The sequence below is a fragment of the Petromyzon marinus genome, chromosome 11, assembly GCF_048934315.1.
Source record: "Petromyzon marinus isolate PM22_M1 ecotype Great Lakes invasive population chromosome 11, UKy_Petmar_22M1.pri1.0, whole genome shotgun sequence".
NCBI classification, from domain to species: Eukaryota; Metazoa; Chordata; class Hyperoartia; order Petromyzontiformes; family Petromyzontidae; genus Petromyzon; species Petromyzon marinus.
In genome coordinates, this window is record NC_133677.1 from 662,931 (window position 1) to 732,380 (window position 69,450).

General features: G+C 54.7%; 4 protein-coding genes across 6 annotated transcripts in view; 3 read left to right on the forward strand and 1 right to left on the reverse strand.

The window, feature by feature from the left end:
• The first annotated feature begins 1,868 nt into the window (after positions 1-1,868).
• Positions 1,869-20,083, forward strand: LOC116941416 (protein FAM178B-like). 2 transcript variants are annotated; one of them, XM_032952506.2, is made up of 17 exons: positions 1,869-2,649; positions 9,173-9,255; positions 9,617-10,247; positions 10,493-10,627; positions 11,838-12,011; positions 12,868-12,949; positions 13,433-13,517; positions 13,629-13,746; positions 14,368-14,491; positions 14,665-14,838; positions 15,328-15,425; positions 16,301-16,403; positions 16,694-16,834; positions 17,012-17,089; positions 17,820-17,903; positions 18,056-18,124; positions 18,366-20,083. In XM_032952506.2, the coding sequence occupies exons 1-17, from the start codon at positions 2,597-2,599 to the stop codon at positions 18,462-18,464; spliced, it is 2,331 nt and encodes a 776-aa protein (XP_032808397.2). In that variant the 5' UTR covers positions 1,869-2,596; the 3' UTR covers positions 18,465-20,083. The 2 variants fall into 2 exon arrangements, with proteins under 2 accessions (XP_032808397.2, XP_032808398.2); XM_032952507.2 differs by having other exon boundaries at positions 9,206-9,255.
• Positions 20,084-20,212: 129 nt separating this feature from the next.
• Positions 20,213-54,521, forward strand: LOC116941415 (semaphorin-4E-like). Of its 2 annotated transcripts, XM_032952505.2 has the most exons (15): positions 20,213-24,039; positions 27,869-28,053; positions 28,345-28,511; positions 31,139-31,201; positions 32,279-32,374; positions 35,539-35,638; positions 42,630-42,746; positions 43,180-43,319; positions 44,647-44,825; positions 45,164-45,308; positions 45,502-45,730; positions 47,386-47,507; positions 51,707-51,864; positions 52,051-52,109; positions 52,825-54,521. In XM_032952505.2, the coding sequence occupies exons 2-15, from the start codon at positions 27,939-27,941 to the stop codon at positions 53,709-53,711; spliced, it is 2,577 nt and encodes an 858-aa protein (XP_032808396.2). In that variant the 5' UTR covers positions 20,213-24,039; positions 27,869-27,938; the 3' UTR covers positions 53,712-54,521. The 2 variants fall into 2 exon arrangements, with proteins under 2 accessions (XP_032808396.2, XP_075922373.1); XM_076066258.1 differs by lacking the exon at positions 20,213-24,039 and having other exon boundaries at positions 27,334-28,053.
• A 3,243-nt stretch (positions 54,522-57,764) lies between these two features.
• On the reverse strand, positions 57,765-59,655 carry C11H10orf95 (chromosome 11 C10orf95 homolog). Its single transcript, XM_032952504.2, has 2 exons — positions 59,574-59,655; positions 57,765-59,024 (listed from the first exon to the last, which is right to left on the reverse strand). The coding sequence occupies exon 2, from the start codon at positions 58,921-58,923 to the stop codon at positions 58,165-58,167; it is 759 nt and encodes a 252-aa protein (XP_032808395.1). The 5' UTR covers positions 58,924-59,024; positions 59,574-59,655; the 3' UTR covers positions 57,765-58,164.
• A 5,527-nt stretch (positions 59,656-65,182) lies between these two features.
• The window catches only part of DDRGK1 (DDRGK domain containing 1), a 17,999-nt gene continuing 13,731 nt past the window's right edge, over positions 65,183-69,450 (forward strand). The window contains exons 1-4 of the mRNA XM_032952503.2: positions 65,183-65,339; positions 66,508-66,678; positions 67,249-67,364; positions 68,071-68,172. Coding sequence (XP_032808394.1) covers positions 65,240-65,339; positions 66,508-66,678; positions 67,249-67,364; positions 68,071-68,172 — 489 coding nt within the window. The 5' untranslated portion in view covers positions 65,183-65,239. The remainder of the gene's footprint in view (positions 65,340-66,507; positions 66,679-67,248; positions 67,365-68,070; positions 68,173-69,450) is intronic.

The window sequence follows — 69,450 nt, forward strand, 5'->3', positions numbered from 1 at the left end:
GGATGATATAACTAGCGGGGCAATGCAATGCAGATCTCTCATCATCTTCATCAGCCACGGTTCATCTTGGCTGATGATATATTATAGATCCCATCAATAAAATACGATTTTCTGTCAATCAAATCATTCGTCAGACTATCATGAATTATTATTATTACGTCTGTTAACCTCGGTAAGACTCAGACTCAAGATTCCGTTTCAGGTGGGTCCTGGGACACGGACTAGAGAGAGAGATGAGACATGGGGAGACACGGGGGTAGGGAGAGGGGAGACACTGAGACACGAGGATAAGGAGAAGGGAGACACTGAGACACGGGAGTAGAGAGAGGGGAGACACGGGAGTAGAGAGAGGGGAGACACTGAGACACGGGAGTAGAGAGAGGGGAGACACGGGGGTAGAGAGAGGGGAGACACTGAGACACGGGGATAGGGAGAGGGGAGACACTGAGACACGGGAGTAGAGAGAGAGGAGACACGGGAGTAGAGAGAGGGGAGACACGGGAGTAGAGAGAGGGGAGACACTGAGACACGGGAGTAGAGAGGAGACACTGAGACACGGGAGTAGAGAGAGGGGAGACACTGAGACACGGGAGTAGAGAGAGGGGAGACACTGAGACACGGGGATAGGCAGAGGGGAGACACTGAGACACGGGAGTAGAGAGAGAGGAGACACGGGAGTAGAGAGTGGGGAAACACTGAGACACGGGGGTAGGGAGAGGGAAGACACGGGGGTAGAGAGAGGGGAGACACTGAGACACGGGAGTAGAGAGTGGGGAGACACAGGGGTAGAGAGAGGGGAGACACTGAGACACGGGAGTAGAGAGAGGGGAGACACTGAGACACGGGAGTAGAGAGAGGGGAGACACTGAGATACGGGAGTAGAGAGAGGGGAGACACGGGGGTAGAGAGAGGGGAGACACTGAGACACGGGAGTAGAGAGAGGGGAGACACTGAGACACGGGAGTAGAGAGAGGGGAGACACGGGAGTAGAAAGAGGGGAGACACGGGGGTAGAGAGAGGGGAGACACGGGGGTAGAGAGAGGGGAGACACGGGAGTAGAGAGAGGGGAGACACGGGGGTAGAGAGAGGGGAGACACGGGAGTAGAGGGGAGACACGGGAGTAGAGAGAGGGGAGACACGGGAGTAGAGAGAGGGGAGACACGGGGGTAGAGAGAGGGGAGACACGGGAGTAGAGAGAGGGGAGACACGGGGGTAGAGAGAGGGGAGACACGGGGGTAGAGAGAGGGGAGACACGGGAGTAGAGAGAGGGGAGACACGGGGGTAGAGAGAGGGGAGATACGGGAGTAGAGAGAGGGGAGACACGGGAGTAGAGAGAGGGGAGACACGGGAGTAGAGAGAGGGGAGACACGGGGGTAGAGAGAGGGGAGACACGGGGGTAGAGAGAGGGGAGACACGGGAGTAGAGAGAGGGGAGACACGGGGGTAGAGAGAGGGGAGATACGGGAGTAGAGAGAGGGGAGACACGGGAGTAGAGAGAGGGGAGACACGGGGCCACGGGGCGCGGCCGCCACCTCGTGGCGGAGACATGAAGCCAAAGTCTCTCTCACACACGTGATGGTGCCGGGTGGGTGAGTGGGTGAGGGAGCAGATCGAGTGAATCGGTCGGTGAGTTTGTGAGTGGGTGGGTTGGTGAGTGAATTGGTCGGTGAGTGAGTGGGTCGGTGAGTGAGTGGGTCGGTGAGCGAGTGGGTGACTGGGTTCTCCTCATTGGCTCTAGGCACTTCGCGTTACCCACTGCGCCACCTGCTGATGCTGCTGAGCGCAGTGGAATTTGAGGAGGCGGGGTTAGAGGGCGGGGCGTGTAGGTAGGGGGCGGAGCGTGTGGGTAGGGGGCGGAGCGTATGGGTATGGGGCGGGGTCACTGTGGGCCGGGGCTTTTCGTAATAACGGAAGCGCGGGACTGGGAAGATGTGAAGCTAAGACGCTGGGACCTTCACCCTGGGACCTGCACGCTGGGACCTTCACGCTGAGACCTTCACGCTGGGACCTTCACGCTGGGCCCTGCACGCTGGGCCCTGCACGCTGGGACCTTCACGCTGGGCCCAGCACGCTGGGACCTTCACGCTGGGCCCTGCACGCTGGGACCTTCACGCTGGGCCCTGCACGCTGGGACCTGCACGCTGGGACCTTCACCCTGGGACCTGCACGCTGGGACCTGTACGCTGGGACCTGCACGCTGGGACCTTCACCCTGGGACCTGCACGCTGGGACCTTCACGCTGGGCCCTGCACGCTGGGACCTGCACGCTGGGACCTTCACCCTGGGACCTGCACGCTGGGACCTGCACGCTGGGACCTTCACGCTGGGCCCTGCACGCTGGGGCTTGCAGGATAGTACTGTAAATACAGACTGATCCCTCCACGCTGGGATCTTCACGGTGGGGCTCGCAGCAGAGTAACACCCGGACTGATGCCTCAGCGCTGGGATCTCCACGCTGGAACAGGTATCGTACAGGAGTATCGTACAGGAGTATCATCCAGACTGATCGCTCCGCGCTGGGACCGTGGGTCCCGGGGAGTCGCACGCGGCCGGGCTGGTCGCCTCTGCGCCCCCTGCCGAGCCCCCCTGCCGTGAGGATGGAGCCGCGGGCGCGGGGCACGAAGAGGAAGCGACGCGAGGCGGGGAGTCGGTGAGGCGCGGGGAGACGTCTGTCTGTGTGCCAGTGGAGGCGTCTGTCTGTGTGTCAGTGGAGGCGTCTGTCTGTGTGCCAATGGAGACGTCTGTCTGTGTGCTAGTGGAGGCGTCTGTCTGTGTGACAATGGAGGCGTCTGTCTGTGTGCTAGTGGAGGTGTCTGTCTGTGTGTCAGTGGAGGCGTCTGTCTGTGTGCTAGTGGAGGCGTCTGTCTGTGTGACAGTGGAGACGTCTGTCTGTGTGCCAGTGGAGGCGTCTGTCTGTGTGACAGTGGAGGCGTCTGTCTGTGTGCTAGTGGAGGCGTCTGTCTGTGTGCTAGTGGAGACGTCTGTCTGTGTGCTAGTGGAGGCGTCTGTCTGTGTGTCAGTGGAGGCGTCTGTCTGTGTGCTAGTGGAGGCGTCTGTCTGTGTGCCAATGGAGACGTCTGTCTGTGTGTCAGTGGAGGCGTCTGTCCGTGTGCTAGTGGAGACGTCTGTCTGTGTGCCAATGGAGACGTCTGTCTGTGTGTCAGTGGAGGCGTCTGTCTGTGTGTCAGTGGAGGCGTCTGTCTGTGTGCTAGTGGAGGCGTCTGTCTGTGTGTCAGTGGAGGCGTCTGTCTGTGTGCTAGTGGAGACGTCTGTCTGTGTGCCAATGGAGACGTCTGTCTGTGTGCTAGTGGAGGCGTCTGTCTGTGTGTCAGTGGAGACGTCTGTCTGTGTGCTAGTGGAGGCGTCTGTCTGTGTGTCAGTGGAGGCGTCTGTCTGTGTGTCAGTGGAGGCGTCTGTCTGTGTGCTAGTGGAGACGTCTGTCTGTGTGTCAGTGGAGGCGTCTGTCTGTGTGCTAGTGGAGACGTCTGTCTGTGTGCCAGTGGAGGCGTCTGTCTGTGTGCTAGTGGAGACGTCTGTCTGTGTGTCAGTGGAGGCGTCTGTCTGTGTGTCAGTGGAGGCGTCTGTCTGTGTGACAATGGAGGCGTCTGTCTGTGTGCTAGTGGAGGCGTCTGTCTGTGTGCCAATGGAGGCGTCTGTCTGTGTACTAGTGGAGTCGTCTGTCTGTGTGCCAGTGGAGGCGTCTGTCTGTGTGACAATGGAGGCGTCTGTGTGTCAGTGGAGGCGTCTGTCTGTGTGCTAGTGGAGACGTCTGTCTGTGTGTCAGTGGAGGCGTCTGTCTGTGTGCCAGTGGAGGCGTCTGTCTGTGTGTCAGTGGAGACGTCTGTCTGTGTGACAGTGGAGGCGTCTGTCTGTGTGCCAGTGGAGGCGTCTGTCTGTGTGTCAGTGGAGACGTCTGTCTGTGTGACAGTGGAGACGTCTGTCTGTGTGTCAGTGGAGACGTCTGTCTGTGTGATAGTGGAGGCGTCTGTCTGTGTGTCAGTGGAGGCGTCTGTGTGTCAGTGGAGGCGTCTGTCTGTGTGCCAGTGGAGGCGTCTGTCTGTGTGCCAGTGGAGGCGTCTGTCTGTGTGTCAGTGGAGACGTCTGTCTGTGTGACAGTGGAGACGTCTGTCTGTGTGTCAGTGGAGACGTCTGTCTGTGTGATAGTGGAGGCGTCTGTCTGTGTGCCAGTGGAGACGTCTGTCTGTGTGCCAGTGGAGACGTCTGTCTGTGTGCCAGTGGAGGCGTCTGTCTGTGTGCTAGTGGAGGCGTCTGTCTGTGTGCTAGTGGAGACGTCTGTCTGTGTGTCAGTGGAGGCGTCTGTCTGTGTGTCAGTGGAGACGTCTGTCTGTGTGCCAGTGGAGACGTCTGTCTGTGTGCCAATGGAGGCGTCTGTCTGTGTGACAATGGAGGCGTCTGTCTGTGTGTCAGTGGAGACGTCTGTCTGTGTGACAATGGAGGCGTCTGTCTGTGTGCTAGTGGAGGCGTCTGTCTGTGTGACAATGGAGGCATCTGTCTGTGTGCTAGTGGAGGCGTCTGTCTGTGTGCCAGTGGAGGCGTCTGTCTGTGTGCTAGTGGAGGCATCTGTCTGTGTGCTAGTGGAGGCGTCTGTCTGTGTGCTAGTGGAGGCGTCTGTCTGTGTGTCAGTGGAGGCGTCTGTCTGTGTGCTAGTGGAGGCGTCTGTCTGTGTGCCAGTGGAGGCGTCTGTCTGTGTGCTAGTGGAGGCGTCTGTCTGTGTGTCAGTGGAGGCGTCTGTCTGTGTGCTAGTGGAGACGTCTGTCTGTGTGCTAGTGGAGGCGTCTGTCTGTGTGTCAGTGGAGGCGTCTGTCTGTGTGCTAGTGGAGGCGTCTGTCTGTGTGTCAGTGGAGGCGTCTGTCTATGTGCTAGTGGAGGCGTCTGTCTGTGTGACAATGGAGGCGTCTGTCTGTGTGCCAGTGGAGGCGTCTGTCTGTGTGCTAGTGGAGGCGTCTGTCTGTGTGTCAGTGGAGGCGTCTGTCTGTGTGCTAGTGGAGGCGTCTGTCTGTGTGTCAGTGGAGGCGTCTGTCTGTGTGCTAGTGGAGACGTCTGTCTGTGTGCTAGTGGAGGCGTCTGTCTGTGTGTCAGTGGAGGCGTCTGTCTGTGTGCTAGTGGAGGCGTCTGTCTGTGTGTCAGTGGAGGCGTCTGTCTGTGTGCTAGTGGAGGCGTCTGTCTGTGTGTCAGTGGAGGCGTCTGTCTGTGTGCTAGTGGAGACGTCTGTCTGTGTGCTAGTGGAGACGTCTGTCTGTGTGTCAGTGGAGGCGTCTGTCTGTGTGTCAGTGGAGGCGTCTGTCTGTGTGCCAGTGGAGGCGTCTGTCTGTGTGTCAGTGGAGGCGTCTGTCTGTGTGCTAGTGGAGGCGTCTGTCTGTGTGACAGTGGAGACGTCTGTCTGTGTGTCAGTGGAGGCGTCTGTCTGTGTGTCAGTGGAGGCGTCTGTCTGTGTGTCAGTGGAGGCGTCTGTCTGTGTGCTAGTGGAGGCGTCTGTCTGTGTGTCAGTGGAGGCGTCTGTCTGTGTGTCAGTGGAGGCGTCTGTCTGTGTGCTAGTGGAGGCGTCTGTCTGTGTGTCAGTGGAGGCGTCTGTCTGTGTGACAGTGGAGACGTCTGTCTGTGTGTCAGTGGAGGCGTCTGTCTGTGTGTCAGTGGAGGCGTCTGTCTGTGTGTCAGTGGAGGCGTCTGTCTGTGTGCTAGTGGAGACGTCTGTCTGTGTGCTAGTGGAGGCGTCTGTCTGTGTGTCAGTGGAGGCGTCTGTCTGTGTGCTAGTGGAGGCGTCTGTCTGTGTGTCAGTGGAGGCGTCTGTCTGTGTGCTAGTGGAGGCGTCTGTCTGTGTGTCAGTGGAGGCGTCTGTCTGTGTGCTAGTGGAGACGTCTGTCTGTGTGCTAGTGGAGACGTCTGTCTGTGTGTCAGTGGAGGCGTCTGTCTGTGTGCTAGTGGAGACGTCTGTCTGTGTGCTAGTGGAGGCGTCTGTCTGTGTGTCAGTGGAGGCGTCTGTCTGTGTGCTAGTGGAGGCGTCTGTCTGTGTGTCAGTGGAGGCGTCTGTCTGTGTGCTAGTGGAGGCGTCTGTCTGTGTGTCAGTGGAGGCGTCTGTCTGTGTGCTAGTGGAGACGTCTGTCTGTGTGCTAGTGGAGACGTCTGTCTGTGTGTCAGTGGAGGCGTCTGTCTGTGTGTCAGTGGAGGCGTCTGTCTGTGTGCCAGTGGAGGCGTCTGTCTGTGTGTCAGTGGAGGCGTCTGTCTGTGTGCTAGTGGAGGCGTCTGTCTGTGTGACAGTGGAGACGTCTGTCTGTGTGTCAGTGGAGGCGTCTGTCTGTGTGTCAGTGGAGGCGTCTGTCTGTGTGTCAGTGGAGGCGTCTGTCTGTGTGCTAGTGGAGGCGTCTGTCTGTGTGTCAGTGGAGGCGTCTGTCTGTGTGTCAGTGGAGGCGTCTGTCTGTGTGCTAGTGGAGGCGTCTGTCTGTGTGTCAGTGGAGGCGTCTGTCTGTGTGACAGTGGAGACGTCTGTCTGTGTGTCAGTGGAGGCGTCTGTCTGTGTGTCAGTGGAGGCGTCTGTCTGTGTGTCAGTGGAGGCGTCTGTCTGTGTGCTAGTGGAGACGTCTGTCTGTGTGCTAGTGGAGGCGTCTGTCTGTGTGTCAGTGGAGGCGTCTGTCTGTGTGCTAGTGGAGGCGTCTGTCTGTGTGTCAGTGGAGGCGTCTGTCTGTGTGCTAGTGGAGGCGTCTGTCTGTGTGTCAGTGGAGGCGTCTGTCTGTGTGCTAGTGGAGACGTCTGTCTGTGTGCTAGTGGAGACGTCTGTCTGTGTGTCAGTGGAGGCGTCTGTCTGTGTGTCAGTGGAGGCGTCTGTCTGTGTGCCAGTGGAGGCGTCTGTCTGTGTGTCAGTGGAGGCGTCTGTCTGTGTGCTAGTGGAGGCGTCTGTCTGTGTGACAGTGGAGACGTCTGTCTGTGTGTCAGTGGAGGCGTCTGTCTGTGTGTCAGTGGAGGCGTCTGTCTGTGTGTCAGTGGAGGCGTCTGTCTGTGTGCTAGTGGAGGCGTCTGTCTGTGTGTCAGTGGAGGCGTCTGTCTGTGTGCTAGTGGAGGCGTCTGTCTGTGTGACAGTGGAGGCGTCTGTCTGTGTGCCAGTGGAGGCGTCTGTCTGTGTGTCAGTGGAGGCGTCTGTCTGTGTGCTAGTGGAGGCGTCTGTCTGTGTGACAGTGGAGACGTCTGTCTGTGTGACAGTGGAGGCGTCTGTCTGTGTGTCAGTGGAGGCGTCTGTCTGTGTGTCAGTGGAGGCGTCTGTCTGTGTGTCAGTGGAGGCGTCTGTCTGTGTGCTAGTGGAGGCGTCTGTCTGTGTGCACCGTGCGTGTGCTGCTGGCTGTGTGCTCGGGGAGCGGTAGTGTAGCGCTGTTAGCTGTTAGCGCTGTTAGCGCTACGCTGCGCTACGAACCCGAACCAGTTCGATTCCCGCTCACGGCCAACACCGGTGACGATTATCTGAACCGGTCCTAGGCATCCCCTTGGTCGACTCAGCCTCAAATGAGTACCTGGTGCGATGTGTAAACATCGCCACTGGGGAGACAAAGGCGGCCACCCACTAGGGCTGAACGATTAATCGATTTTAAATCGAAATCGCAATTTGAAACAATGCGTTTAGTAAATCGCAAAGGCTGCATTTTTTTGCGATTTGAAAAGTCATTACTTTCTTCTTGGAATTGTTTTATTTTCAATTATTATAACTTTATTTATTTAACTTAACAATTTTTCTTACGTTTCATTGTTCTATTTCAATTAAAACATTTTTAATAAATACATGTTGGAAGCAATTCATAGATTTTAAGTTTTCATCCTTGCATTAGAATATATAGAGCAGTTCATATTTTGATGGTATCACGTGGTAATGACCCATCACATGTTTAAATCTATTACACAGTGAATATTGAACTGAAGCTTGACTTACATTTTTTAAAATCACAAATCAAAGCGCATTATCTGTCAGAAAAATCGCAGTTAGATATTTTCCCCAAATCGTTCAGCCCTACGACCCACCCCTTGTGTACCGTGCCGGCCTTCCGAGGTGCTCGCTAACAGCACTTGCCCCTACATTATATTAATGCTATATGGGGACCTTTGTCTCGTTTTGTACTTGTGTATGTCTTCTACACGCGTTTGTATGTACTGCAGGAGTTTATTATTCTTTATTATTATATTTTTATTATAATTTTATGTTTTTGCTGCCTTCAAAGTCCTGAGGTGAGACTTACTCCTGAGGATGTACACACGTTTTAACAACCGCAATTATTATTTATACTGCATTTAATTAATTTTAAGGGTATAAATATGCTCATTGATTTATTTACTTTAATACAAAATAATGTATTAAGTTATGTTTTAAGTGGCTGAGGAGGTGGTTATTTTTAAGGGTTAAGTCAATGTGATGAGATATGTAATGTACGCCTGTACGGTGTATGTGTACGTCTTTGTAGAAGTGGGTGTATATCTTGCCTGGCACGGGTAATGTGGTGTTTCAGTTGGGTTAAGTGTTTATAAAACTGACAGTGAGGAGGCTTACCCTAGGCCTACCCTCGCAGGCTGCTGAGGAGATGGAAACTGCCTCAGGAGCACGTGGTCACAAATCACTCTTTAAGTCCTTCCAGATAGTAACTTTCAACGCCACACCTATTACCATCCTTAAGGAAAACAACAGTGATCCAATCTCCAAACCCCAGAAACAGGGCTACAGGGTCGTGATTCGTCGTGGTGGTGGTGGTGAAAGTGGTGATGGCGGTTTTCTTCATAGGTTGATGTAGACTGTAGAGAAACGACTCTAATTTACATTGTGGTTGATGAGTCAGATGTTCGTGTTAGGAGTAGCGGAGTGCTGCATCACTCTTATGATGCCTTCTTCGTCTTGGTGAATCGGGTTTTGAGTCTACAGTTTATTGTTCCTTGTTTCTGTACTGGGTGGTTTGTCCACAGTCGCACACCGGGGAGTTTTACTTTTTAAATGTTTGCGTCAAGTATCCGCATCTGCTGCCATGGTTTGTGCAGATGTGGTTTAGGGTTGCCCCATCAGGTTCGCGGACGATTGGTGGTGGAGTTGGTCTTGTTGGTAGTGGTGGTGGGATGTGATGGTGATTGTGATGGAGGTGGTGGTAACGATAGTCATATGATCTCTCCCACTCTCTCCCAATCTACCACAGTCTCCGCTCTCCTTGCCTCTCTCCCCCACACAGGTCCCAGCCGATCACCAACTTCTTCAAGCCCAAACCGTTGAGCGACCTCGGTAGGTTACAACACGACCCCTGGATAGGAGTCAGAGGTCGCATCCACCCTAGCTCCTAGTCGCCACAATTTGACGTTTTCATTTCTGCCCTTTCCCCGGTCTTCTGACAGCTCCGTTACACCGCGCCACGAGACGTATTGGGTTGCTGTGAGGGACGTCACCTACGTGGTTTCCACCCTGAGATGCCTTAGTTCACCTCCTGAAGATGCCCACAGCAGTAGTGTGTGGCAAAAACTCAAGTGTAATAATTTCTCGACACACGGCCCAACCAGAAGACCCACACCTAGATAATTAATGAGTGTGTCGCGAAAACTCGTGTGTGTGCGCGTGTGTGTGTCCACGTGTGTCTACGTGCGTGTAGGGGGTGCATCTCTCCCCACCGAGGTCCCCGCACCAGAAAAAGTCATGTTGCCATCAATCCAGCTCGGGCCCTGCGTCAACGCCATGGACCCTATTGTCTTCCTTGGGCCCCGGATTAGGGCTCCAAGCGGTGGTGCTGGTGACGGTGCTGGTGGTGGCGGCCGCAGTTGTAGTGGTGATGGTCCCGGTGCTGGTGGTGGCAGTGGTGGGGTGAGTGGGGCGGTGGATAGGGCGGTGAGCGGTGGGGTGAGCAGGGTGGTGAGCCGGCCCATGAGCTACAAGCCGGTGTTGGTGCTGGAGAAACTCCAGGAGGACGAGGTGCTCTTCCATACATGCTCGTCCTCCAAGTTGGCGCTGGACGTCTCCTCGGGCGGCAGGAATAAGCGGCGAGCGAGTGGCGCGACAAAGAGTGACGACGATGGCAGTGGAGAACGGAGGGCTGGTCGTACGAACAGGTTGCAGTCATCCTTTGACCATTGTGACGGTGGTGGTGGTGGTAATGACGCCGACGATGATGACGAGGAGGAGGAGCTGCCGAGCCTGAGGACAAGGACGGTGCAACAGGCGACTAGGCTGTCCCCTGAGACCCCCATCATGGAACGGCTCCGTGCCATAGCGCAGCAGAGAGAGCGGTGAGTCCTGAATCGCCCTCATTCACCCTCACCTGACTTACCCTCACTCACGCGACTCTCCATCACTCACCAGACTCGGGCTCACCTCGCTCACCCTCGCTCAGCCCACTCGCTTCCTTCACTTGTCTCACTCCTCGGATCCTCTTCACCCCCGGCACTTCTATCACCTCCCTCACCTCGCCCCTCGCACCCCCGCCTAACCCCTCCCACCTCACCGCACTCACCTCCATTGCCGTCTCCCCCAGTACCCAGAGCGAGGGGGCTGTCCTGCCCCGCGCCCTGCACTGGCAGCCGCACACCAGCGACGAGGAGGACGAGGGTGAGATGGACGAGGAGGGGGTGTCTGAACGGCAGCTCCAGGAGGTGCCCAACCTCCCTAGGTAACGTGCGCAGCCCCATGCCCACATCCATCTCTGATGGTGGTGGTGGTGGTGGCTACACACGCGTGTAATCACACACACATGCACTGAGCTGCGAGACAACCGAGTTCCAGACCAATCATTATTTTCACGGCAGTGGTGGCTATGCACGTGGCCTGTGATCCAGCACTGTGGAGGCAGCAAGGGTTGCTGGATCATCGCACAGATGTTGTGAAACTCCCTTCACATGGGTGGACGTCAAGGAGGGGCCATACTCTTGCTCGCCAGGAGAAGGCAGCATGGCAAAGTGAGGACTAATCTCCATATATGAAAAAAAACAAGAATAGGTTTTACCCATTCTCGCAATAAAACAACTGTTAAGATGTTCAAACACCAAATATAAACTTTTTGCAAGGAATCCTGTCTGCATTAACCACACGTACTTGTGGTGAACATGCAAAGAAAACATGCTCTGATAATATAAGCATTGTCTGATCGGTTCTCTGGTTTGACACTGGTGAGACTCTGCCCTAAAGAAGGCTGTTTCAAGTGTACACCAATGAGTTTCAAAGACAATGCATCTATTATAAGAGCATGTTTTGTTTTTATTGCCAGAAAGGTAAAACCTATTCTTATTTTTCCATACTTTGATACTGGCAAAAAAGGTCCCATTGTGTAATCTCCATCTCTTCCAACTGTGCGGGATAGAGTGTTGCCTCGCGTGCGTTTTCTCTGGGTGCTTCAGTTTCCTCCCACATGTATACACACTCATTAATCGGCCAATAACACCTTCATATATAGAGGATCGCAGAGCGTTTGGAGGACTGTGACACCGACTCAGCACCTGGCTGCTGATTCCCGCTTGGCTGGGGCTCCTCCTTGTGCCTCATTCGAATCGAGTCGGCCATTGTGTGCCGGCGTCACCTGCCAAAGTTGCCTAAATGTAAAAATGACAGAGAAAATCACTTAACTGAGCTTACACAAAACACAGCAGCGATCACCGCTGCCTCCACCGGCATACTGAGAATGCCATCTCGCAGCCAGGAGCTGAGGCGCCTCGTGCCGAACAGGGGCAGCTGCCGCTGAGGGCGCCTTTTCGAATGCGTTTGAGAGCCGCTTGTCGTGCGCGAAGCTCCCCGACTCTCCCACCCCCCCCTCCCCGGCGCCCGGTCGGGAACATCCCCCGCCACGTCGTGACCGGGCACCGTCGCTTTGCTTGTGCGTGCGGCAGCTCGCTGCAGCACGTGCTCCAGGCCCACATGGGCCCCGTCTACTCCGTCCCGGACCACCCTCCCGGCGAGGTGCTGCTGGGCCCGCCGTGCGCCAGTTGCGGTGCACCCTTTTCGAGCGCCCCCTTGCGGCTGGACGGCCTCTCCGATGAGCCGCTGGGCACCATGCTGCGCAGGTGAGCGCGGCGGGCGCGGTGAACTAGACGAGCTCACGCTCTCGGCCAGCCCGAATGGGTCAGAGGGGGACATTCCACGTTCCTGTTGCGGGGACGGTTCTTTCCCACATCGTGTTACCGATTGTACTGACCCCGGACAGAGGAATGACAGGCTTGGTTAACTCGCCCACTCCGACCAGGATGTGAACTCGCAATCTTCCCATTGCGAGCCGCTCGCTCTACCGCCGAGTCGCCCGCCCGAGCAATCATTACTGCTGCTGTTGTATCTGGGGTCGAACACTCAGTTCCTACTTCACTGTACTCGCTTACACACTGGCGGTCAGTCTCCTCCGTGTCGCTCTTCTATCCCCGCTACTACCATGGCTACTCTTCCCGTGACGTTCACTCGCTGATTCATCCAGACTGTTTAGCCATCGTGTTGCAGGTCAAAACGACTCGCCCACTCATTCACCCACTCACTCACCCACTCACTCGACACTCACCCACCCACTCACTCGACACCCACCCACCCACTCACTCGACACTCACCCACCCACTCACTCGACACCCACCCACCCACTCACTCGACACCCACCCACCCACTCACTCGACACCCACTCACTCACTCGACACCCACCCACTCACTCGACACCCACTCACTCGACACCCACCCACCCTTTCACCACGCTGCAGGTCTCTGCTTCTTCCCTCGCACTGCTGCATTTGGGAATTCTCTCCTCCCGTCATCACAGGATCGTGAGAGATGGCGATGGCTTGGGGAAGCTTTCATCTAGCAGTCGCTGGATCACGGTTGCTGCTGCTTGATGATGATGATGATGACGACAACGATGCCGTTGTGTGTGTGATGTCAACACAGTGGTGCTGGCCTGTTGGAGCTGGTGGAGCTGGTGCAGTCTCGACTCAGCCCAGTGCAGTGGGAGCAGCAATGGCTCTTCAGGGTAACCCCTCAGCCCTCACCCCTCACCTCATCCTCCCTTTTTTATTGTCTCATTCTGTACAGTGGAGTTCAAACCGCTTAGCTAAGCGTCGCCTTAATATCTCATTGGCATAAATAATTGGTTCTCACGTGCACAGGTGTGTGCTGTGTGCACGCTGTTTGCACGCTGTGTGCTTGCTGTGTGTGTGTGTGTGCTTGTCACGAGTGTGGGAATCGTTTGATCGATGATTCGGTGCGTGCCGAGATAAGCAGCATCATCGGCAGCAGCACCAGCAGCATCACCAGCATCAGCATAATCAGTTATGTTTGTTTGCGATGCAGATCATGGTGTTGATGGTGATGCTGGTGATAATGCTGGTGATGATGCTGGTGATGATAATGATGCTGGTGATGATGCTGGTGATGATGCTGGTGATGATGCTGGTGATGGTGTTGGTGATGATGATGATGATGCTGGTGATGATGTCGTTGTTCCCGGGTGCAGGTGGTGGTGAGAGTGGACAGGGACGTGGAGGCAGATATGGCGCGTGCGGCATTGTGGAAAATCTGCAGCCGGAGTCGTGGACGACGTGAGAGGCTCTCCTTGTCACCTGGGTGTGCTGGTGTGGTGCGTGTGTGTGGCGTACGCAGTGTGACAGTATGATCGACGCGGTGTGATTTGTACGGCATGCGTCTCACAGCTGTGTGGGTGCCATCGCTGCTGGAGTTCTTCTGGGCGCTGGCGATGTTGGGCATCCCATACTCCGCCATCTTCCCTCATCCCCACTTCACCGTCGGCGAGCTCCTCCATTGCTCAACGTACGCGCCACGCCACTCCACGCCCTACCGCGCCACACCACCGCACCCTACCACACCACGCCACGCCACATTATACCACGCACGTCACACGCCGCACCACACTGCACCGCGCCGCACCACGGCACATCGTGCCACGATGAGCTACCATCTAAACTCTCTCACCGCTGATGTTTGCCGTGACCGGGAAGCAAACAGCGCAGTGCGCTAATGGCTGTGCCACCGCTCCACTAGTACCGTATGTGATGCTGTTGTAATTGTATTGGATAATTATCCCAACCCCTCGTGCCCCACTCCCTCCCCACTCGTGTGCCCCCCTTCCTGTGTCCTGGCTCCTACCCCCTATGCCCCCCCCGCCCACCTCTACTCGCACTCTCTGTGCCCGGCCTTCCTCGTGCCCCCGGTCCCTTCCACCCCCCCCTGCGTCAACACCCAATGCTCTGCCCACCCCCCCATTCCCTCAGGCTATGTCCCCTGCCCCCATCCCATCCGCCCTATGCTCCCATTCCCCCCTGAGCCCAGCCCTCCACACTCGTGCCATGCCCCCTGTCCATCCCCTTCCTGTTCCCTCCATCCCCTTCCTGTTCCCCCGCCGCCATGCTGACCCTGTTCTTGACCCTCCAGGTTATCTGCGGATGCGGCTGCCCCCCTGGCTGCCTCCCTGGCTGCCCCCATGGCTGCCCCCTTACCGGCGCAGGCTGGGACTGCCAATCACTCCCAGCTCCTCCGCCTCTCCATGCTGCTCCAGGTGAGAGATGTGGAACCGGTGGTGCGTGTGTGTGTATACTTGCGCGTACGCGTCTGCATGTGCGTACGCCTGCGTACGTGCGCATGCGTACACGTTCACGTGCATGTGTGCCTACCCGTGAGTGAGTGCGTATCCACACCCGTGCATGCGTACGAATGTTGCCGACCCTCCAGGTGCTGGCGGGCTGTCTGTCTTCTTGCCCCTCCGCCTACTCCGACCGCGAGCTCTCACTGCTCATCTTGGCCATCGGGCGCCTGAACCTCGACCCCGCCCTGCGACCCCTGACCTCCGACCTCCAGCAGCTGCTGCACGTGGCTCTGGGCGGCGTGCGGTGCTGGGCAGAGCAGGTGCTCACCATGACGATAACGATGGTGACGTCGGTTTTCTCTTTCCGCCATCATCCGGCACGGTGGTGACGTCCGTGCCTAACAACACCGAGGGCCTGGGTTTGATTCCTCAAGTGGATGCCCCTTTTTGTGTGGAGTGCTTCTGCCGCTGTTTTTTGCAGTGATTGTGAGTGAATATGAGTTTGCGGGGAGCGGTAGTGTAGCGGTTAGCGCACTGCGCTACCCGGTGACTCGAGTTCGATTCCCGCTCACGGCCTACACAAGTGACGATTATCTGAACCGGTTCTGGATCTCCCCGAAGTTTACTCAGCCTCAAATGAGTACCTGGTGCGTTGTGTAAACATCGCCACTTGGGAGACAAAGGCGTTCGGGCTTTGTGCTAACCACTCACCCCTTCATGTGCCGTGCCAGCCTTCATAGGTGCTCGCTAACAGCACTTCCCCCAACAGTCGATTAAGGTTATATGCTGACCCCCCCGTGTATGTGTAGATGCCACCTCTGCTCTGCTTGCTGAGCCAGCTGTCGAGCCACCATCACAACCTGCTCAGCCTCGTGCAGATGCTGCCCTCCTACGAGCCGTGCTGCAGGTGCTCTACACGATCGCTCTCGAACACATACACTCACTCAACACTCTTACACCCTGACTCATTTAACAGACAAGCGCCTATGAAGGCTGGAACGACACACGAGGGGGTGGGTGACAAGCTCCATGCCCGGCCGCCTTTGTCTCCCCAGTGCTGCACACTGCACCAGATATCCATTTAAGACTGAAGCGACCCAGAGGAAGCCCAGGACCGGTTAAAATATTTGCCACTGTTTTGGTCGTGAGCAGGACTCAAACTCGGGTCACCGGGGTCCGCAGCCCAATGCACTAAGCACGACGCGACCACTTCCCTCGCACACGCACACCGTGACGCTCGCTCACTCGGGCGCACAAACATAACACGCATGCCCACATCTACGCACGCACGCGCACGTATCGCTGGCGCCCTCAAAGTGACGGCGGTGGCGCCAAACACAGCAGCCGTGTCTGCGCACCTCCTCCCCCCCGTGTCACGCGTCCCGCGTTTCTCGTCGCGTGTCATGCGTTGCGTGTTACGTATCACACGTCCCGTGGCACGTGCGCTGCCCCGCTGCTTCATTGTATTCCTCATCCCTCGCACTAGCGTCCCCGTCCTCTGCCCATCATTTCTCCAAGGGTCTGTAAATTGAGATGATTTTGTTTTGGTTGCGTTCAAAGCGGCGAGGTAAACAATCTCGAAATTCAGCTTGAGACATTTTTCGTTTTGTTTTCAGAGTTCCGATAACAATCTGTGCTGCACCTCCCCGTACTTCCCCGCACCTCCCTAAGTCTCCCCGAGCCTCGCCGGTATCTAAGCCAGTGCCACATCTGTGCCATGCCATTGGCCGTGACAGGCATCTGATCTGGATCCTGATAAATCTATGCCGCTGTTTGCAACAGGCAACTGCAAAGATGCCTCTGCTTGGCAGTGATTGGTCAGCTTCTGAAAGAGCCGCGGCTTTCGTTCGCACACAGCGAGGAGGGCAGCAAAGACGAAGTGGAGGTGAGGGCACTTTTGTGGATGTGTGCATGGTGGTGAATGAGTGGCGGTGTGCGTGCATGGCGGTGAGTGGGGGTGATGAGTGTAGTATTTTTTCTACGTGGTGGTGAATGTGGTGGTGGTAGTGGTGGATGTTATGTGTGCGTGCATGGTGGTGTGTGTAATGCTGGCCACCCACTCCCTCGTGTGCCGTGCCAACTTTCATAGTTGCTCTCTAACAGCGCTTGCCCCAAAAGTCTGTGAAGGCTACACGGGGGATCTTTGTCTGTGTGTGTGTGCGGTGACTCCCGCAGGTCTCGCTGCTGCTCCCTTTCCTGCCCAGGATGATGTGGAGCTCGCTGGTGCGGCTGCTTCACACGGAGGAGGGGGAGTTGGGGGACATAACTCGGAGCGAGGGAGGCAATAGCGGCAACCAGCTGAAGAGAGACATGGAGGTGAGGATCCATGGGAGCCGTGTGATCCGGAGCACTTCCCACAATGCCCCGTTCTGGAAATCGCTCTACGGGCGACGTCGTTCCGCTTGCCCCCCACCCCGTCTAATCGCCGTGGTCTCTGTGCCCCCCGCCCACCCCCCCGCACCCCCCTCACACCCCTCCACCTCCTTCCCACAGGCGTGCTACTTGAGCTGCTCGCTGCTGACGCTGGCGGACGTGTACGTCGGTGTGCAGCGCCTCTCGCAAGCCCAGCGGGTGCTTGCCGTGGGATGTCGCCAGAGTGCATTGCGTACCCCGGTGCTCGTAGAGTCTGGAATATTCGGAGTCATAATGGAGTGCATGCTGCATCACATGGGCTGCTGTGGGTGGTGCCCGTCAACAACGCTTGGGTGGTGTTCATGCCTGTGTCTGAGTGCGTGTGTGTGCGTCCGTGAGTGTGTGTGCTCAGATACGCACACACACTCACGGAGGGGGGAGCGATAGTGTAGCGGTTAGCGCGCTGCGCTATGAACCTGGCGACTCGGGTTCGATTCCCGCTCACGGCCAACACCAGTGACGATTATCTGAACCGGTCCAGGGCCTCCCCTAGGTCGACTCAGCCTAAAATGAGTACCTGGTGCGGTGTGTAAACATTGCCACTAGGGAGACAAAGGCGGTCGGGTGTGGTGCTGGCCACCCACCCCCTCGTGTACCGTTCCGTCCTTCATAGGTGCTCGCTAACAGCACTTGCACCTACAGTCTGTTAAGGCTATACGGGGGATCTTTGTCTTTGTATCTGAGCCGGACCTGGGCTTCCACTGTGTCGACTCAAATGAGTTCCTGGTGTAAATGTCGCCACTCGGAAGACAAAGGCAGACAGGCGTGATGCTGGGCCACCTACCTGCCCATGTACAGTTCCACCCTTCATAGGTGCTCTTTGGCAGCACTTTCCACAATAGTCTGTTAAGGCTATCGGGGTGACCTCTGTCTTTTTTTGCGTGCTCAGAAACCACTGATGAAGTTGGTGGAGCTGCTGCGTCGCGTGCAGAATGACGTGCGGGACAGTCCCCAACGCCTCTACCGCTCCAAGGTGCACGCGCGCGCCAACGCACGCGCATGCCAACGCACGGGCGTGTGGTCTTGTTTTGCTTGTACTGGGTGTCCGGCCTCCGCAATCCATCTTCATGGCTGTGGTCGTCGTCTTCGTCACCCACGCGCGTCTCTCGCCCCCCCCACCCCCAGCTGAAGAATCTTATCCTGCGCATCGAGTGTCGCTGGCAAGACATACTTGGGTGCATGCAGCCCACACAGGTGAGCGGTGGGAGGAGTGAGTGGCGAGGAGGTGAGCGGGGTGGTGAGCATTGTGATGGGCAAAGTGTGAAGTGTTGCAGTGAGGGAGATTCGGTGTGGTGAGTGGTGTGGTAAGTGCTGTGGTGAGTGGTGTGGAGAGAAGTGTGGCGACCGTTGGGGTGAGCGGTATGATGAGCAGTGTGGAGATGACGCCTGCAAAATCATGATGCCTCGCCCACCCCTCCCCTCCACCACCACACAGGGCAATCTGTTCAACTTCTGGAATCCCTACGAATTATCAGATGAGGAGGTGTGGAGCAATGAGGAGTTTGATGAGGAGAAGAAGGAAATGAAGAAGTGAGACGAGGAGGGGTAAGATGGGGAGTGACGTGAAGAGGTGACGCAAGGAGTGGGAGGTGTGACGACATGAGGAGGTGTGGGATGAGGAAGCTGTCAGAAGAGGTTTTCAACACGAGGAGGTGAGCACAGGTGAATCTTGGTCCCGGCGAGGTGTGGTGTTGGTGGCCGCGTGGTGGACTCACTGCGGGCTACTCAGGAGGCTACTCGGGGCCCCAGAGAGCAAGGCACGACAAGACGAGCACATGGGCCGGCCTCATGGCGTCATCATAACTTACAAACGTGATGCAGCTGGGCGACATTGCGGAAATCAAAGAACGATGTCCTCACAACCTGTTGACATGTGAGTGGACGGATAAAGAGTGATCCGAGAAAACACCAAGACTTGTAGCTGTGTGTGTTGGGTACGCTTTCTGACCGCTCGTCACCAGACTGAGGGGGCCAAACTTGGGCAGCTGGTAGGAGAAGTCAATGGGAAGGATCTCGGATTCATCACCGTTGGAGAAAATTATGCGGTGTCCAATGTTTTACGAGCAAGAGCGAGGATGAAAGCGCGCAGCCCGATCCCAGGTCGACGTAGATTTGCGTGTAGTCCATGCAGCGAAGGTAACGTAGCGCCTGGCGTTGCAGGAGAATTCCAGGCAGGGCCGTGTACGCAACGAATAAAGAGGCCGTTGTGCTGAGAGCGTTACCCGGGGCCGTGCGAGAGCATTTCAGGAGTGCTTCCGCTATTGACAGGGAGAGGGTCGTCGGATTTCCTGCTCGACTTCGACCCATTCCACTCCATCAAACACGGCTCTCACTGCAGCTACGTCAGAGCTACCGAGACGCTGCTGTGTGGACTCGGAGAAGAGCGGTGCAGTGTGCAACCACCCCAGAGTGTTGATGTGCTGTCTCATATCGATAGTTTTATTGTTAAATTGTCTCGCGATGTTCTTCGTAATTGGTGTTTATGTTTGTGTGTTTTTTAAACAAAATCTTGTGATACTCCGGGGTCGTTACGGCGTCACGTCGGGCATTGGCTTGGGCGATGTTCGCCAGCACAGGGCAGTGCCGCCGGTGTTGATTTCACTATCGGCGTGGTTCACGTGAGAGCTGGTGCTCTTTCATACTGGGGTGCTCCACACTGGGGTGCTCCACACTGGGACCCTCCACAATGGGGCGCTCCACACTGGGACCCTCCACACTGGGACCCTCCACACTGGGACCCTCCACACTGGGGCCCTCCACACTGGGGCGCTCCACACTGGGGCGCTCCACACTGGGACCCTCCACACTGGGACCCTCCACACTGGGGAGCTTCATCCTGGGGCGCTCCACACTGGGGAGCTTCATCCTGGGGCGCTCCACACTGAGGAGCTCCACACTAGGACCCTCCACACTGGAGCGCCCCGCACTGGGGCACTCTACGCTGGGGTGCTCTGCAATGGGGAGCCCAACACTGGGGCGCAGGCCTCCGTCCACAGTGAAGAGGAGCTCGTGTGGATATCTCTAGCGCCTCCCCATGTTCTTCCCGTGTTCTTGTGTTGCTGTTGGCTCACTCGAGGTGGCGGGGCTCTGAGCGTCCAGTCCAGGGTACCTGTGATATGCGTAAGGAATTTAAATAAAAGAGTAATCTATTTATTTATTGTTTTAACCGTTGCAAAAGTGGAGCGAAGGAAACATCGGCGTCGACTGGGGGTGATTATTGCACAAGCGCAGCGGTGGCCAGCGCAGCAGTCACTCACCCTGGTGGAGCTCGGCAGGCACCTCCCCGCCATCCACGACCAACAATCACCTGGGGTGGATTGAGCCCGTGGTGACAGTTCACCAGTGACATTCTGTACCAAGTACTGCTGGCGTCCTCTGTAGATGTGAGTGTTTTTGTAAGAACAGCACGGGGCCTAGTGGCCGTCAATAATGATTGCGGCGATGAGTACAGGCAGGGTCAAGTGGGGTAACTGGGGGAGATGGAACCCCCGGGGGTGTGAGAGTCTTGAGGCAGAGGAGAGAGTTCGGGGAAAGGGGCCTGGCAGAGCCGAGGTGAATCAAAGGCGAAGCGGAGCGAGGCTCGGGGCTGCTGGGGGGATTCGGGGTCCGGAGCGTCGTCGCTTTCACCGCGGGGGATCGCCATCATCGTCTTGGAAGGCTGCGAAATAAGTTATACATCGACGTCTCCTATATCGTCAGTCAGCTCTATAGTGAATGTCGTGTAGCAGCTACAAAGCCACTCAGTGTAAAGTCAGTCAGCTCTATAGTGAATGTCGTGTAGCAGCTACAAAGTCACCAAGTTGTCTATAGTCAGCTCTATAGTGAATGTTGTGTAGCAGTTACAAAGTCACTCAGTGTAGAGTCAGCTCTATAGTGAATGTTGTGTAGCAGCTACAAAGTCACCAAGTTGTCTATAGTCAGCTCTATAGTGAATGTCGTGTAACAGCTACAAAGTCACTCAGTGTAGAGTCAGTCAGCTCTATAGTGAATGTCGTGTAGCAGCTACAAAGTCACTCAGTTGTCTATAGTCAGCTCTATAGTGAATGTTGCGTAGCAGCTACAAAGTCACTCAGTGTAGAGTCAGTCAGCTCTATAGTGAATGTCGTGTAGCAGCTACAAAGTCACCAAGTTATCTATAGTCAGCTCTATAGTGAATGTCGTGTAACAGCTACAAAGTCACTCAGTTGTCTATAGTCAGCTCTATAGTGAATGTCGTGTAGCAGCTACAAAGTCACCAAGTTGTCTATAGTCAGCTCTATAGTGAATGTTGTGTAGCAGTTACAAAGTCACTCAGTGTAGAGTCAGCTCTATAGTGAATGTCGTGTAACAGCTACAAAGTCACCAAGTTATCTATAGTCAGCTCTATAGTGAATGTCGTGTAACAGCTACAAAGTCACTCAGTTGTCTATAGTCAGCTCTATAGTGAATGTCGTGTAGCAGCTACAAAGTCACCAAGTTGTCTATAGTCAGCTCTATAGGTTCAAATTCATAAAAAGAAAATAGACAATTTCTTAATTTGAACCTATCTACGTGACATTACCGAAAGACCTAAAGAATATGAATTCCTGCAGTCACGAAAGCTTTAGGTCAAGACATTCTAGGCTCATATTAGTAATATATAACTTATAAGCAAGACAGCGTCTCTGAGTTGCTACATTACAATTTAATGCATTCATTCTTAAGTCGGGGATTTTTTATTTTCCATTAGCAATCACGAAAATTGTTATTTACTTTTGATGTTCTGATTTTTCCTGAGACGTATTCTGCAGTCCACGTATTGGCCACTTCTATACCTGCGTGTAAACCGACGAGGATCTGTCTCTTAAAGCTCACCTCTTCTCTACTGCTCATCATCTTCTCGCCCCTCCACTCCTTCCCATCCCTCTACCCTTTCGTGATCCCCAAGTTCCCTCTATCGCTGTCACTCATTCCTCAATCCTGGTCGCACGCCCTTGAAATTTAAATAATTTCCGATTATCCTCGTAGCGACTTTTAGCTCCCCATCGAACAAAGATGATAACTGCATTACGCGCTTTGAGATTCGCTTCTGCGGCCGTCTGTAACGCTCTTCCGATATTAGGAAGCCACTAGAGCTATGCACTTTTAAATATCGATTGAAAACGAATTTATTTGAAATAGCTTGTTGTTTAGCTCGTTGTCCTTCCCCCGCACCTCCGAGTAGCACGGTTGGCTACGTACGGTGCGAAAGAAGTTCAACATAATATGCTGTCACCGTTGTGCAAGCTCTGTCAAGCACCCTGAGTGACTATAACCGAGATTACGGGCCACGTGCCGAGTGCACCCACCGCCGGCACCCTCGGCAGGGTGGGAACTCGTGACCCTCCCGGGTTGCGGCGGCCTCTCGCGATGGCCAATGCCGTCGTCGAGGAGACAAAAGGAATGGAGCTGTTGGGAGGGGTGGGGTCGAGCGCCGTTCTTTGGACTCTGCCCTTTGCCTGGGAGAGACCAGCGTCGAGGTTCGATTAGGGAACGAGGTCACCTGCGCCGTGGTGTTCGTGGGTGTTGTGGCGGTGATGGTAAGCGCGGTATTGGTGACGGAAGTGGTGATGGTGGTGTTAGAGGCGGCAGTGATCCTAGGGATCGCTGTGATGTGGGGGTGGAGGGGGAACTCTCCCGCGCCTTCCACGTGGACCCTCTGAGTCACAGTGAGGTCAAGACACACAGCAGCAGCAGCATCATCATCGGCATCCGCTCATGCAGCGGGAGGAGGACGTCATGTCTGGTGTGTCTCCCGCGGTGTGAGTCACGTGGTCTGGTTCCTCTGCGTCACCCGGGCACTTTGAACCCTCCACCGACTCGCAGTGGCGACAAGTTAACGTCCTCGTCTGATATGCAGGAGGTCGTGGGTTCGAACCCGACCCTGACGTCTGCTTATTTGGAGTTCGCGAGTTCTCCCCGTGATCGCGTGAATTTTTCTCCGAGTCCTCCGGTTTTGCAATCCACATTTATAAACGTGCTTTTGAAGTATTTTACTGCTTTACAATTTCCACGTGATAAGCCACTTCGTTGAGCGATCATTTGTGGCCAGGTCGCTTCTGAAAAAGAGCTACATAGCTTAGTGGGACCTTAGCTGGTAAAATAAATAAAGAGAGTTTTAGGCGTGGGGAGGCCCTCTTCCAGTAGTGGATTGTCAACAAGGGCCCTACACAAACACGTCCTGTGGTGAGACGTGTCCCCAGGTGTGTGGTTAGGTGTGCCCGTGGGACGACAACACAAGGGCCCCTTAACAACAGTGAACTTTCCTTTGTGTTTCACCAAGAAATGAATTGGGGTTGGAGCTTCCGCGGATTTCTCTGCTGTGCGTGACGGACAAAGAGGTGAGTGGGGGGTGACGTAATAGGTGGGTGCGGGGGAGACTTGGGTAGAGTTCACAGGTACAGGTGAGTTGGTGTCTGAACATGCGGCGCAATAATGGCTGGCGATGTTCAGGGGCTCGCTGCCAATGTGGAGGTCTCCTGCTGCTGCTGCTGCTCGCCACGACGCCCTCTGCATCAGCGGGGGGAGAGGAGTTCGTGTCGTGTTGCCCTCGCCAGAGACGTCTTTGACTTTGTGGTGTGGGCACGCGCGGGCACTTCGCGTTCCTTCGGTTTTTTGTCCCCACTCGGGAAAAAATAAAATCTCAAATGATGTTTTGCACATCCCATCAGACACACGGTCTTGCGCGAGTGGTTATTGACGCAGTATCATTGGTTCGACGCACTGCAAACTTTGGACCGGTTTCGACATCCAGTGTCTCAGCAGCCAGAGTCACGCTCTGCTTGAACCATTGCTGGTGAGCTGCCAGCTGTTTTCTGACAGATGTTCATAACTAAGGATCCTAGTTCGACACAAAGCTGTACACGCTACACAACACAGGATAATCAGCAGTAGCTTTGTTGTGGAGAACGTGACCAGATCGATCCACAGCCCCGTGGCGAATCTCTCCCCATGCAAAATCAGTCGCTCCCCTCCCACGCCCCCAGGAGGTGACGCGCACGGCGTCTGCGTCTCGCCTGAGTCGCAGTGCAAACTCACTCACTCCACCCTGCGCCAGCTGAACTCGCCACTAGCACGTAAACACGCAGCTCTCATAGCAGGTGAACTTACAGGTGAGCAACACTCGCACGTACACACACTCACTTGCACGTACACACACACACGTACACACACTCACTTGCACGTACACACTCGCACGTAAACACGCAGCTCTCATAGCAGGTGAACTTACAGGTGAGCAACACTCGCACGTACACACACACACGTACACACACTCGCACGTACACACACTCACTCGCACGTACACACACTCACTCGCACGTACACACACTCGCACGTACACACACTCGCACGTACACACACACTCGCACGTACACACACACTCGCACGTACACACACTTGCACGTACACACTCGCACGTACACTCACACATACACACATTCACTCGCACGCAAACACACAACTCTCATACCAGGTGAACTTACAGGTAAGCAACACTTGGACCTACAACGCGCACGTACACAAACTCTCACGTAAACACTCTCACAATCATACATCTCGCGTAAGCACACTCGCTGATTCTCGGAGACTAACGTCACGACAGCCTCATTCGCTGACCTGTACATTCACGCGAAACACTCAATCGTGCACGCCCTCTCACGTAAACACTCGCCACTCACGGTATTCACTCGCACTCACAGCCACACTCCTTCACACGCGAATACTCTCACACACACCGTCACACTCGCACACTCACATTCACACTCCCTCGCATTCTCTCACACTCACACAGTCACACTCGCACACTCACACTCTCACACTCGCACCGTCACACTCACACTCTCTCACACTCGCACTCTCTCACACTCACACAGTCACACTCATACTCACACACTCACACAGTCACACTCACACTCTCTCACACTCGCACCGTCACACTCACTCTCTCACACTCTCTCACACTCACTCTCTCACACTCTCTCACACTCACTCTCTCACACTCTCTCACACTCACTCTCTCACACTCTCTCACACTCACTCTCTCACACTCTCTCACATTCACACTCTCACACTCTCTCACACTCTCTCACACTCGCACCGTCACACTCACTCTCTCACACTCTCTCACACTCTCTCACATTCACACACTCTCTCACTCACACTCTCACATTCACACTCTCTCACACTCACACTCTCTCACACTCTCTCACACTCGCACCGTCACACTCTCACACTCTCTCACACTCGCACAGTCACACTCACACTCTCACACTCGCACCGTCACACTCACACTCTCTCACATTCACACTCTCTCACACTCTCTCACACTCACACCGTCAGACTCACACGGAAATGTCACCGCAGGTGAACTCACAAACACGGATGTTCACCACAGCGATGCTGATGAGTGTTCTATTTGAGGCTGAGTCAACCTACGGGGACGTCCAGAACCGGTTCAGACAATCGTCACTGGTGGTGTTGGCCGTGAGCGGGGGTTCGTAGCGCAGCGCCACCGATCAAAACTACGGGGAATCTTTATCGAGACACTCGTACACACACACACAGACACAAAGATCCCCCGTATAGCCTTAACAGACTGTAGGGGCAAGTGCTGTTAGCGAGCACCTATGAAGGCCGGATCGGTACACGAGGGGGTGGGTGGCCAGCACCACGCCCGACCGTCTTTGTCTCCCTAGTGGCAATGTTTACACACCGCACCAGGTACTCATTTGAGGCTGAGTCGACCTAGGGGAGGCCCGGGACCGGTTCAGATAATCGTCACTGGTGTTGGCCGTGAGCGGGAATCGAACCCGAGTCGCCAGGTTCATAGCGCAGCCCGCTAACCGCTACACAGACACACACACAGACACTCACACAGACACTCACACAACACTCGTACACACACACACGTACACACACGCACACACACACTGCATCACCTTTATTCCAGGTGTGCGCACTCTCACGCTCAGTCTCTCACTCCCTCTCACGCACACTCTCACTCTCACACTCTCTCACGCACCCTCTCACTCTCTCACGCACTCACACTCTCTCACACTCTCTCACTCTCACGCACTCTCTCACTCTCACACTCTCTCACTCTCACGCACTCTCTCACTCTCACACTCTCTCACTCTCACACTCTCTCACTCTCACACTCTCTCACTCTCACGCACTCTCACTCTCTCACACTCTCACGAGATGTGCTAAAGCCCAGAGAGCAGACGCAGGAACCCAGGTACTGTACGTGGAGTGATGATCGTGGTTGATGTTCATGACGATGATGATTGGTGAAGGATGATGATGTTTATGATCATGTTTATGATGATGGTAAACACAATGACGAGGTGGATGAGGCTGTGGCGCTATTGGCAATAATGGGGAGTTGTGGCAATGTCACGCGCATACACAGACATACAGAGACACACACAGAGACACACACACAGAGACACACAGAGACACACACACACAGAGACACACACACACAGAGACACACACACACAGAGACACACACACACAGAGACACACACACACAGAGACACACACACACAGAGACACACACACACAGAGACACACACACACAGAGACACACACACACACACAGAGACACACACACACAGAGACACACACAAGTACAAAGATCCCCCATATAGCCTTAACAGACTGTAGGGGCAAGTGCTGTTAGCGAGCACCTATGAAGGCGGGACGGTACACGAGGGGGTGGGTGGTCAGCACCACGCCCGACCGCCTTTGTCTCCCCAGTGGCGATATTTACACACCGCACCTGGTACTCATTTGAGGCTGAGTCGACCTAGGGGAGGCCCGGGACCGGTTCAGATAATCGTCACTGGTGTTGGCCGTGAGCAGGAATCGAACCCGGGTCGCCAGGTTCATAGCGCAGCGCGCTAACCGCTACACTACCGCTCCCCACACACACACAACAACAACTGCCATTCGCCACTAAGTGGCGGTGACGTCACCACGACGCTTGTGCCAGGCTATGTGCACCCTGAGGCCACGTTAAGTGTCGAACGCCCGCTGGCAGGAGGTCACGGGGCAGACCCAAGTGCCACGGGTCGACTGACTGAGATGACTGGCTGATGCACCACCTGTGCCCCCTACTGTGCCAACCTGCTGTGCTTTAGCCACCCGGCGCTCCGCTCGTTGTTGTGAGCGTCGCTCCTCCCCCCTCCGTTGTTGTTGGAGGGCGACTACCTCCAACTGCCCAGTAGCGTCCTTCACGAGCCTCCTCCACAGAGGCCGATCTTGACACCGCTGGTACCAGTCATCGGCAAGTCCACTCAGCTCCACGTCCTCCTGTACCACATCACTCCATCTCTTCTCTAGCCCGTGCCGCTCCCGCTTAGCCCCCTCAATCCGGCCGAACAAAAGCTGTTTCGGCATGCGGTGGCTGGGCATGCGGGCTACATGACCCACACACACACACAGACACACACACAGAGACACACACACACACAGACAGACACACACAGACACACACACACCTTTACACCTTGCACTCAATCCCTCACCCTAACACTGGTGATGGTCACGACGTCAACTTGGAACGCTGCGTCCGCTCGCCCTCAGAGAGAGGGAGAGCGGGGGAGAGGGAGAGAGGGAGGGAGAGGATCACTCAGAGGCGCCTCACCACCACCACCACCACCACGCGTGTGCTTACCCCTAACCCCGAGCCCTACTCGTCACCCTGTTTTTAGGCATGACCTCTAACCCAATACCCCCAGCCCCCAACCCAATACCCTGACCCTACTCCTACCCATCATCCTAACATCTAACGCCTTAACCCTAACCATGGCTCTGACCCTAATCTTGACCCTAGCATTCACCTGACCTCAGGTGAGTCCAGTCGCGTGTAGTTGCGTGACCTCCGAGTTCCATCTACTCGTGTCGCGTCCTCTCATCCCTCGTCCTGTGCCGCAGACACTCCCCACTCCTCTCGCCACCGCGTCCCTCTCGGGGGGGGGGGGTTCGACTGGGACCCCTGCTCCACATGGGGCCTCACGGAGGGCCCATCTTCCTCTCCCTCTTGCTTCTCACGGCCGTGGCGACCCTGGGTTCGGAGTTCAACTTAACTGCTGGACCTCGCGTGTCTGTTCCTCAGAGAGGTAAGAAGTGTGACCCCTACTACCCGTGACCCCCCCCCCCCCGCACTCCGGTCTCCTCGTGTAGTGCACAAATCTCAACAATCATTCCTCCGGTACCACGTTTTCGGGGAAGTCAATAGCGGTTTCAACTATGGATGGACTCGTCCCGGTCACAGCAATGTGGAATTTCAATCACTAGCTCAGGTATGTAGGACATCACTTGTATTATTTTAACCTCCCCACCCTCCTCCCTCCTCCTCCCCCCCCTCTTCTCCTCCGCTGTTCTCCTCTCTCTCCCCACCCCCTCACCAGAACTGAAGGGGGTCCTCGTGTGGACTGACCCCTCCGTGGGGGGGAACTCCTCCGTTGTGGGGGGTTCCTCGCAGCTGCTCGAGTTGGAGGGGCTGCTGCTGCTGGGCGGGCGGGACGCCATCCACGTGCTCAACGCGAGCAACGTGAGCCGCCCCGTGGCTCCGCCGGTGCGTGCTCCCCCACACAGCCACGTGCTCCCCCACACAGCCACGTGCTCCCCCACACAGCCACGTGCTCCCTCGCACAGCCACGTGCTCCCCCACACAGCCACGTGCTCCCCCACACAGCCACGTGCTCCCCCACACAGCCACGTGCTCCCTCGCACAGCCACGTGCTCCCCCACACAGCCACGTGCTCCCCCACCCAGCCACGTGCTCCCCCACACAGCCACGTGCTCCCCCACACAGCCACGTGCTCCCTCGCACAGCCACGTGCTCCCCCACACAGCCACGTACTCCCCCGCACAGCCACGTGCTCCCCTGCACAGCCACGTGCTCCCCCGCACAGCCACGTGCTCCCCCGCACAGCCACGTGCTCCCCCACACAGCCACGTACACAGCCCCCCCCCCGTCTCAGTTTTGACTGAGTGGAGCGAGGTGATTTGTACCAAGAGGCGGGTGGGGGGAGGGTGAGAGACGGCAGCGGCGATGGGAGAGCGGATCGCAGAGTGGAGAGGTGAGGGTCGAAGCAGAGAGAGTGGTGAGGTGACCTGCGGTGAGGTGAAAGTGAGACGGTGGGTGAGTGGGTGAGGGGGTGAGTGAGTTGTTATGACCTGCATTGTCGTGAAAGTGAGTGGGTAAGTGCGTGAGTAAGTGAGTTGGTTTGTTGGTATGACCTGCAGTGTGGTGAAAGTGAGTGGGTAAGTGAGTGAGTAAGTGAGTTGGTGTGTTGGTATGACCTGCAGTGTGGTGAAAGTGAGTGGGTAAGTGAGTGAGTAAGTGAGTGGGTGTTTTGGTATGACCTGCAGTGTGGTGAAAGTGAATAGGTGGGTGAGTGAGGGGGTGAGTGAGTGAGTGAGGGGGTGAGTGAGTGAGGGGGTGAGTGAGTGAGTTGTTGTGACCGGGAGGAGGCTCGTGGAGGACGTTGCTGCTGCTACTGGGCAGTTGGAGGCAGTCGTCCTCCAACAACAATGGAGGGCGGAGGAGCGACGTCCACAACAACGAGCAGAGCACCGGGTGGGTAAAGCACAGCAAGTTCGCACAGTAGGAGGCACAGGTAGTGCATCAGCCAGTCATCTCAGTCATCTTAGTCAGTCGACCCGTGGCACTTGGGTCTGCCCCGTGACCTCCTGCCAGCGGGCGTTCGACACTTCACGTGGCCTCAAGGTGCACATAGCCTGGCACAAGCGTCTTGGTGACGTCACCACCACTTAGTGGTGAATAGCGGTTGTTGTTGTTGTGACCTGCGGTGTGGTGGTGGACGAGACGAAATTGTTCCGTCCGGTCGACCCGAGTCTTCAGGACGGGTGGAGGAATCGGTGAGTAAAGTTCAGGGGAGACAGCCACCACAGTCGTGAGAGCACTAGAAGAGGGATAGGGAGCGACTGCCCAACGGCGAGTGGCTGGGTGCTACCCACTGAGTGACTGGGTGGTGCCCACTGAGTGACTGGGTGGTGCCCACTGAGTGGCTGGGTGGTGCCCACTGAGTGACTGGGTGGTGCCCACTGAGTGACTGGGTGGTGCCCGCTGAGTGACTGGGTGGTGCCCACTGAGTGACTGGGTGGTGCCCACTGAGTGACTGGGTGGTGCCCACTGAGTGACTGGGTGGTGCCCGCTGAGTGGCTGGGTGGTGCCCACTGAGTGACTGGGTGGTGCCCACTGAGTGACTGGGTGGTGCCCGCTGAGTGACTGGGTGGTGCCCGCTGAGTGACTGGGTGGTGCCCACTGAGTGACTGGGTGGTGCCCGCTGAGTGGCTGGGTGGTGCCCACTGAGTGACTGGGTGGTGCCCACTGAGTGACTGGGTGGTACCACTGAGTGACTGGGTGGTGCCCACTGAGTGACTGGGTGGTGCCCACTGAGTGACTGGGTGGTACCACTGAGTGACTGGGTGGTGCCCACTGAGTGACTGGGTGGTGCCCACTGAGTGACTGGGTGGTGCCCACTGAGTGACTGGGTGGTGCCCGCTGAGTGACTGGGTGGTGCCCGCTGAGTGACTGGGTGGTGCCCACTGAGTGGCTGGGTGCTACCCACTGAGTGACTGGGTGGTGCCCACTGAGTGGCTGGGTGGTGCCCACTGAGTGACTGGGTGGTGCCCACTGAGTGACTGGGTGGTGCCCACTGAGTGACTGGGTGGTGCCCACTGAGTGACTGGGTGGTGCCCACTGAGTGACTGGGTGGTGCCCACTGAGTGACTGGGTGGTGCCCGCTGAGTGACTGGGTGGTGCCCGCTGAGTGACTGGGTGGTGCCCACTGAGTGACTGGGTGGTGCCCGCTGAGTGGCTGGGTGGTGCCCACTGAGTGACTGGGTGGTGCCCACTGAGTGACTGGGTGGTGCCCGCTGAGTGACTGGGTGGTGCCCGCTGAGTGACTGGGTGGTGCCCACTGAGTGACTGGGTGGTGCCCGCTGAGTGGCTGGGTGGTGCCCACTGAGTGACTGGGTGGTGCCCACTGAGTGACTGGGTGGTACCACTGAGTGACTGGGTGGTGCCCACTGAGTGACTGGGTGGTGCCCACTGAGTGACTGGGTGGTACCACTGAGTGACTGGGTGGTGCCCACTGAGTGACTGGGTGGTGCCCGCTGAGTGACTGGGTGGTGCCCGCTGAGTGACTGGGTGGTGCCCGCGTGTCTCCACAGATCGTCTGGGCTCCGTCGCTGTCCGAAAAATCGGAATGCTCCAGCAAGGGACCCATGATGGAGGTCAGGCTCATGGTGTGGGTCATGGTGTGGGTCATGGTGTGGGTCATGGTGTGGGTCATGGTGTGGGTCATGGTGTGGGTCATGGTCTGGGTCATGGTGTGGGTCATGGTCTGGGTCATGGTGTAGGTCATGGTGTGGGTCATGGTCTGGGTCATGGTGTGGGTCATGGTCTGGGTCATGGTGTGGGTCATGGTCTGGGTCATGGTGTGGGTCATGGTCTGGGTCATAGTGTGGGTCATGGTCTGGGTCATGGTGTGGGTCATGGTGTGGGTCATGGTCTGGGTCATGGTCTGGGTCATGGTGTGGGTCATGGTCTGGGTCATGGTGTGAGTCATGGTGTGGGTCATGGTGTGAGTCATGGTCTGGGTCATGGTGTGAGTCATGGTGTGGGTCATGGTGTGGGTCATGGTGTGGGTCATGGTGTGGGTCATGGTGTGGGTCATGGTGTGGGTCATGGTCTGGGTCATGGTGTGGGTCATGGTCTGGGTCATGGTGTGGGTCATGGTGTGGGTCATGGTCTGGGTCATGGTGTGGGTCATGGTCTGGGTCATGGTGTGGGTCATGGTCTGGGTCATGGTGTGGATCATGGTCTGGGTCATGGTGTGGGTCATGGTGTGGGTCATGGTCTGGGTCATGGTGTGGGTCATGGTGTGGGTCATGGTCTGGGTCATGGTGTGAGTCATGGTGTGGGTCATGGTGTGGGTCATGGTGTGGGTCAGGGTGTGGGTCATGGTGTGGGTCATGGTGTGGGTCATGGTGTGGGTCATGGTCTGGGTCATGGTGTGGGTCATGGTGTGGGTCATGGTCTGGGTCATGGTGTGGGTCATGGTCTGGGTCATGGTGTGAGTCATGGTGTGGGTCATGGTCTTGGTCATGGTGTGGGTCAGGGTCATGAGGGAGGGAGGGACTCACGCAATGGGATCTGGGACCGTGAGGCGGCCCAGCGGTAGCGCGTTTGCCGCTCGTTACAGAGGTTGCCGGTTCGATTTGGGCATCTTACCCTGGCCACTACTGCGCGGTGCGATGATGTCGCTGCTGCTGCTGCTGCTGATTTTGATGCTGCCGCTGTGTCGCCAGGAGTGCGCAAACTACATCCGCGTGCTGCACCGGCTCAATGACTCGCACCTCTTCACGTGCGGCACACACGCCTTCAACCCCCAGTGCATCTACATCGTGAGTCCCCTCGTCAACATCATCGCCATCATCACCATCACCAGCATTAACAACATCATCATGACCAACACCAGCATTAACAACATCATCATCACCATCACCAGCATTAACAACATCATCATCACCAACACCAGCATTACCAACATCATCATGACCATCACCAGCATTAACAACATCATCATCACCATCATGACCATCACCAGCATTAACAACATCATCATCACCAACACCAGCATTAACAACATCATCATCACCATCACGAGCATTACCAACATCATCATGACCAACACCAGCATTAACAACATCATCATGACCATCACCAGCATTACCAACATCATCATGACCAACACCAGCATTACCAACATCATCATGACCATCACCAGCATTAACAACATCATCATGACCAACACCAGCATTACCAACATCATCATGACCATCACCAGCATTACCAACATCATCATGACCATCACCAGCATTACCAACATCATCATGACCATCACCAGCATTACCAACATCATCATCACCATCACCAGCATTAACAACATCATCACCATCATCACCATCACCAGCATTAACAACATCATCATCACCATCACCAGCATTAACAACATCATCATCACCATCACCAGCATTAACAACATCATCACCATCATCACCAACACCAGCATTACCAACATCATCATGACCAACACCAGCATTAACAACATCATCATGACCAACACCAGCATTACCAACATCATCATCACCATCACCAGCATTAACAACATCATCATGACCAACACCAGCATTAACAACATCATCATGACCAACACCAGCATTACCAACATCATCATCACCATCACCAGCATTAACAACATCATCATGACCAACACCAGCATTACCAACATCATCATCACCAACACCAGCATTAACAACATCATCATCACCATCACCAGCATTACCAACATCATCATCACCATCACCAGCATTAACAACATCATCATCACCATCATCAGCATTAACAACATCATCATCACCATCACCAGCATTACCAACATCATCATCACCATCACCAGCATTAACAACATCATCATGACCAACACCAGCATTACCAACATCATCATGACCATCACCAGCATTACCAACAACATCATCATCACCATCATCATCGTCATCATCTTCATCATGAACAACAATACAATCTTCACTAACACCATCAACATCATCAACATCATTACTACTTTGATTAGCACGGTTGGCTACGTATGGTGCGAAAGAAGTTAATCAGTACTAGATTCAAAATCGTCACCATCACTGCAATTCGCAGTGCGCATGCACCGTGAGTCTCATCATCATCCACATCATCATCCACATCATCATCCACATCATCATCCACATCATCATCCACATCATCATCCACATCATCATCCACATCATCACCGTTGACAACACGAATCTACGTGTGTACCCCTGTGTGTGTGTATGTGTACCCCTTTGTGTATGTGTACCCTGTGTATGTGTGTACCCTGTGTGTGTGTGTGTGTACCCTGTGTGTGTCTGTACCCTGTGTGTGTGTGTGTACCCTGTGTATGTCTGTACCCTGTGTGTGTGTACCCTGTGTGTGTGTGTACCCTGTGTATGTGTGTACCCTGTGTATGTGTGTACCCTGTGTGTGTGTGTACCCCTGTGTGTTTACCCTCTGTGTGTGTGTGTGTGTGTACCCTGTGTGTGTGTGTACCCTGTGTGTGTGTACCCCTGTGTGTATGTGTACCCTGTGTATGTGTGTACCCTGTGTGTGTGTGTCTGTACCCTGTGTGTGTGTACCCTGTGTGTGTGTGTACCCTGTGTATGTGTGTACCCTGTGTGTGTGTGTACCCCTGTGTGTGTACCCCTGTGTGTGTACCCTGTGTGTGTGTACCCTGTGTGTGTGTACCCTGTGTGTGTGTACCCTGTGTATGTGTGTACCCTGTGTGTGTGTGTACCCTGTGTGTGTGTGTACCCTGTGTATGTGTGTACCCTGTGTGTGTGTACCCCTGTGTGTGTGTACCCTGTGTGTGTGTACCCTGTGTGTGTGTGTGCGTACCCTGTGTGTGTGTATACCCTGTGTGTGTGTACCCTGTGTATGTGTGTACCCTGCTTGTGTGTGTACCCTGTGTGTGAACCCTGTGTGTGTGTGTACCCTGTGTGTGTGTGTACCCTGTGTGTGTGTATACCCTGTGTGTGTACCCTGTGTGTGTGTACCCTGTATGTACCCTGTGTGTGTGTACCCTGTGTGTGTGTACCCCTGTGTGTGTGTGTACCCTGTGTATGTGTGTACCCTGTGTGTGTGTGTACCCTGTGTGTGTGTGTACCCTGTGTATGTGTGTGTGTACCCTGTGTGTGTATACCCTGTGTGTGTGTATACCCTGTGTGTGAACCCTGTGTGTGTGTGTACCCTGTGTGTGTGTGTACCCTGTGTGTGTGTATACCCTGTGTGTGTGTACCCTGTGTGTGTGTACCCTGTATGTACCCTGTGTGTGTGTGTACCCTGTGTGTGTGTACCCCTATGTGTGTGTGTACCCTGTGTATGTGTGTACCCTGTGTGTGTGTGTACCCTGTATGTGTGTGTGTACCCTGTGTGTGTGTACCCTGTGTGTGTGTACCCTGTGTGTGTGTGTACCCTGTGTGTGTGTATACCCTGTGTGTGTACCCTGTGTGTACCCTGTGTGTGTGTACCCTGTGTGTGTGTGTACCCCTGTGTGTATGTGTACCCTGTGTGTGTGTGTACCCTGTGTGTGTGTGTACCCTGTGTATGTGTGTACCCTGTGTGTGTGTGTGTACCCTGTGTGTGTGTGTACCCTGTGTATGTGTGTGTGTGTGTACCCTGTGTGTGTGTATACCCTGTGTGTGTGTGTATACCCTGTGTGTGTGTATATACCCTGTGTGTGTGTGTGTACCCTGTGTATGTGTGTGTGTACCCTGTGTGTGTATATACCCTGTGTGTGTGTATACCCTGTGTGTGTGTGTGTACCCTGTGTGTGTGTGTATACCCTGTGTGTGTATACCCTGTGTGTGTGTATACCCTATGTATGTGTGTGTGTACCCTGTGTGTGTGTGTACCCTGTGTGTGTGTGTGTGTGTACCCTGTGTGTGTGTGTACCCTGTGTGTGTGTGTACCCTGTGTGTGTGTCTCCGTGGCCCCACAGCGCACCACCCCCAGGCCCCTGCAGCTCCTCCCGGCGATGGAGGCAGGACGAGGGCGCTGCCCCTACAGCCGGAGCCAGGGGGCAGCCTCCGTGGTGCTGGGTGAGTGACACTGGTGGAGCTGAGTGACACTGGTGGAGCTGAGTGACACTGGTGGAGCTGAGTGACACTGGTGGTGCTGAGTGACACTGGTGGTGCTGAGTGACACTGGTGGAGCTGAGTGACACTGGTGGTGCTGAGTGACACTGGTGGAGCTGAGTGACACAGGTGGAGCTGAGTGACACTGGTGGAGCTGAGTGACACAGGTGGAGCTGAGTGACACAGGTGGGGAGTGAGTGACACTGGTGGTGCTGAGTGGTACAGGTGGGGAGTGAGTGACACTGGTGGTGCTGAGTGGTACAGGGGGGGAGTGAGTGACACTGGTGGTGCTGAGTGACACAGGTGGGGAGTGAGTGACACTGGTGGTGCTGAGTGACACAGGTGGGGAGTGAGTGACACTGGTGGTGCTGAGTGATTCAGGTGGGGATTGAGTGACACTGGTGGAGCTGAGTGGTACAGGTGGGGAGTGAGTGGCACTGGTGGTGCTGAGTGACACAGGTGGGGAGTGAGTGACACTGGTGGAGCTGAGTGACACAGGTGGGGAGTGAGTGGCACTGGTGGAGCTGAGTGACACAGGTGGGGCGTGAGTGACACAGGTGGAGCTGAGTGACACTGGTGGTGCTGAGTGACACAGGTGGGGAGTGAGTGGCACTGGTGGTGCTGAGTGACACAGGTGGGGAGTGAGTGACACTGGTGGAGCTGAGTGACACAGGTGGGGAGTGAGTGACACTGGTGGTGCTGAGTGACACAGGTGGGGAGTGAGTGACACTGGTGGAGCTGGGTGACACAGGTGGGGAGTGAGTGGCACTGGTGGTGCTGAGTGATTCAGGTGGGGAGTGAGTGACACTGGTGGAGCTGAGTGGTACAGGTGGGGAGTGAGTGACACTGGTAGTGCTGAGTGGTACAGGTGGGGAGTGACACTGGTGGAGCTGAGTGGTACAGGTGGGGAGTGAGTGACACTGGTGGTGCTGAGTGGTACAGGTGGGGAGTGAGTGACACTGGTGGAGCTGAGTGGTACAGGTGGGGAGTGAGTGACACTGGTGGAGCTGAGTGGTACAGGTGGGGAGTGAGTGACACTGGTGGAGCTGAGTGGTACAGGTGGGGAGTGAGTGACACTGGTGGTGCTAAGTGATACATTTTTGCTCATAACGTTGGACGTGGTAGAGGCGGTGCTGGTGGTGGCTGCGGGAATGGTGTGTGTGTGTGGTCCACAGTGGCGGTGTTGGCATGGTTTGTGGTGACGGTGGTGGTTATCGGCACTCCACTACGAACCCGGCTACCCGCAGTTCGACTCCCGCTCATTAGCGGCGAATACCGTTTGAACTCAGTCCTGGGCCTCTCCCCGAGGTGGATCCAGCATTAGAACGAGTGTCAGGTGCTGTCGTAATCTTCAAAAGCACTGGGGAGACAAAGGCGGCAGGGCGAGGTGGTGGCGACACACCCCCACATGTGCCGTGCCGGCTTTCATTGGTGCTCTCTAACGGCACTGGCCCCAACAGTCTCGTGGAGGCTGTCCGGGGATCTTTGTCTTCGGTGCCGGTGGTAGAAGGGGCGCTAGGCCCCATACGGCCCGTGGGACAGTTGCACCGCCTGCGCTACACTCGCCAGCCACAGCCTGGGGTGGCAGTGGTCGCGTTTGTGGCGCTCCTGATGGTGATGATTGTGATGTTGCTTCCACTACTCATGCTGCTGATGGCGGTGTTGATGTTGGTGCCGATGGTGGCGTTGATGGTGGTGGTTGATGGTGGTGTGGTGACGTTGATGGTGATGATGTCGGTGATGGTGTTATTCTGGTGAAGCTGCTGGCGGTGATGGTGGTTGTGATGTTGCCCACAGCGAGTCGTGGTTGCGGTGGGGGGCGGGGCTGGGGAGTTGAACCCGGGTTTAGTTTCTCTGCGGTGGTGGCGAGCGGGAACTTGCCCGCCGAGTTCCTGCGTGTGTCACTACTCGCATACCACACGTGCACCGCAGACACCCGTGTACCACAGACACGTGTGTACCACCACACGTGTACCACAGACACGTGTGTACCACAGACACGTGTGTACCACCACACGTGTACCACAGACACACGTGTACCACAGACACACGTGTACCACAGACACACGTGTACCACAGACACACGTGGACCACCACACGTGTACCACCACACGTGTACCACTACCACGTGTGTACCACCACACGTGTACCATAGACACGTGTGTACCACCACACGTGTACCACAGATACACGTGTACCACCACACGTGTACCACAGACACGTGTGTACCACCACACGTGTACCACCACACGTGTACCACCACACGTGGACCACCACACGTGGACCACCACACGTGGACCACCACCCCGCCAGCACGAGCCGTGTGTGCAGTGGCGAGAGGCCGGTCGCGGTGCTCGCGCTAGGGTTGGTGCTAGTGCTATGGCTAGTGCTAGTGCTATGGCTAGTTCTGTGGCTAGTTCTGTGGCTAGTGCTATGGCTAGTGCTATGGCTAGTTCTGTGGCTAGTGCTATGGCTAGTGCTATGGCTCGTGCTATGGCTAGTTCTGTGGCTAGTGCTATGGCTAGTGCTATGGATAGTGCTATGGCTAGTTCTGTGGCTAGTGCTATGGCTAGTGCTATGGCTAGTTTTGTGGCTAGTGCTATGGCTAGTGCTATGGCTCGTGCTATGGCTAGTTATGTGGCTAGTGCTATGGCTAGTGCTATGGCTAGTACTATGGCGAGTGCTATGGCTAGTTTTATGGCTAGTGCTATGACTAGTGCTATGACTAGTTATATGGCTAGTTCTATGGCGAGTGCTATAACTAGTGCTATGGCTAGTACTATGGCGAGTGCTATGGCTAGTTCTATGGATAGTGCTAGTGCTATGACTTGTGCTATGGCTAGTACTATGGCGAGTGCTATGGCGAGTGCTAGTGCTATGGCTAGTGCTATGGCTAGTACTATGGCGAGTGCTATGGCTAGTGCTATGGCGAGTGCTAGTGCTATGGCTAGTGCTATGGCTAGTGCTATGGCTAGTACTATGGCGAGTGCTATGGCGAGTGCTAGTGCTATGGCTAGTGCTATGGCTAGTACTATGGCGAGTGCTATGGCTAGTTCTATGGATAGTGCTATGGTTACTGCTATGGCTAGTGCTATGGCTAGTACTATGGCTAGTTTTATGGCTAGTGCTATGACTAGTGCTATGGCTAGTGCTATGGCGAGTGCTATGACTAGTGCTATGGCAAGTGCTAGTACTATGGCGAGTGCTAGTGCTATGGCTAGTGCTATGGCTAGTACTATGGCTCGTGCTAAGGCTAGTGCTATGGCTAGTTCTATGGCTAGTACTATGGCTAGTGCTATGACTAGTACTATGGCTCGTGCTATGGCTAGTGCTATGGCTAGTTCTATGGCTCGTGCTAAGGCTGGTGCTATGGCTAGTTCTATGACTAGTGCTATGGCTAGTACTATGGCGAGTGCTAGTGCTATGGCTAGTTCTATGGCTAGTGCTATGGCTAGTTCTATGGCTAGTGCTATGGCTAGTGCTATGACTAGTACTATGGCTAGTGCTAGTGCTATGGCTAGTACTATGGCTAGTGGTATGACTAGTATTATGGCTAGTTCTATGGCTAGTTCTATGGCGAGTGCTAGTGCTATGGCTAGTGCTACGGCTAGTTATATGGCTAGTGCTATGGCTAGTTCTATGGATAGTGCTATGGCTAGTACTATGGCTAGTTCTATGGATAGTGCTATGGCTAGTGCTATGGCGAGTGCTAGTGCTATGGCTAGTGCTATGGCTAGTTCTATGGCTAGTGCTATGGCGAGTGGTAGTGCTATGGCTAGTGCTATGGCTAGTACTATGGCTAGTTCTATGGATAGTGCTATGGCTAGTACTATGGCTAGTACTATGGCTAGTGCTATGGCTAGTTCTATGGCTAGTGCTATGGCGAGTGCTAGTGCTATGGCAAGTGCTATGGCTAGTTCTATGGCTAGTTCTATGGATAGTGCTATGGCTATTCCTATGGCTAGTACTATGGCTAGTGCTATGGCTAGTCCTAGTGGATGTCTCGTGCTATGGCTAGTACTATGGCTAGTGCTATGGCTAGTGCTATGGATAGTGCTATGGCTATTCCTATGGCTAGTACTATGGCTAGTGCTATGGCTAGTTCTAGTGGCTGTGTCTCGTGCTATGGCTAGTTCTATGGGTAGTTCTAGTGGCGGTGTCTCGTGCGGGTGTTCGTGTTGACGCAGGGTGCTGGGCTGCTGGGAAGTGCCCGGGGCCCCCCCTCCCCCCGGAGTTTTGGGTTTCACCGTGCGGGGGCGGGGGGCGGGGCTACCCCCAGGCCGCACTTCTCAGCACTCGCTCGGCGCTTCCGCGGATTTCTCCGGGCGAGTGGAGGAGGAGGGGGCCGTGCGGGGTGGGGGCCGTGCGGGGTGGGGGCCGTGCGGGGTGGGGGCCGTGCGGGGTGGGGGCCGTGCGGGGTGGGGGCCGTGCGGGGTGGGGGCCGTGCGGGGTGGGGGCCGTGCGGGGTTGTTTGTCCGACTGTAGCGCGCAGGTGTGAGAGTCTCACTGTACCTGGAGGGGGTACTCGATTCCGATGATGGTGAGGATGGTGAATGGCATGTTGATGGTGTTGATGTTGGTGATGGTTGTGTTGATGGTGTTGATGTTGGTGATGGTTGTGTTGATGTTGGTGATGGTTGTGTTGATGGTGTTGATGTTGGTGATGATTGTGTTGATGGTGTTGATGTTGGTGATGATTGTGTTGATGGTGTTGATGTTGGTGATGGTTGTGTTGATGGTGTTGATGTTGGTGATGGTTGTGTTGATGGTGTTGATGTTGGTGATGGTTGTGTTGATGGTGTTGATGTTGGTGATGATTGTGTTGATGGTGTTGATGTTGGTGATGATTGTGTTGACGGTGTTGATGTTGGTGATGGTTGTGTTGATGGTGTTGATGTTGGTGATGGTTGTGTTGATGGTGTTGATGTTGGTGATGATTGTGTTGATGGTGTTGATGTTGGTGATGGTTGTGTTGATGGTGTTGATGTTGGTGATGGTTGTGTTGATGGTGTTGATGTTGGTGATGGTTGTGTTGATGTTGGTGATGGTTGTGTTGATGGTGTTGATGTTGGTGATGATTGTGTTGATGGTGTTGATGTTGGTGATGATTGTGTTGATGGTGTTGATGTTGGTGATGGTTGTGTTGATGGTGTTGATGTTGGTGATGGTTGTGTTGATGGTGTTGATGTTGGTGATGATTGTGTTGATGGTGTTGATGTTGGTGATGATTGTGTTGACGGTGTTGATGTTGGTGATGGTTGTGTTGATGGTGTTGATGTTGGTGATGGTTGTGTTGATGGTGTTGATGTTGGTGATGGTTGTGTTGATGGTGAGGATGGTGAATGACATGTTGATGGTGTTGATGTTGGTGATGGTTGTGTTGATGGTGTTGATGTTGGTGATGGTTGTGTTGATGGTGTTGATGTTGGTGATGGTTGTGTTGATGGTGTTGATGTTGGTGATGGTTGTGTTGATGGTGAGGATGGTGAATGGCATGTTGATGATGTTGATGTTGGTGATGGTTGTGCTGATGGTGTTGATGTTGGTGATGGTTGTGTTGATGGTGTTGATGTTGGTGATGGTTGTGTTGATGGTGTTGATGTTGGTGATGGTTGTGTTGATGGTGTTGATGTTGGTGATGGTTGTGTTGATGGTGTTGATGTTGGTGATGGTTGTGTTGATGGTGTTGATGTTGGTGATGGTTGTGTTGATGGTGTTGATGTTGGTGATGGTTGTGTTGATGGTGTTGATGTTGGTGATGGTTGTGTTGATGGTGTTGATGTTGGTGATGGTTGTGTTGATGTAAAAGTTGTTATTGTCAAAGCCAGCACTCGTTCGTGTCTGAGTCACGTGCGCTCCCTCTCTTTGTGTTGACCTCCCGCCCTCATTCCAGCAGAGCTCACCTACCTCCATCTCCCTCACTCTGAACTCTCGCTCACCTCACTCACCTCACTCACATCACCTTACTCACCTTACTCACCTCACTCACCTCACTCACCTCACCTCTCTCACCTCAATCACCTTACTCACCTCACCTCACCTCACTCACCTCACCTCCCTCACCTCACTCACCTCACCTCACTCATCTCACCTCCCTCACCTCCCTCACCTCACTCACCTCACCTCACTCACCTCACTCACATCACTCACCTCACTCACCTCACCTCACCTCGCTCACCTCACTCACCTCACTCACCTCACCTCACTCACCTCACTCACCTCACTCACCTCACCTCACTCACCTCACTCACCTCACCTCCCTCACCTCACTCACCTCACCTCACTCACCTCACTCACTCACCTCACTCACCTCACTCACCTCACCTCACTCACCTCACCTCACTCACCTCACCTCAGTCACCTCACCTCACTCACCTCACTCACCTCACTCACCTCACCTCACTCACCTCACCTCACTCACCTCACCTCACTCACCTCACCTCACTCACCTCACCTCACTCACCTCACCTCACTCACCTCACTCACCTCACCTCACTCACCTCACCTCCCTCACCTCACTCACCTCGCCTCACTCACCTCACTCACTCACCTCACTCACCTCACTCACCTCACCTCACTCACCTCACCTCACTCACCTCACCTCAGTCACCTCACCTCACTCACCTCACTCACCTCACCTCACTCACCTTACTCACCTCACCTCACTCACCTCACCTCACTCACCTCACCTCACTCACCTCACTCACCTCACCTCACTCACCTCACTCACCTCACCTCACTCACCTCACCTCACTCACCTCACCTCACTCACCTCACCTCACTCACCTCACTCACCCGTGTGTCTCCTGCCCTCTCCTATCGTTCTGCCATCACCTCAAACCGCTTCCATCCTCACCTGCATCCCTCTCCCCTCCCTCCCTCACCCCCCTCACCCGTGTCCTCTCCCCTCCCTCACCTCCCTCACCTGCGCTCCCCTCCCTCCCTCACCTGTCAGATGGTGAACTCTACACCGCCACGTCCAACAACTTTCTGAGCACGGAGTACGTGGTGGCGCGCTCCCTCGGGGGGCGGACTCCCCTCAAGACGGAACTTCTCAACGACTGGCTCAGCCGTGAGAGGCGCTCACAACAAAGACAAAGATCCCACTGCGGTCGCCCTTGACAGGCGCTGTTGGCGCCCAGCCACTCGTACTCCGCCGACACGGAGAGCGAGTGGGTGGGCATGGCCAGCACCACGCCCGGCCGCCTTTGTCTCCCCAGTGCCGATGTTTTAACTTTTAAGGCCGAGCCGACCTGGCTGAGAATCGAACTCGCGGGTTCATGGTGCGGTGCGCTAACCACCGCACCGCCGCTGCCTGCAACACGAACACACACACACCCACCGTGACCCACCGTCACACCTGACCCCAACGCCCATCGTGATCCTTGACCCCTACCTGTGACCGCCGACCCGAAACTACCCCTTGATCCCCGTGACCCCGATGACATTAAGGTCGCTCCTGACTCCCGCGTGTCCTGACCCCGTGACCTGGTGAACCCCGTCAGATCCGGACTTCGTGTTCCTGGGCGCGGTGCGGGAGAGTGAGGATAGCGAGGACGGCGATGACGACAAGGTGTACGTCTTCTTCAGCGAGAGAGACAGGGACACGAGAGCTATGGTGGCCAGCGTGGCGCGCGTGTGCAAGGTGTGTACCACGTGTGTGTACCACGTGTGTGTACCACGTGTGTGTACCACGTTTGTGCGCACGTGTGTGTACGTGCAATGTGTGTGCGCCTATGGAGGAGGCTCGGAGAGCGGAGGAGTGACGCTCACAACAACGAGCAGAGCGCCGGGCCGATAATAGTAGGGGGCACAGCTGGTGCATCTACGACTCATCTTAGTCAACCCATGTCATGTGGGTCTGTCACGGGCCGTCGACACGTCACGTGGCCTCCTAATGCACCTGGCTTGGCACAGGCGCACGTAGTGGCGAACGGCAGCTGTTGTGCGTGACCGTGCGTGTGTGTGTGATTGTGTGTGCATGTACGAGTGTGTGCGTGTGTGCGTGATTGTGTGTGCATGTACGAGTGTGCGTGTGTGTGTGATTGTGTGTGCATGTACGAGTGTGTGCGTGTGTGTGTGATTGTGTGTGCATGTACGAGTGTGTGCGTGTGTGTGTGATTGTGTGTGCATGTACGAGTGTGTGCGTGTGTGTGTGATTGTGTGTGCATGTACGAGTGTGTGCGTGATTGTGTGTGCATGTACGAGTGTGTGCGTGTGTGTGTGATTGTGTGTGCATGTACGAGTGTGTGCGTGTGTGTGTGTGATTGTGTGTGCATGTACGAGTGTGTGCGTGTGTGCGTCTGTCTTGACGAAGATCGCTCGTAGTTTTTATGCGCTAGGAACCCTGCGACCAGAGCTCGATTCCAGCTCACGCCCAACACCAGTTACGAATATCTGAACCGGTCCTGGGTCCCCCGTAGGTCGACTGTGCCTCAAATGAGTACCTCGTGCGGTGTGTAAACATCGCCACCTGGGAGACAAAGGCGGCCGGGTGTGATGCTGGCCCCCACCCCCTCGTGTGACTACAAACGGGCTGGGTGGCTCAGCGTTAGAGTGAGCGGTTCGCGATGGAAGAGTTGCAAGTTCACACCCCGATCGGGAGGCTGACTTGGTCGATGAAAAGAGTACCACTTTGTGGGGACATTCACCACGGGGAATGTCGCCCCCCGGTCGGAATGTGGAATTTCCACCACTGACCCAGGTGCTGTGCTGTTGACAGGAGATGATTTTTTATGTGACGACGAATGACTACATAAATGATTGACTCCGTGAATTAATTACAACAAGACTACATGAATAAATGACTCCATAAATTACTCTGAATGAACGACTACATGAATGATCGAATGAATGATGTTGAGGAGTGACTATACGAATGAAAGACTACATGAAGTAATTCTACCAAAACCTGCTGACCCTGTACGGTTGACCCTGACGCCCTCCTCTCCCGCACCTTCTCCTCTCGGCAGGGAGACCTCGGGGGGCTGAAGGCCCTGCAGAAGCGGTGGTCGTCTTTCCTCAAGGCCCGCGTGGAGTGCACGCTGCCCGGCTCGCTCGGGCCGCTGCAGAAAATCCGCTCCGTGTTTTACCACCAGCCCGGGCCGTCGTGGCGCGACGGCCTCTTCTACGGAGTCTTTGAGTCCCAGGGGTGAGGCTTTGGGAGCAGAGGGGGGGGCGGGGGGGGCGGGGGGGCGGGGCCGGGGGGGTACCTCTGCCCATTTGTAGTCGTGCAAAGGGCACCACCATCCTCGGTCACGGGATGGATCGGCTGTCCGTCAGCAAGACCCGGACGCAGATTTAGCGCAGGAGGTTCCAGGATCACGCCGCCTCCACTCCTCCGCAATGTTTACCGGAACAGCACCGAGGTTCCCGACCGCACAGTTGTCCCGGAGGTTCTCTTACACTGACAGCGATGACACTCAGCGGATCTCGCTTGTGGTGACGTGTACCCTCTGTGTTCCCCGTGGTGCGGTGTGCGGTGCCCAGGCCGTGGGGCCCCATCTCCGCGCTGTGCCCGCTCCCCGTGTCGCGCCTGCGTGCCGTATTCCAAGGCCCGTACCGCGAGTTCCACTCCAACAGCATGTGCTGGAGTGCCCGCAGCACCAACATCCCCTCCCCACGGCCCGGATCGGTGAGACACGAGGGGGAGGGTGCACGGGGGGAGAAGGGGAACGCGCGGCGAGGAACGCGCGGCGAGGGCATGGGGGACACACGTTGACACACGTTGACACACGTTGACACACGTTGACACACGTTGACACACGTTGACACACGTTGACACACGTTGACACACGTTGACGTGTACGCTGCGCATGCGTGCGTAGTGCATCACGGACGCCATGCGCGCGCGGGGGATCAAGAACTCCACGGACCTGCCCGAGCAGACCTTGACCTTTGCCCTGGAGCACCCCCTCATGGCGCAGGCGGTGACCCCGGAGGGGGCCGCGGGCCCAGTCCTCGTGGCCCCCCCCGGGCTGCGCTACACGCAGGTGGCGCTGCTCCGGGTGCTGGACGCCAAAGGCGCCCCCCGCGACCTCGTGTACCTGGGCACAGGTGAGCCCCCCCCCCCCACCACAGCCCCGCAATCTACGACCACAGGGCCCCCCCCCCCCCAACCTCAATTCACACAGCCAAGGAAGGGGTGGTGGTGCTGATTAGGGTTGGTGGATCACCACACAGGTGTTGTGAAACTCCTTTCACGTGGGCGTCCAGGAGGTGCAATACCCTGGCTCTCCAGAAGAAGGCGGTACAGCAAGTGGACTAATCGGCATCTGTGTCCATCTGTGCGGGGATAGAGCGTTGCCCCCTCACTCAAGGCATGGGTTATCTCCGGGTACTTCGGTTCCCTCCTCCTACACAAATAAATATTCATTCGCTGAAACATCTTAAAATAAAATGCAATGCAGGAGCAGTGTGGTTCTGCTCGATTAATAAGTACATTAAAATAAGATGGAAAGATCGTGATGATGACAAAGATGACGATTTAGTGAGAAAGGGGATGATAATGGTAACAATGAGAATAATTTTTGGGAATGATGTCAGCTGACAGGACGATGATTACATTGGTGATGATAGACAAAGTGATGACGATGGTGATGTGTGGATCACAGGATTATGGTTGTTTGATGTCTTGATGATGATGTGACATCACACACAAGGATGAGAAGGATGGTATGTGATGCTGATGCTAATGACAATGCTGATGATGATGCTGCCGGTGATGGCGATGATGATGGCAATGATGGTGGTGGTGATGATGGTGATGATGGTGGTGATGATGATGGTGATTATGGCGATGATGATGGTGATTATGGCGGTGATGGTGATGGTGGTGGTGATGATGATGGTGATGATGGCGATGATGATGGTGGCGATGATGATGATGGCGATGATGATGATGGCGGTGGTGATGATGATGGTGATGATTATGGTGGTGATGATGATGATGATAGTGATGATGGTGATGATAATGATGGTGGTGATGATGATGATAGTGATGATGGTGATGGTGATTATGGTGGTGATGATGGTGATGGTGATTATGGTGGTGATGATGATGTTAGTGATGATGGTAGTGGTGATGATGATGGTGATTATGGTGGTGATGATGATGTTAGTGATGATGGTGATGATGATGATGGTGGTGATGATGATGATGATTATGGTGGTGATGATGATGATAGTGATGATGGTGATGATGATGATGGTGGTGATGATGATGGTGATTATGGTGGTGGTGATGATGTTAGTGATGATTATGGTGGTGATGATGATGATGGTGATGATGGTGGTGGTGATGATGATGGTGATTATGGTGGTGATGATGATGTTAGTGATGATGGTGATGATGATGGTGGTGGTGATGATGATGATGGTGATTAGGGTGGTGATGATGATGTTAGTGATGATGGTGATGATGATGTTGGTGATGATGATGGTGATGATTATGGTGGTGGTGATGATGATGATAGTGATGATGGTGATGATGATGGTGGTGGTGATTATGGTGGTGGTGATGATGATGTTAGTGATGATGGTGATGATGATGGTGGTGATGATGATGATGATGGTGATGATTATGGTGGTGGAGATGATGATGATAGTGATGATGGTGATGATGATGGCGGTGGTGATGGCGGAGATGATGGTGGTGGTGGTGATGATGATGATGATGGCGATGGTGTTGATGATGATGATGATGTTGTCAGACTCGGGGCTGCTGCACAAGGCTCTGCTGGGTCCCCCGGGGCAGCCGGCCTACATCATCGAGGAGCTCAACCTCTTCAGTGACCCACAGCCAATCAGCAGCCTGCAGATCTCGCACGACAAGGTGGGCGTGACGGGGGTGCCGGCAGAGAGAGGGGATCAGGGTGAGTGTTAGGGTAAGGGTTAGGGTGAGTGTTAGTGTTAGGGTGAGTGTTAGTGTTAGGGTGAGTGTTAGTGTTAGGGTGAGTGTTAGGGTGAGTGTTAGTGTTAGGGTGAGTGTTAGTGTTAGGGTGAGTGTTAGTGTTAGGGTGAGTGTTAGTGTTAGGGTGAGTGTTAGTGTTAGGGTGAGTGTTAGTGTTAGGGTGAGTGTTAGTGTTAGGGTGAGTGTTAGGGTAAGGATGAGTGTTAGGGTGAGTGTTAGTGTTTGGGTGAGTGTTAGTGTTAGGGTGAGTGTTAGTGTTAGGGTGAGTGTTAGTGTTAGGGTGAGTGTTAGGGTAAGGGTTAGGGTGAGTGTTAGTGTTAGGGTGAGTGTTAGTGTTAGGGTGAGTGTTAGTGTTCGGGTGAGTGTTAGTGTTAGGGTGAGTGTTAGGGTAAGGATGAGTGTTAGGGTGAGTGTTAGTGTTTGGGTGAGTGTTAGGGTGAGTGTTAGTGTTAGGGTGAGTGTTAGGGTAAGGATGAGTGTTAGTGTTAGGGTGAGTGTTAGGGTAAGGGTTAGGGTGAGTGTTAGTGTTAGGGTGAGTGTTAGTGTTAGGGTGAGTGTTAGTGTTAGGGTGAGTGTTAGTGTTCGGGTGAGTGTTAGTGTTAGGGTGAGTGTTAGGGTAAGGATGAGTGTTAGGGTGAGTGTTAGTGTTTGGGTGAGTGTTAGTGTTAGGGTGAGTGTTAGGGTTAGGGTGAGTGTTAGGGTTAGGGTGAGTGTTAGTGTTAGGGCGAGTGTTAGGGTGAGTGTTAGGGTAAGGGTGAGTGTTAGGGTGAGTGTTAGTGTTAGGGTGAGTGTTAGGGTTAGGGTGAGTGTTAGTGTTAGGGCGAGTGTTAGGGTGAGTGTTAGTGTTTGGGTGAGTGTTACGGTTAGGGTGAGTGTTAGTGTTAGGGTGAGTGTTAGTGTTAGGGTGAGTGTTAGTGTTTGGGTGAGTGTTAGTGTTCGGGTGAGTGTTAGTGTTAGGGTGAGTGTTAGGGTAAGGATGAGTGTTAGGGTGAGTGTTAGTGTTAGGGTGAGTGTTAGGGTTAGGGTGAGTGTTAGTGTTAGGGTAAGGGTGAGTATTAGGGTAAGGGTGAGTATTAGGGTGAGTATTAGTGTTAGGGTGAGTGTTCGGGTGAGTGTTAGGGTAAGGGTAAAGGTGAGTGTTAGTGTTAAGGCGAGTGTTATGGTGAGTGTTAGTGTTTGGGTGAGTGTTAGGGTTAGGGTGAGTGTTAGTGTTAGGGTGAGTGTTAGTGTTAGGGTGAGTGTTAGTGTTTGGGTGAGTGTTAGGGTAAGGATGAGTGTTAGGGTGAGTGTTAGTGTTAGGGTGAGTGTTAGGGTGAGTGTTAGTGTTAGGGTAAGGGTGAGTATTAGGGTAAGGGTGAGTATTAGGGTGAGTATTAGTGTTAGGGTGAGTGTTCGGGTGAGTGTTAGGGTAAGGGTAAAGGTGAGTGTTAGTGTTAGGGCGAGTGTTATGGTGAGTGTTAGTGTTAGGATGAGTGTTAGTGTTAGGGTGAGTGTTAGGGTAAGTGTTAGTGTGAGTGTTAGTGTTAGGGTGAGTGTTATGGTGAGTGTTAGTGTTAGGATGAGTGTTAGTGTTAGGGTGAGTGTTAGGGTAAGTGTTAGTGTGAGTGTTAGTGTTAGGGGGAGTGTTAGTGTTAGGGTGAGTGTTAGTGTTCGGGTGAGTGTTAGTGTTAGGGTGAGTGTTAGGGTAAGGATGAGTGTTAGGGTGAGTGTTAGTGTTAGGGTGAGTGTTAGGGTGAGTGTTAGTGTTAGGGTGAGTGTTAGGGTGAGTGTTAGTGTTAGGGCGAGTGTTAGGGTGAGTGTTAGGGTAAGGGTGAGTATTAGGGTGAGTATTAGTGTTAGGGTGAGTGTTCGGGTGAGTGTTAGGGTAAGGGTAAAGGTGAGTGTTAGTGTTAGGGCGAGTGTTATGGTGAGTGTTAGTGTTAGGATGAGTGTTAGTGTTAGGGTGAGTGTTAGGGTAAGTGTTAGTGTTAGGGTGAGTGTTGGGGTGAGTGTTAGTGTTAGGGGGAGTGTTAGTGTTAGAGTGAGTGTTAGTGTTAGGGTGAGTGTTAGTGTTAGGGTGAGTGTTAGTGTTAGGGTGAGTATTAGGGTAAGGGTTAGGGCGAGTGTTAGGGTGAGTGTTAGGGTAAGGGTGAGTGTTCGGGTGAGTGTTAGGGTAAGGGTGAGTGTTAGTGTTAGGGCGAGTGTTAGGGTGAGTGTTAGTGTTAGGATGAGTGTTAGTGTTAGGGTGAGTATTAGGGTAAGGGTTAGGGCGAGTGTTAGGGTGAGTGTTAGGGTAAGGGTGAGTGTTGGGGTAAGGGTGAGGGCGAGTGTTAGTATTAGGGCGAGTGTTAAGGTGAGTGTTAGGGTAAGGGTGAGGGTGAGTGTTAGTGTTAGGGTGAGTGTTAGTATTAGGGTGAGTGTTAGTGTTAGGGTGAGTGTTAGTATTAGGGTGAGTGTTAGTGTTAGGGTGAGTATTAGGGTAAGGGTTAGGGCGAGTGTTAGGGTGAGTGATAGGGTAAGGGTGAGTGTTCGGGTGAGTGTTAGGGTAAGAGTGAGGGTGAGTGTTAGTGTTAGGGCGATTGTTAGGGTGAGTGTTAGTATTAGGATGAGTGTTAGTGTTAGGGTGAGTATTAGGGTAAGGGTTAGGGCGAGTGTTAGGGTGAGTGTTAGGGTAAGGGTGAGTGTTAGGGTAAGAGTGAGGGCGAGTGTTAGTGTTAGGGCGAGTGTTAAGGTGAGTGTTAGGGTAAGGGTGAGGGCGAGTGTTAGTGTTAGGGCGAGTGTTAGGGTGAGTGTTAGTGTTAGGGTGAGTGTTAGTGTTAGGGTGAGTATTAGGGTAAGGGTTAGGGCGAGTGTTAGGGTGAGTGTTAGGGTGAGTGTTAGTGTTAGGGTGAGTGTTAGTGTTAGGGTGAGTGTTAGGGTGAGTGTTAGTGTTCGAGTGAGTGTTAGTGTTCGAGTGAGTGTTAGTGTTAGTGTTAGGGTGAGTGTTAGGGAGAGTGTTAGGGTGAGTGTTAGTGTTAGGGTGAGTGTTAGTGTTGAGGTGAGTATTAGGGTAAGGGTTAGGGCGAGTGTTAGGGTGAGTGTTTGGGTAAGGGTGAGTGTTAGGGTAAGGGTGAGTGTTAGGGTGAGTGTTAGGGTAAGGGTGAGTGTTAGGGCGAGTGTTAGGGTGAGTGCTAGGGTGAGTGTTAGTGCTAGGATGAGTGTTAGTGTTAGGGTGAGTATTAGGGTAAGGGTTAGGGCGAGTGTTAGGGTGAGTGTTAGGGTAAGAGTGAGTGTTAGGGTGATGGTAAGGGTGAGTGTTAGGGCGAGTGTTAGGGCGAGTGTTAGGATGAGTGTTAGTGTTAGGGTGAGTATTAGGGTAAGGGTAAGGGCGAGTGTTAGGGTGAGTGTTTGGGTAAGGGTGAGTGTTAGGGTAAGGGTGAGTGTTAGGGTGAGTGTTAGGGTAAGGGTGAGTGTTAGGGCGAGTGTTAGGGTGAGTGCTAGGGTGAGTGTTAGTGCTAGGATGAGTGTTAGTGTTAGGGTGAGTATTAGGGTAAGGGTTAGGGCGAGTGTTAGGGTGAGTGTTAGGGTAAGAGTGAGTGTTAGGGTGATGGTAAGGGTGAGTGTTAGGGCGAGTGTTAGGGCGAGTGTTAGGATGAGTGTTAGTGTTAGGGTGAGTATTACGGTAAGGATGAGTGTTAGGGTGAGTGTTAGGGTAAGGGTGAGTGTTAGGGTGATGGTAAGGGTGAGGGCGAGTGTTAGTGTTAGGGCGAGTGTTAGGGTGAGTGTTAGGGTAAGGGTGAGTGTTAGTGTTAGGGTGAGTATTAGGGTAAGGGTTAGGGCGAGTGTTAGGGTGAGTGTTAGGGTAAGGGTGAGTGTTAGGGTGATGGTAAGGGTGAGGGCCAGTGTTAGTGTTAGGGCGAGTGTTAGGGTGAGTGTTAGGGTAAGGGTGAGTGTTAGGGTGAGTGTTAGGGTGAGTGTTAGGGTGATGGTAAGGGTGAGGGCCAGTGTTAGGGTGAGTGTTAGGGTAAGGGTGAGTGTTAGGGTGATGGTAAGGGTGAGGGCCAGTGTTAGGGTTAGTGCCAGTGTCAGTGCGGTGGGAAGCGTCGTGATCACAGTTGTCGCGGCCCCGACCAACGCCCCACCCCTCGTGCCCCCCTCCCCAGACGCGGCTCTTTGTGGTTAGCGGGAGCGCGGTGGCACAGGTGGCGCTGGGGGGCGCCGCGTGCGGGCGCTACCCCTCGTGCACCGACTGCGTTCTCGCGCGTGACCCCACGTGCGCATGGGACGCTAATTTGGGCTGTGTGGGGGTGCTGGACAACAGGTGAGGACATGCGACCGCCCCCCCCCGGACCCCCCGCGCAGCGCTACGCGCCCCACAGTGCCGCCTGCACCCACACGCGCCGTCTCAAGGAGCGGACTTCGTGGTGATCAGTTGATTGCGTGGTTCATTCGCGAGTGATTCCTTCGCGAGTGATTCCGTCGCGTGACGTTCCTTTGCGTGTGACAGAGGATACCGCATCCAGGATGTGGAGAACGGGGACGTGGGGGAGTGCACCGAGAAACAGGGTGAGCACCACCGCCACCCCTCACTACCCCTCACCACAGCTCACCACACCTCACCACACCTCACCACACAGCACACCTCACCATTCGGTCACAGTCCCTGTGATCACTGTTACGTTGCAATTATGGCTTTATTTTTCGGTAATTTGGAAAAGTTTTTTGGTTTGGACATGTTTGTTATGTTGTAGTACGGAGTTAGACTGATGGCCTTAATCTTAGTTGTCTTGTGGTTGTTGTTGTTGTTTGACTTGCATCCCACTGGGATTTTTGCACACAGCGTTGGTGTACGGTGCTTTTTTCAGGAATATTTTGCTGTTTTTTTCATGAATTTTCTGTTTGCACAGTCACATAGTCACTTTAATATGTTTTTCTTGTTCGTGTTTTTGTTTTTTTGTTTGTTGTGGTTGCACCCGATTCAAGAGCCGAATTGCTCACAGGGCTATACCAAAATATATAAACTGAAAACACTGAAACTGAAAACTCACTAAACATCTCACCAACAACAACAACCGCCATTCACCACACACCTCATCACGCACCTCGGCGCCACACTACACCACGCTACTCCACCATGCCACCACACCACGGGGTGATGCACCGCTCGCCACGACAGCCCTGCACGGCGCTTCGTCTCGCGGCACCGACAACATCACAAAGCTGAAAGCAAACGAGCCTCTCATTTAAATTCAGCCTAATTACCCCTCCCCCCCGTACGCAGCCACCCCCACCGTGACCCCGGTGCTGGCCGCTCTCCGGGGCAGCGCGTTCCTGCCCTGCCCGATGCCCTCGGCGCACGCCCACGCCCGGTGGCTCCACGAGGGGCGGCAGCTGCGGCGGCCGCCGCCCTCCGAGGCCCCGGCCTGGCGGGCCCTGCCGGACGGCCTCCTGCTGCTGGCGCTGGGCCGCGAGCGCTCCGGCGTGTACGAGTGCTCCGCCCTGGAGCGCCGCTCGCACCGCGCCATCGCCGCCTTCTCTCTGACGGTCTCCGACGACGCCCTGAATCCCTGCCGCTCCGAGGGCTCCCGCTCGGCATTAGCCGGCGGCGGCGCGTGGGAAGGCTGGGTCATCCCGATCGCGGCGGCGGCGGCGACGGCGGCGGCGGCGACGGCGGCGGCGGCGGCGGCGGTGGCGGCGGTGCGAAGGTGGAAGAGAAGCAGGAGGGTGACGATCGGCGAGGAGGGCCGCTCGTACCGGCCGCGCCGGCGGCGGCGCGAGCAGCGGCAGTCGCGCGTGCCGCTGGTGGGCAGCGAGGACGTGGCGCTGCTGGCCTCGTACCGCGTCTCGCAACGCCACTCCGCCGCCCCGCAGTTCGCCGGCGTCGATCCGCCGCCCGCCGGCACCGCGGCGCCGCCCGACGGGAGCCGCGCCAACGGGGAGCTCCGCGCCAAGCGTCGTCCGCCGGTGGCGCTTCCGCTGCCCCCGCCGCCGCTGCCGCCGCCGCCGGCCGTCCCCTACCGCGAGCGGCTGGTGAAGGTGGCGCCGCGGCACGGCGGAGCCGGGAGGCTGAGCATCGTGGCCGGGAGGGCTCACGAGAACGCCCCGCTGCCGCACTACGGCAGCGGGGAGGAGGGCGCAGGCGACGGGGGGCAAGAGTCCACCGTGTGAGCCGGGCCGGACTCGACTCAACAGATCTGGCACGTGGCCGAGGGATGAGCAGGGCTGGACTCGATATTCTCTGGGCCACTGCTGGACTGGAGTTGGTCGCACACGACTAGCCACAGCCATAGTGAGAGGTGCTGTGGATGTGGTGTGCCGGATGCAACAATATTTGCAGGTCGCCAACCCGGACAGACCCGGTGGATAGCTATGCCTTGGGAATGAGAGATATGTTGTTGTGGTTGTTATTGTGGTTGTTATTGTGGTTGGTGTTGTTGAGTGCCTGGTGGGGTGTACATTCCTGTGGCTCTGCCCATACACACCCAGAGTTCTGTTTAACCTGGTGTGAATCACCACTGCGTCTACTTGGCCTGAAATGAATCCAATTGGTGCTAGTAGTGGTCATGAAACCGTCAAAGCCGGAGAAACAAAGGCGGCAAGGCGTTTCCACCTCGCCCACCACCACGTCCGCTCTGCGTTTGTCTTAATCGGCGTCTCGCCAACCCGCACTCGATTTGCATGCGGCTCAATCTCCCGGAATGCACCTGGTTAGTGCTTCGACGTGAATCTGCCTGGGAGTCACAGCTGCTATAGGCTCAGGCTCCGAGGTGGCCAGGTGATGGCAGTACGGAAATTGATTATTGGATCCATCTGTGCGGAGTTTCGAGCGTGATATTCCCCTCCGATAGCGGTGGAGGTGGTCTCGCCCGAGCGAGGCCTGCCGGGCGGGTAGCCCGTGGGCGAGTATTGACTCGCCCCGCGCTCCTGCTCCACCACGGGGGGATGAGCAGGGGGGCGGGGGAGAGAGATAAGGAGGAGTGGAGGAGGTGGGGGCGGGTCTGGGTTGAGGGGGAGGTGGGAGGGGGGTTGTGGGGTGGGGCCACGCTTTCATCTCCCAGAGAACAAAGCGCGATCTGTTGCTGCGAGCGGCGACTCAGCGACAGAGGGAAGGGAGTGGAGGGAGGGAGGTGAGGGAGGGAGCTGTGGGAGGGAGGTGAGGGAGGGAGGGAGGGAGCTGTGGAAGGGGGGAGGGAGGTGAGGGAGGGAGGTGAGGGAGGTGAGGGAGGTGTGGGAGGGAGGGAGGGAGGTGAGGGAGGGAGGTGAGGGAGGGAGGGAGGGAGGTGAGGGAGGGAGGTGAGGGAGGGAGGTGTGGGAGGGAGGAAGGTCAGGGAGGTGAGGGAGGGAGGTGAGGGAGGGAGGGAGGTGAGGGAGGGAGGGAGGTGAGGGAGGGAGCTGTGGGAAGGAGCTGTGGGAGGGAGGTGAGGGAGGGGGGAGGGAGGGGGGAGGGAGGTGAGGGAGCGAGTTGTGGGTGGGAGGGAGGGACGTGAGCGATGGGGAGTGCGAGGGGCAGGGATGACGATGTGACGAGGTGAGTGATGAGGTTGCGTGATGGTGACGAGGTGAGTGATGAGGTTGCGTGATGGTGACGAGGTGAGTGATGAGGTTGCGTGATGGTGACGAGGTGAGTGATGAGGTTGCGTGATGGTGACGAGGTGAGTGATGAGGTTGCGTGATGGTGACGAGGTGAGTGATGAGGTTGCGTGATGGTGACGAGGTGAGTGATGAGGTTGTGTGATGGTGACGAGGTGAGTGATGAGGTTGTGTGATGGTGACGAGGTGAGTGATGAGGTTGTGTGATGGTGACGAGGTGAGTGATGAGGTTGTGTGATGGTGACGAGGTGAGTGATGAGGTGTGTGTGTGTCAGTATTTATTTATTTGGTGCCATTGAACACGCGGGGGGGGGGGGCGTGCAGACTCCTCCCGCGCGCGCTCCCCTGAGATCGCCCTCATCGTCGGTTGTTATTAATTGTTATTACTAATTATAGTTTTTACAAAACAATTATTCTCGTGTACACCCTCGTGTCTACATTTAACTCTCTCCTGTCACCTTTCAACTGGCACTCGCTCACCTCCGATTAGCGCGGTTGACTACGTACAGTGAGGGAAAAAAGTATTTGATCCCCTGATGATTTTGTACGTTTGCCCACTGACAAAGAAATGATCAGTCTATAATTTTAATGGTAGGTTTATTTGAACAGTGAGAGACAGAATAACAAGAACATCCAGAAAAACGCATGTCAAAAATGTTGTAAATTTATTTGCATTTTAATGAGGGAAATAAGTATTTGACCCCCCCTCAATCAGATTTCTGGCTCCCAGGTGTCTTTTATACAGGTAACGAGCTGAGATTAGGAGCACACTCTTAAAAGGAGTGCTCCTAATCTCAGCTTGTTACCTGTATAAAAGACATCTGTCCACAGAAGCAATCAATCAGATTCCAAACTCTCCACCATGGCCAAGACCAAAGAGCTCTCCAAGGATGTCAGGGACAAGATTGTAGACCTACACAAGGCTGGAATGGGCTACAAGACCATTGCCAAGCAGCTTGGTGAGAAGGTGACAACAGTTGGTGCAATTATTCGCAAATGGAAGAAACACAAAAGATCTGTCAATCTCCCTCGGCCTGGGGCTCCATGCAAGATCTCACATCGTGGAGTTGCAATGATCATTAGAACGGTGAGGAATCAGCCCAGAACTACACGGGAGGATTTTGTCAATGATCTCAAGGCAGCTGGGACCATAGTCACCAAGAAAACAATTGGTAACACACTACGCCGTGAAGGACTGAAATCCTGCAGCGCCCGCAAGGTCCCCCTGCTCAAGAAAGCACATATACATGCCCGTCTGAAGTTTGCCAGTGAACATCTGAATGATTCAGAGGACAACTGGGTGAAAGTGTTGTGGTCAGATGAGACCAAAATTGAGCTCTTTGGCATCAACTCAACTCGCCGTGTTTGGAGGAGGAATGTTGCCTATGACCCCAAGAACACCATCCCCATTGTCAAACATGGAGGTGGAAACATGCTTTGGGGGTGTTTTTCTGCTAAGGGGACAGGACAACTTCACCGCATCAAAGGGCCATGTACCGTCAAATCTTGGGTGAGAACCTCCTTCCCTCAGCCAGGGCATTGAAAATGGGTCGTGGATGGGTATTCCAGCATGACAATGACCCAAAACACACGGCCAAGGCAACAAAGGAGTGGCTCAAGAAGAAGCACATTAAGGTCCTGGAGTGGCCTAGCCAGTCTCCAGACCTTAATCCCATAGAAAATCTGTGGAGGGAGCTGAAGGTTCGAGTTGCCAAACGTCAGCCTCGAAACCTTCATGACTTGGAGAAGATCTGAAAAGAGGAGTAGGACAAAATCCCTCCTGAGATGTGTGCAAACCTGGTGGCTAACTACAAGAAACGTCTGACCTCTGTGATTGCCAACAAGTACTAAGTCATGTTTTGCAGAGGGGTCAAATACTTATTTCCCTCATTAAAATGCAAATCAATTTATAACATTTTCGACATGCGTTTTTCTGGATATTTTTTGTTGTTATTCTGTCTCTCACTGTGCAAATAAACCTACCATTAAAATTATAGACTGATCATTTCTTTGTCAGTGGGCAAACGTACAAAATCAGCAGGGGATCAAATACTTTTTTCCCTCACTGTACGGTGCGAAAGAAGTTCTACATACTGTCACTCACCTGTCAACTGTCACTCACCTGTCAACTGTCACTCACCTGTGACCCACCTCGCCGGGCATCCCTCACCTGTGGCTCACCTTTTCAGTCTCCCATCCGTCACTCACCTATCACCTGTCACCAGCGACTTCTCGCCCACCGCCTCTCACTCACCTGCCACTCACCTCTCTCTTGGTGCCACTCACCTGTCTCGCGCTCACCTGTTACCTGACCACCCTCCATTCCCTCACCACCAGTCAATTGTCACGTGTTACTCGCCCGTCATCTCTTACCTGTCACTCACCTGTCACACCTCACCTATCACGCAACCGTCATTCACCTATCACTCACCTTTGACGAGGTGCCCCCCCCCCCCCACCTAGTGGATCTCGCCATTGACATTCATCCTCACCTTCAACTTTCCACTGCTCACTTGCCCACCCCTCTGACCCATCACTCTCTCTCCATGACTCCCCCCTCCATTCACAGCAGAGGCACACGAGGGGACTGTCCCGCACCTCCGCTTAGCACGGGTGGCTACTTACGGTGCGAAAGAAGTTCAACAAACAAACATTACACTACAAGAGATAGCAAATCACCCGTGCACACATTTGTCCTTTTGTAAACATTTATTTCGTTTTATTCCCAAACGTATACAGTATTTGCATATTCGTAGATAAAACAAAGACAACCCCCCCCCCCCCCCGCATAACCTTTGACAGACAGGGGCAAGTGTTGTTACCGGGCAGCACCTATGAAGGCCGGCACGAGGCCGTGGTGCGGCCAGGACCAGGCCGAGACCGTCTGCCACCCGTGGCACACAAAAACAAATTCCCGGACTGTCCCGGGAAGGTGACAATGGAATCTCCTACGACAGCCGGGCAAGACGGAGCCACAGACTCGCCCCGGCACCACCACCACACCTCCCCCGCGTCCCTCGCCGCCCTCGTTCTAGCGCCTGGCCCCCTTCTTGCCCTTCCTCTTCCCCCTCCGACCCCCGTCGCTCTCTCCGCCGCTGCTGCTGCTGCCGCTGGGGCTCTGGCTGGGCCTGAGCACGCGTCGCTCCACGGTGTACTCCTGGGGCCCCACGCGCGGCTCCCCGTGCACCAGGAACTCGCCTCCGCTGCGGCTGACGGTGAAGGCGGTGTGCGGGAAGGTGCCGTAGACGCGCCGCAGGTCCGCCAGCACGAGATCGGGCAGCGGGCGCCGCTCGCTGCCGGCGTGGACCCGCGCCACTTCCCCGAAGCGCAGCTCCCCGCTCAGCCTCGCGCCCTCGGGCCAATGCTGCAGGTTCTGGGCGTGATGCTGCTGCTGATGTTGCTGCTGATGCTGATGTTGCTGCTGATGATGATGCTGCTGCTGCTGGTTGTAGTAAAGCCCGAACGTGCCAGGATAGCCGGCGTAGTAGCCTGCCGCGTGTTGATGGTACGCGTACGGGTTGACGTACGGGTTGACGTACGGGGCCAAATAAGCGCCGGGGTGCATGTAGGGGTAGGCGTGTTGGTAGGGGTAATGGGGCGGGATGGAGGACGAGTAGGAGTAGGAGGGCGAGGTGGTGGTGCCGCGTCCTCCGTGGTGGAAGTGATGGAAGGTCTCCATGGCGCTGGGGTCCGACCACGCGGCGCCCGGGAAGAACAGAGGACGGCTCACGAAGTTGTGCCCCTGGACGGGAGGTGGCGTGAGAATAGGAGCAGGGCCGGCCAGGAACATAATGGCCGACGCCGCGGGTCGCTCACCCCGCCAGCGTGGGGACGCGCATCGGAGTGGCCGCGATGGTCCTCGGAAGAAAGGGGGTTCTCGGTCTTGGGGACCTGTGCGCGGAGAGGGGGGAGGGGCACATGAGGTGTCATTATCAAGAGAATCGCGGTCACACGCAACCACACGCAGAGCCCCCCTTTGGCTACTCCACACGGACCCCCTTGGCTCCTCTACATGGACCCCCTTGGCTACTCCACATGAATCCCCTTGGCTACTCCACACGGACCCCCTTGGCTCCTCTACATGGACCCCCTTGGCTACTCCACACGAACCCCCTTGGCTACTCCACACGAACCCCCTTGGCTACTCCACACGAACCCCCTTGGCTACTCCACACGGACCCCCTTGGCTACTCCACACGAACCCCCTTGGCTACTCCACACCAACCCCCTTGGCTACTCCACACGAACCCCCTTGGCTACTCCACACGTGTCCCCCTGGGCCCCCGATGTCAACAATCGTTCCCACGCGTGTCTCTCCGAGTGACGGGCAAATGGTTCACCTCTTCCTCTCCTCTTCCTCCCTACCACCTCGTCAACAACCTCCTCTCTCGGCCTCCTCTCACCTTCTATCCCCCACAACCCTCGCCTACCGCTGCTTACCTCCTCCTCTTCTCCTCCTCCTCGCGCCGAGACGCGGAGTCGACTCACTCGCCCCGACCTGCTGCCGTCCTCGCCCTCTCCGCTTCTCTCACGCTCTGAGTCGAAACACCTCGACTCGCCGTCGCCTTACCTGCGGCTCCGACCCCCCGCTGCGCGTGACTCACGCACGCACGCATGTGGTTACCTGGCGACACCAGGCGACACCAGGTAACAGCGGCTCGAGTGGGAGATCGGAGAAAGGCGGGGGGAGAGAATCGGTGGGGCGCAGACCCCCAAGGAAGCCCCCCTCCCCCCTCCCTCTGCTTTGTGTGGTCGGGGTAGGGGAAGGCATCTGAAAAGGGGGTTATTACTTTGTAGGGGACTTATTTGTGCACTTAGCTACCATTCCATTGTCATGGATTTCCTAGCCGTAACTTTGAAGTCTCCGTTTTGTTATCGTGGGCAAATATGCAGAGTTGTATCAGACAGCGTGGGTCATGCGATAAGAGCTGCGTGTGCTGGCATGAAGTCCTCCACGAGTGTGATGACAGTGACGATTGTGATGATGATGTCATATTGGGTGCTGTGATGATGATGGTGGTGGACTGGTGTGATGGTGATTATGATGTGGTTGTGACCTGTGATGATGAGTTGGGTACTGGTGTTGATGATGATGGATTGGGGTATTAACGATAATATATCGGGTGCTGTTTATGATGATGATGAAGATGATGTTGACGATCACGGAGTATGGTGATTATGATCATGTATTGACATGCTGCTGATGGTGATGGATTGATGTGTCGATGATGACGATAATTGTATTCATGTTTTTGATACTGGCACGGGCTGTTGATGATGATGTTTACGTTGTTGATGTTGCTAATGATGACACGGAGCGCACGGGCTGTTGATGATGTTTACGTTGTTGATGTTGCTAATGATGATGACACGAAGCGCGTGGAGGCGAGTCGATGGGGCTCATCGTGGTGTGGGAGTGAAATCTCCACATCCACACTATGCAGGCCCTCTATCTTGGCCAATGCCAACAAGAATCTATAGATGAGAAGAACCCATCATCACAACATTACCCAACAAACACGGTCATGATATAGCATGATTTCAGACGAGCTTCTGCGGCCGTTTGGAACGCTCTCCCTTCCGGTATTAAAAAGCCACTAGAGCTATGCACTTTTAAATCATCTATATTTAAAACTATTTTCTTTACAACTGATTTTTGTGTTTAGTTTGTTGTCCTTTCCCATCACCGCCGATTAGCACGGTTGACTACGTACGGTGCGAAAGAAGTTCAACACACACACAGCACCCATCATAACATAATAAATATTGCGGGCCTGCACTATAGTCCTGTTACGATGGGCTAATGTGTGAGTAAACACACACGCACGTGGAAAGCGATGTCAGGCACAGCTTAACATCATCACGGCTCTCATCGCCGCGCGCTTTGTTCCCTGAGTCAACTCGACTTCGCGGGGGGGGGGGGTGTGAATGCTTTGTTACGGATCACGGGAGCCTCAGAGCGACGCACAAACATCATCGCCTCGCGTCTTCATCCGGCCGACCTGAAGCTTCACGCGCAAGGGAGGAACAACCAAGAACGAGACATCGTCACGGGCAAAACCCGTTCGTAATAACTTTGTACATTTTATTATTCAAGCCAAGGCCGTAGCCATGGAGTCAACATTGGGGGGGACCAAATCTTCCAGGGGGTCTGGGGGTCCCAACCCAGAAAAATATCTAAATTTGAAAACTAATTTCCTGCCTAAAATATTTAAAAATTCACTAACACACGGGATGGACTTTTTATTTTTTTACAATAATGTCTGATAGTGTATTGTATTACTTTGCTCTGTTTTTACTTTTTTACCATTTCTTGTTTAATTGTATGTAATGTTTGAAATTAGGGATTAATAAAGTACAACCATAACCACAATCATATAAACATAAATCTATGCTTTTGATTTAAAGCTTTCGTGACTGCAGGGATTCATATTCTTGGTAAAGTCAAGAATATAAATATATGCATTGATTTATATGAAGACAAGCCAAGATATTGTGGCCAAGGTTTAGAAAATTATTTTAATTTACATAGCATCGCAATTATAACTTTTTAATATTTTTATAGCAATATATTGGGGGGGGACATTCTGAGCATAATGTATTGGATATATTGGGGGGGATGTGTCCTCCCCAATATATTATAATTACGGCCTTGATTCAAGCAGATACCGAGTACGAGTGTCTCCGTAGTAGCCCCAGAGTGTCAGCCCCTGACCATGCCAGATCAGTTCGGCCTACCGATCACGGAGGTTCCGACAGACGGCGTAGCTCGGCACATGGTGGGGTATAGCCCGAACCCTGGGGACGGTCATCACCGCGATGCCGCTACACAGACCAAGATGTGAGGGACACTTTCCGAATGGCGACGTGGAATGTGTCGACTTTAAATGGCACCGGTGAGCGGACAGCACCCGTCAGGCAGCTGTCACGGCATCGCAAATCGCGGGCACCGCTGAGGCCCCTGCTCCCGCGGAGAGCGAGCGGTCAACACCGCGCGGATGACGCTCCCACGCTGGGTCGATGACCACCCGGGACCCTCGGTCCTCCTGTCCCCGGCTTAACGCCACAGACATCGGCACGTCCATGCGGACACGTGCCCATCATCGCGACCAGCTGTCCGCTAAAAGGCCCAGTCGGGTGCCAACCACGCGGGCGTCTTTGCTGTGCTGGGGGGACGCGGCGGGCACGGGCAGCCACCGTGCCGGTATCGAAGTCGCCTGCGTGCGCCGCTGGCCACAGCGCCGCGTGCACGGCGAGAGTCGACGCCTCGCGGCTGCAGACGACGGTGCAGAGTTGGCGTCGCCGAGACTCCCTTGAGACCCGCTCGGCGCGGCGGTCACGGAGTTGGTCTCCCTGAGATGACCAACTCCACGGGCGGCACCAACATTGGCGGCGAGGGCGTCGCAGGACCAGCAGGCGCTGTGTTTCACAGACGCGTCGTAGTCACCCGGTAGGGGGCGACGTTGCTTCGTGTGACGCCGACTGAAGTCATCTGCGGGTATTTCTGTTTGGGGCGGGGGGGGATTTTGTCGAATTTGGACCGTGACACGGGCACACGGCGGCTTGCGCGTTCCGAACGACGTCGCGGGGTCTTTAACGTGGACCGTGCAGGAGACGGCGCGCAGTACGTTTTGATCAATACCACGCAGCAGCAGTGACCAGGGCAGACTGGACGGTTCGAACCGCGAACCTGTCAGGAGCGGCGGGGGTGGGGGCAGGTGGGTGGGGGGTGACCCCCGCCCGCCCTCCACAGAGCGCCCTCCACAGAGCGCCCTCTGGCGGTGGAGCAGTGGTACGGGCAGGGACATTGCAGGGCTGCGCCTTTATCTCGTGCGATAATTATCACAAAGTGTTTCACGTTGAACACGTCGGCTTTCGCGACCAATCTCGTCCATAATACAGGTTATGTTCTTGTGTGGGTTAGATCGCGTAAATATATACATGTGGCGTTAAACCCACCACCATCCGACACAGCCAAGGATCTTTAATATGCACAGAGTATCACGCGAACGCGTGATACACTGTGTATATTCCTATGTCCGTCCACTTCACAAAGGGGGCCCTAAAGATGATCCAAATAACTACCGACCTATCTCAATTTTGTCCCCGTTGATGAAAATTTTTGAAAAATTATTGACCTACAAAATTAGCAGTTTCCTGTCCACCAACAATCTACTACATCTAAAACAATCTGGGTTCCGAAAAAACTACAACACCAAATTTGCTGCATTAGACTCTCTGAATCACATTTACAGTAGCCTTGATAATAAGCAGTACTGTGCCTGTCTTTTTCTAGACCTGGCCAAAGCTTTTGATACAGTAGACCACAACACCCTGCTTAATAAACTAAGTTGCCTCGGTTTTTCCGAAAACGCAGATAAATGGTTACAAAATTACCTCTTTTCTCGCACCCAAACTCTATTCACAGATGGTTGGAGGTCAAACGGTGTTAAGATAACAAAAGGGGTTCCAGAGTGTTCCATCCTCGGCCCTCTTTTGTTCTCTCTTTATGTCAATGACTTGGGCACTGACCTGGATCATTCCAGGGTAAATCTTTTTGCAGATGACACGATACTGATTACTGCTGGCCGCTCTCCGGATGACGTGATTGCTAAGCTACAGGGTGATTTCAACAAACTACAACATCAGCTAGTTGCTCTTAAACTCGTCCTGAATACCTCCAAAACCAAGGTGCTATGCTTCTCACCAGGACTAAAGCAGGAAGTTATTTTTCCCCAATTACATTCCTTAAATAATTATCAAATAGAGCAAGTCAAGATCTATAAGTATCTTGGGGTCATCCTGGATTAAAAACTGAATTTTGATGATCACATTGATTATATTGGTAAAAAGACAAAAATAAAAATTGGTTTTCTGTATCGACACAAGCACTGCTTCCCCACAATGTTCCGTTTGGAATTTATAAAAGCTACCATACTGCCTCTACTTGACTACTGTGACATCGTGTATAAATCAGCCCCAAGTACTGTACTGAAGAAGCTTGATTCCATCTATCACTCGGCCTTAAGATTTACATTGAACTGCCCATATAGGACTCACCACTGTGATCTCTACATTGGGTCAAATTTAACATCTCAATGTTCGACGGCTTGTGCACCAGATCTTATTTATTCACGATGTACTTACAAAAAAATCCGCAGACTACCTGCTGGATCTCCTCTCTGTTTCAAAGAACAAATTTGACCTCAGGTCTTCGCTCATTTACCAGCTTCGCATTCCCTATTGCCGTACAAAAACTGGAGGAAGGGCCTTTGCTATTGATGCCCCCAGGGTCTGGAATGCTATTGCCAATAAACTGCAACTTGAATCGCTACCAATGAGATCTTCTCTCAAAACTGCTCTAGAGGAGGTGTACACCCATAGCTGCCACTGCTATTCATTGGCGTAAAATAAAATGTTTCGCTCCGGATGACGCTGCAAAGTATTATCTGTATATTGATTTAGCGTGATCTTAAAGGTGCATTGAAAAATTTGATACTCCGACTGATGCTTCTGTTGTTGTGGAGTAACTCATGCAGCCAGCTATGGCTCTAGGATTTGGTGTTACATGTTATTTATGTAGTTTATTGTAAAAATTCGGTCACAGTCCCTGTGATCACTGTTACGTTGCAATTATGGCTTTATTTTTTCGTGATTTGGAAAAAGTTTTTTGGTTTGGACATGTTTGTTATGTTATAGTACGGAGTTAGACTGATGGCCTTAATCTAAGTTTTCTTGTGGTTGTTGTTGTTTGACTTGCATCCCACTGGGGATTATTTGCACACAGCGTTGGTGTACGGTGCTTTTTTCAGGAATATTTTGCTGTTTTTTTCATGGATTTTCTGTTTGCACAGTCACATAGTCACTTTAAGATATTTTTCTTGTTCGTGTTTTTGTTTGTTGTGGTTGCACCCGATTCAAGAGCCGAATGGCTCACAGGGCTATACCAAAATAAACTGAAACTGAAAAAAACCCACCCATGTGATACGGTAAAGGTCCCACGTGTTACCAGCACGTTAATGACACTAATTAGCTCATCGTGACTTCCGTTTCCGCCGGATGTACCGTCAGGGCCGGGGCCACGTGACTGGCGCGCGGGGCTCGACATGGAGGCGCTGCCGCTGTGGGTGGCGCTGCCTGTCGGCTCGCTGCTGCTGCTTCTCTTCCTGCTGCTGCTGCGGTGGCAGCGCCGTGCCCGAGGGCCCGGTGAGGGCACCACGGGGATCTCACGCCGGGGGTCATCGCGGGTGTCCATAGGGGCCCCATCCTGCAGAGACTCGGGAGGAACCGCATTGAACCACCGAGTTCAATGTGGGATGTTACAGTACTGTACAGTAACAGGGGACCCACGGGACTTAGCGGGGACCCCCAGAGATACACAGGGACCCGTAGGGTTCGTAAGGAACCCACAGGGCCCTAGAGAAACCCATACGGACCGCAGTGATCCACTGGGTTCACTAAGGGTTCAATATGGGGATACGCACAGGGGCCAATTGACTCGCTGCGTTCAACAATATCACGTGGACTCGAGGGGTTCAGAGCAGTGGGGGGGGGGTCACGGCTGAGCGGACCACGTGGACGCGCAGCCACGTGGCCCCATGGGGATCATCGTCGCGCCAGACGCGTGGCCTCTTGCGACGGCGTTCGCATAAACTGCTCTCGCTGCCGTACTCCGCCGTCTCGAGCGATGTGTTTGATCCACGGGTCACGGAGGGTCGCAGTCCGCTTCGAACGGCGACCGCCAGCCGAAGTGAGCGCAATGTGGGGATGACCACGGAGGACTCTGGGCTCGGTTGCGCGTGGACCGTCAGCAGCTGAGGCACGCACAGGAGGGGCCTGATGGGCCCTCGGGGGACCAGGTGACCGATGCGCGTGGCCGCAGTGACCGCAGGTGTCTGCGGCCGTGGCAGGCCACGGCCGTGGTTTAGAGATGCGAGAGTTTTTGGCATTGGCCAATGCAATGGGGCGCATTGGTGCGGGGATGGGCGACTACACAGAGAGAGATGGTTTCCCTAGGCAGACTTCACAGCAGTGAGCATTAGTCACTCGGCTGTGCTGACGAGTCGCAGCGTCATTGCTGCTGTCAGCCACATTCTCTGACGTTTATTTTGATGTCGATTTCAGACAAGATGACCACAATGCAGTTGTTCATGAAATGCTGATGGGTTTTTTGCAGAATGCACAAATGGCCGTGTTTTTATTTACACCTTTCTCTGTGTTTGACAATTACGTTTTACAGCCTGCGCGATTATTCTTTTATGATTATGGGGTTTTTTTTCTAGACAGGAGAGAGTCAGCCGCCCTCCTCTCTTGGTGATTCTGTATTAATCCGCTGACCACCGAACACCCCCCCCCCCGTGTCGTGGCGCCGCAGAGCTTGAGGATGGAGCACAGGCGCCGGTCGCGGCCGGCACCAGACCCCGCGCCGCGGCCAACGAAGAGCGGGCGCCGGGGGAGCCGCGTCGAGTCCGCAACCTTCGGCACCGGCGCGACGCTCAGAGACTGGCGCAGCAGCAGCAGCAGCTGCACAGGGATGATGAGGGCGGTGAGCGCTGCCGCCCGCTCGCGCCTTCGTCGGCCACTCGCGTGTCGGACCCTTCGCCACCACATGTGAAGGGACTCGGTCGACCAGACTCGACTGTTTCGTCTCATGCACACTGTGCTCCTCCACACTGCGGGTCACAACAACTCTCTCACCCACTCGATCAATCGCCCACTCTCTCGCCCACCCGACCACCGTATTTTAGGTCACAACAACCCACTCGCTCACTCACTCACCCACTCGGTCAAACACTCGCTCGCCCACGTATTCATTCATCCACCCACTCAGCCTCTCTCGTTCAGACACCACTCTCAACCATTCACCGACTCGCTCACGCATCCTTTCAATCGCCCTCTCACACCACTGCAGGTCACCTCACTCCTCTCCCTGGGTCTTCCCTCGCACTGCTCCACTTGGGAATTCCCTCCCATCGGCTCTTTACCCCTAGCTCTAATAATACATAACCTTGCTCAATTCCACTCTTGTTTATAGCAACGTCAATGGTGCCGATTGTTGCTGGCTCCGTGACGTTTTGGGCCTGTGCTCAGCAACTCTGACGGGCGTCGTGCGCAGGTGCCGAGTGGGAGGGCGACTCCGGGGACTCGGAGGAGGAGGTGGGCGGGGGGAAGATCGGAGCCAAGAAGCAGCGCAAGCTGCAGATGAAGCAGGAGAAGAAGTCGCAGAGAGAGGTGTGAACCCTCCTCCCTTCTCACCCCCCTCTTACCTCCCTCTACTCCCCTCTCATCTCACTGCACTCTCCCCATACTCTCCCCTCATCTGCCTCTACTCCACTCCCTCTACTCCCCTCTCATCTCACTCTCCTCTCCCCTCCCCCTACTCTCCCCTCATCTGCCTCTACTCCGCTCCCTCTACTCCCCTCTCATCTCACTCTCCTCTCCCCATACTCTCCCCTCATCTGCCTCTACTCCGCTCCCTCTACTCCCCTCTCGTCTCCCTCTGCTTTCCTCTCATCTCACTTTACCACCCTCGCTGTGCCCTCCCACCTCTCCTCTCCTGTCTCACTTCTATATGCGTACACATGGGCGGATGCACGTGTGTGTGTCCATGTGCTTGTATACACGTGTGTGTGTCCATGTGCTTGTATACGCGTGTGTGTGTCCATGTGCTTGTATACACGTGTGTGTGTCCATGTGCTTGTATACGCGTGTGTGTGTCCATGTGCTTGTATACACGTGTGTGTGTGTCCATGTACTTGTATACACGTGTGTGTGTGTCCATGGGGAATGGTAGTGTTGCGGCTACCACGCGGGGGAGTGGTTGTCTTTGTGCAGGCATGGGTGCAGGCATGTGTGCAGGCATGTGTGCATGCCCGTGCACATGTGCACATGCTTGTGTACACGTGTGTGTACACGTGTTTGTGCGTGTCTCCGTCAGGCGGAGGAGGCAGAGAGGGAGGAACGCCGGCGAATGGAGGCGGCGCGAGACGAGCAGCGCAAGAAGGAGGAGGCGCGGGAGCGTGACAGTGAGGAGCGGCAGGTGAGTGACTGCTCACCCGAGTGACTGCTGCTCGCCCGCATTCGTTCGTTCGCCGACGACGAGATGGACCGCAGACGGGCGAGGCGCGAGCATCTGGCGGCAGGGCCGCCTACGGGGGTGGTGGTGCGGGGCCCGGGGCAAATCCCACTGTACGGGCCCCCCCATCAGATTCCTTTATACCAAACCAGAAGCATAACATCTGACAGCGTGATGTCGAAGCACGGGGCCCCCCGAAGCGCGGGGCCCCCCAAAGCGCGGGGCCCGGGGTGGTCGCCCCAATTCGTCGTACCCTAGGGGCGGCTCTGTCTGGCGGTGTCAGCGTCTTTCGTTACCAAAAAATATTTCTATTTTCTGCCAATGTTAGAGAACGGCCCATGGAAGCAAATGTCGCAGAGCTGCCTCTTGAGATCCCCGTTTCTTGGAGTGACCTCTGGTCTGCACACAGTAGAGGATGGCACTTTCTCCACCCGCTCTTAATACGAGAGCGATGTTCGACGTACGGGTGTCGGCGTTCGTATAGAACGCAGTTGTTGAACTGTCGGCCCACAGGGCCGCGGTGGCCCACAGAGCCTCTGGTGGTGGGCTGCCGGGAGTTTTGGCTTGCCGGGATATATCAGAGATGAAGGGCCATTTCCCAAAACTTCGGTTATCTTGTTTCTGTTATGGACCACAGTGTTCGTGACGAATGTGTTAAGTTTTTTTTTTGCGTGCATTGTGCACCACTGCCAACACAGAAGAATCGCATGCGTTTTCTGGTGTAGTGTCTCTCCGTAGCAGCGAATGTTTGTCAAATAATAGGCGACTAAGTGGATGAAAGCATAAATGCTTGTGTCAGTCAATGGCATGGACACTGTAACAAGCGGTGTCCAGGCCGTTCCAACACACGGGCCGAGACTGTGACGGGTTTGTAATTGGAGTCTCGAACCGCAGTAGGAAGTTACACAGGACCTCTCCACATACATCAACAGCAACGGCCATCACACGGCCGTCACACGGCCGTCCAAGCCGTTTAAAACTGCCGCTCTAAAAATTGGCGCCATCCCATGATCGTGCCGCGTGGCCATCGCAAAGTTTGCCATGTTTCTCGTGTTTGGCGGCAGCCCCTGACAATTTAAATATGAAGATCACTTTTACCGTCCTTTACTATAATACTCCTAACAATGAATCGTGCGGCCATCTGTGAATAAACTACACAGTATCCCTAAATAAATGACACAATATCCCCAAGTAAACTACACTATCCCTAAACGACACAATAGCCGCATTCCGCGTGTAGCC

Coding starts and splice junctions, on each gene's coding strand:
- C11H10orf95 (XM_032952504.2), bottom strand. CDS start 58,923: ATGTTCCTGGCCGGCCCTGCTCCTATTCTCACGCCACCTCCCGTCCAG.
- LOC116941415 (XM_032952505.2), top strand. CDS start 27,939: ATGGGGCCTCACGGAGGGCCCATCTTCCTCTCCCTCTTGCTTCTCACG. Junction 28,054..28,344: donor CGTGTCTGTTCCTCAGAGAG/GTAAGAAGTGTG, acceptor CCCCCTCACCAG/AACTGAAGGGGGTCCTCGTG. Junction 51,865..52,050: donor GTGGGGGTGCTGGACAACAG/GTGAGGACATGC, acceptor TGCGTGTGACAG/AGGATACCGCATCCAGGATG.
- LOC116941416 (XM_032952506.2), top strand. CDS start 2,597: ATGGAGCCGCGGGCGCGGGGCACGAAGAGGAAGCGACGCGAGGCGGGG. Junction 10,248..10,492: donor ATAGCGCAGCAGAGAGAGCG/GTGAGTCCTGAA, acceptor CGTCTCCCCCAG/TACCCAGAGCGAGGGGGCTG. Junction 18,125..18,365: donor GGTGCATGCAGCCCACACAG/GTGAGCGGTGGG, acceptor ACCACCACACAG/GGCAATCTGTTCAACTTCTG.